The sequence below is a fragment of the Monodon monoceros genome, unplaced genomic scaffold (genome assembly GCF_005190385.1).
Source record: "Monodon monoceros isolate NGI ecotype Baffin Bay Population unplaced genomic scaffold, NGI_Narwhal_1 Super_Scaffold_14, whole genome shotgun sequence".
Lineage (NCBI taxonomy): Eukaryota > Metazoa > Chordata > Mammalia > Artiodactyla > Monodontidae > Monodon > Monodon monoceros.
In genome coordinates, this window is record NW_021703770.1 from 57,732,015 (window position 1) to 57,804,103 (window position 72,089).

The 72,089-nt window shown below is 35.8% G+C and overlaps 1 protein-coding gene across 1 annotated transcript; it reads right to left on the bottom strand.

The window, feature by feature from the left end:
- Positions 1 to 20,376: 20,376 nt before the first annotated feature.
- Positions 20,377 to 45,330, bottom strand: PI15 (peptidase inhibitor 15). The gene is made up of 5 exons (XM_029223051.1): positions 44,601 to 45,330; positions 25,073 to 25,191; positions 24,073 to 24,205; positions 23,836 to 23,951; positions 20,377 to 20,676 (listed from the first exon to the last, which is right to left on the bottom strand). The coding sequence occupies exons 1-5, from the start codon at positions 44,871 to 44,873 to the stop codon at positions 20,541 to 20,543; spliced, it is 777 nt and encodes a 258-aa protein (XP_029078884.1). The 5' UTR covers positions 44,874 to 45,330; the 3' UTR covers positions 20,377 to 20,540.
- Between the last annotated feature and the right edge of the window lie 26,759 nt (positions 45,331 to 72,089).

Here is a 72,089-nt window from a genome sequence, read left to right on the forward strand (position 1 = left end):
CGACGGGGCTTCAACCCAGGCCTCAGATAATCTACAGATAACCTTCCTTGTTGTGTGAGGTGGCGGGAAGGGAAACGGGGCATTGTCAAAATCACAACAAAAACAAACCAGCAAGAAATTCAGATATTTGAATTAGCAGATACAGAGTATAAAATAACTATATTTAATTTCTTCAGGAATAAAAGAAGCCTATAAATATATAAAGGGAATAAGATGGTATAAATAATGACCAAGCAATTTTGAATAAAAGCCAGTTAGATCTTTGAAAATAAAAACTCAAATGTGTTGTCATTTTTTAGAATTATGTCTGTCTTTTTCTAATTGATTTATTCAATAATTCTGGATATAAAAACTTCCAGAAGTGCATTATAAAGTGTTTCTGCCAGTTCATGCTTTGCTTTTTTTTTTATAATTGAAGTTGATTTATAGCAGTATATTAGTTTCAGGTGTAAAGCATAGTGATTCAATATTTTATAGATTATACTCCAGTTAAACTTTTTGCAATATAATAGCTCTATTTCCCTGTGCTATACAATATATCCTGTAGGTTATATATTTTATATCTAGTAGTTTGTACCCCTTACTCACCTACCACTCTCTTGCCCCTCCCCACTTACCTCTCCCCACTGGTAACCACTAGTTGTTCTCTATATCAATGAGTCTGTTTCTGTTTTGTTATATATATGTTTGTTTTATTTTTCAGATTCCACATATAAATGATAACATACAGTATTTGTCTTCCTCTATCTGACTTACTTCACTAAGCATAATACCCTCCAGGGCCGTCCATGTTGTTGCAAATGGCAAAATTTCATTCTTCTTTATGGGCAAGTAGTATTCCATTGTGTGCATGTGTGTGTGTGTGTGTGTGTGTGTGTGTGTGTATATATACACACACACATATAATAATTTCTTTATCCATTCATTTATTGATGGACCCTTGGGTTGTTTCCATATCTTGGCTATTGCAAATAATGCTACTATGAACGTTGGGGTGCATGTATCTTTTCAAATTAGTGTTTTTGTTTTTCTCAGATATATACCCAGGAGCGAAATTGCTGGATCATACGGTAGTTCTATTTTTAGCTTTCTGAGGAACCTCCACACTGTTTTCCATAGTGGCTGCTCCAAGTTACATTCTCACCAATAGTCTGCAAGTGTTCCCTTTTCTCCACATCCTTGCCAATATTTGTTATTTGTAGACTTTGATGATAGTCATTCTGAGAGCTGTGAAGTGATATCTTGTGGTTTTGACTTGCATTTCTCTAATCATTAGCCATGTTGAGCACCTTTTCATGTGCCTGTTAGCAATCTGTATGTATTCTTTGGAAAAAAATGTCTATTCAGGTGTTTTGCCCATTTTTTAATTGGGTTGTTTGTTTGTTTTGTTGATATGGAGTTGTATGAGCTGTTTGTATATTTTAGATATTAACCCCTTATCAGTCATATCATTTACAAATATTTTCTCCCATTTGGTAAGTTGTCTTTTCATTCTGTCAGTGGTTTCCATTTCTGTGCAAAAGCTTTTAAGTTTAACTAGGTCCCACTTGTTTAGTTTTACTTTTATTTCTTTTGCCTTAGGAGACAGATCTGAAAAAATATTGCTGTGATTTATGTCAAAGAGTGTTCTGCCTATGTTCTCTTCTAGGAGGGAGAATAGTGATTCAATAGTGATTCAATAGTGATTCTTTATGGTTTCAGTTCTTAGATTTAGGTCTTTAATCAATTTTGAGGTTTTTTTTAATATGGTGTGAGGAAATGTTCTAGTTTCATTCTTTTACGTGTAACTGTCCAGTTTTCCCAGCACAACTTATTGAAGAGACTGTCTTCATGTTTTACCTTTTCATTCTCTTGATGCCATTTTTTGATAAGCAGAAGGTCTTAATTTTAATGAAGTTCAATTTATTAATCTATCCTTTTAGGTTTAAAGTTTATTGTGTCTTGTTTGAGAATGTTTGTCTACCCCAAAGTTATGAAGTTCTTCTCTTAGGTTTCCTTCTAGAAACTTGATTTTTATACTTTTCACTTGTATATCTATGAGTCTATCTCAAATTAATTTTTGTGTATTGTGTGAAGTAGTGCTTAGTATCTTTTTCAAATGGATATCAGATTGATAAGGAACCATTTATAGAAAATATCAACCTTTCCTAATGAACTGCAGTGGTGCCTGTGTCATAAATCAGGAACCGTATATGTAGGGGTCTACTCATTTTGATTTGTCTATCTTTGTGCCAATACTACCCTGACTTTACAGTAGTTGTAAAATTAGTTCTGAGATCTGGTAATGTACTTCCTCCATTTCTTTGCTCCTGAAATTCAAGATTTTCTTGGGTATTCTAGGTTTTCTGCTTTTTCATATAAATTTTCAATTCACCTGACTGATTTTCACATACACACAAAAACATACTGGAACTTTAATAGGGATTGTATTGAATTTGTAGATCAATTTGGAGGGTATTGGCATCTTTAAAATATTGAGTTTTCCAATGCATGAAAAAGATATGTACATTTCAATCAACAATTAAATCAAACTTCTCTCGGCATTTGTTTTTTTGGGGTTTTTTAGGGTAAAGGTTGTACATATAATTCATTAAATATATAACTATGTAGTACTTTGGTACAATTATAAGTGAATTTTTAAATGTTCATTTATTTTTAGTTGCTAGTAAGAAGAAATTCAAACTGGCATTTATATATGATATCTATAATGAGCAGTGACCTTGTTCATTTACTTATTAGTTCTAATTATTTGTAAATTCTTTTGGATTTTCTATGTATGCAATCATGCCTTGCGCTAATAATGACAGTTTTAAATTTGTCTTTTCTATATTTTATATATTTTTCCCCTTTTCGTATTACAGTGACTAAGGCTGAAGTAGAAATATTGAATAGAAGTGATGATAGTGTACATCATTGTTTTATTCTTACCTCAGTAGAACATTGTGTTTCGTGTTTAACCAGATTAAGTAGGATGGCAGCAGTAAGACAGTTGTCAATAGCTTTAATCGGATTAAGGAAGTTCCGTTCTTTTCCAAACCAATGAGAAATTACTTTTTTTTTTGTTAGTGTGCTAATTTTTATCAAATGATCTTTCTGATTTTATTCAGATATATGAATTTTCTTCTTTATTCTAATAATGATGATAATTACATTGATTTCTGAATGGTAAATAAACTTTAAACTAGTAGAATAAATATTCATCATAATAAACATAATACACTATCATATATATATATATATAGTTTTTTTAACTGGGTTCTATTTGAATATTTTATTTAGTATTTTAGTGTCTTGTGTTGAAATAACTTTCTAGGCCCAAGATGGAGGAAGTACTGATGGGGGCAACAAATCAGCAAGCTGAAAAGAAACTTAGATAACATTTGCATTTAGTGTTTTCCTGTAAATGCTTCCCTTGACCAGAAACACAGTATATTCAGTCAGCCAATCCCCAAACACCAAGTCAACCTGGGGCTTCTTACCCAAAACAAGGTTAACTATGTGGCCCCAGCAATCAGGCATTTTCTATTTGTCTCTTCCTTGTTCTTTATTCTTTATCCTATAAAAGCTTCTTGCCTTCTGTCCCATTTGGTAGTTCTCTGAAAGGAGATGGTCCACTTCATGAAATGTTAAATAAATTTTGTTTGTATCACCTAAGCGTTTTTCTTTAACCTTTTTTTCTAACATGTATTTTTTGAGAGGTATTGGCCTGTAATTATTTTTTCTTGTAATGTCTTTGACAGGTTGATATATCAATGTTATGCTGGCCACATAAAACAAATTGGAAAGTATCCTTCATTTTACTACTTTTTGGAAGAGTCTATGGAATTTTACTATTACATTTTCTCAAATTCTTGGATAATTCACTTGGGAAATCATCTGGTTCTGAAGTGTTCTTTGAAGGAATTTTTTTTCTAAGTTTTTTTTTTTTTTTAATTGAAGTATAGTTGATTTACAATGTTGTGTTAGTTTCTGGTGTACAGCAAAGTGATTCAGATAGATAGATAGGTGATAGATAGATATTCTTTTCCATTATGGTTTATAAAAGGGTATTGAATATATTTCCCTGTGCTACACAGTAGTGAAGGAATGTTTTTAATTACCTATTCAATTCATTTAGTAGATATGTTTTATTAAACTTTTTCATTTTTTCCTGTGGAAGTTTTGTTAAGTTTTCTCAACTGTTTTGCTTATTTTATCAGAATTTTCAAATGCATTGGCATAAAGCTATTTATAATATATTTATTATATTTTAATATTTGCAAGATCATAGTGGGTTCCAGTTTTTCATTCTTGATATATCTTGTTAAGGGGGTATCACTTTTATTAATCTTTTCAAATAAGAACCTTTTTGATTTGTCTGCGTTCTCTATCATTACCTGATTTCTTTCATCTATTTTTTCTCTTATTATTCTTTTTTCTTCTATAATCTTTGAATTTATTTTGTTATTTCTTTGTGAGATTCTTGTGATAGAAGTTTAAATCATTAATTTTTAACTTTTTTCCTTTCTACTCTATGCATTTAAAGCTATAACTCTATATTGAACAGTGCTTTAGTTGTATTACCCAAATGTTTTGGTAACTTTTTCATTATCATTCAGTTAAAGATATTTATAAAACCCTTGTGATTTCATCTTTGACCAATGGATAAATTACTTAATTTTCAAACAGTTGGGATTGTTTTATTTATATTTATCTTTTTTTTCTAGTTTAATTTCATTATGATCAAAGAACATACACTGTGTGATTTCAGTCTTTTGAAATTTGCTGCTTTCTGGCTCAGCATATGGTTCAATTTGATAAATGGTCCATTAACACACATATAGAACATTATTCTGTTGTTGGATGAACTCTTTGATATGTCTCTATATGTATCAAATAATTTATATTGGTTGATCAGATCTTCTATGTCCTTCCTGATATTTTTGTCTGATAATTCTATAACTTACTAAGACATGTGTTAAGCCCACCCACCCTCTAAATTGTTGAATGGCCTATTTTTTCTTTTAGTTGTCATTTCTTGATATTGAAGTTATGTTATTTTGTGCATAATATTGATACTTCTTATATCTTCCTGTGGATCAAGATAAATATGAGTCTCTAATGTATAGTTGATTTAGTTGGATTTTAAACTAACATCCAGCCATTGATTTTCCCTTTGTCTCATCTCTTCTTTGTTTCTAAGTTCCTCCTTTCTTGACTTCTTTCAGTTAATCAATTCCTTTCAATTTTCCTGATCTATTAGGTTATTTTTACATTATTTATCTGCTCTAGAAATTACAATATGATTTCTTAAATTAATATTGCTACCATTTCCTAATCAATGCAAGAATCTTATAACAGTTTAATTCCATTTATCCTCCTTTGTATCATTGTTATCACATATACTATTGTATATACATTTTAAAATCCACACAGCATCATGATTATCGTCATTTTAAGCAGTTAATATTTATTTATACTTACTCTCATATTCACCTTTCTGGTGTTCTTCATTGCCTCCTGTAACTTCATTTTTCCAGCTAGGATCCCCTTCAGTATAGCTGAAGAACTCCTGACAGTACCTCTCACAATACAGATATTTGGGCAACAGTTCTCTTAAATTTGTTTTCTTGTAATCCACAAGTATGTTTATTTCTTCTTCATTTTTGAAGGATGGTTTCTATGGGTGTTGAATTCTGTCTTGAAGATTTTCTCCTTTTAATACTTTAAGGGCATTATTCCCTTGCATTCCATCTAATAGAGTTTCCGTTGAAAAGTCATCCATCAGTCTTATTATTGCTCCCTTAATGACCAGGGACCTCTATTTCTAGTTACCTTTAAGATCTTTCATTGTCTTTGACTTTTAGCAATTTGACTATGATGGGTTTAAGTGTGATTTTCTTTTTATATGTCATGATTGAGAGTGTAGAGCTTTTAAAATCTGTTTGGCAAATCACTTTGGGAAAAATCTCAGTAACTCAGAGGCATGTATAAGTCGGGTTATGACTATAGATTAAAAGGGTTATGGGGAGAGGGGAATTAGTTCAATTATCTCCTTCAGAAAACCTCCTAAGCACCCACACCCACTCACAACGCCCAGGTCTCCCTTAGGTGCTCTCTCTTGGGACATAGCATTAGAGCACATTTCATACTACATTGTAGCTATCTTTTTCACTACTGAAATGAGCAGAATGCAAATAATATGGACACTTTTTTCAATATTTACAAATATGTATGTATGTGAAGCATATAAAAATGTTAATAAAATGATTTTATTATGGCATTAAGTTTTTGTTAGATCATTTTTCATTTGTGTATTTTGCTTGTTTAAAAATTTTAAAAACCTAGAAAATAGAATAGGTGATTTTAAATGCCCTGAATAGTATTTAAGTAGTAGAGTTGAATATAAACCAATTGTTTATATAATAAAGTTATATTTGGCCAAAACTCATTAAAGTTACTTAAGAGGATCAACCCTTACATTGTAATCTGTTTCTAAATGTTTACTACATACAAATTACCTGTAGTTAATTCAGCTTTGAAAATACTTTTCAGTAAATATAAAGTACAGCATTGAATCATCTTTTAATATTTACAATTCTATGCCAGTTTCTCAAATTCTTTTTTTTTAACATCTTTATTGGAGTGTAATTGCTTTACAATGGTGTGTTAGTTTCTGCTTTATAACAAAGTGAATCAGCTATACATATACATATACATATATCCCTATATCTCCTCCCTCTTGCATCTCCCTCACACCCTCCCTATCCCACCCCTCTAGCTGGTCACAAAGCACCGAGCTGATTTCCCTGTGCTCTACGGCTGCTTCCCACTAGCTATCTGTTTTACATTTGGTAATGTATATATGTCCATGACACTCTCTTCATCCCACCTTACCCTTCCCACTCCCCGTATCCTCAAGTCCATTCTCTACGTCTTCATCTTTATTCCTGTGCTACCCCTAAGTTCTTCAGAAACATTTTTTTTTTTAGATTCCATATATATGCATTAGCATAAAGTATTTGTTTTTCTCTTTCTGACTTCACTCTGTATGACAGACTCTAGGTCCATCCAGCTCTCTACAAATAACTCAATTTTGTTTCTTTTTATGGCTGAGTAATATTCCATTGTATATATGTGCCACATCTTCTTTATCCATTCATCCAGTGATGGACACTTGGGTTGCTTCCATGTCCTGGCTATTGTAAATAGAGCCACCATGACCATTGTGGTACATGACTATTTCTGAATTATGGTTTTCTCAGGGTATATGCCCAGTAGTGGGATTGCTGGGTTGTATGGTAGTTCTATTTTTAGTTTTTTAAGGAACCTCCATACTGCTCTCCATAGTGGCTGAATCAATTAACATTCCCACCAACAGTGCAAGAGGGTTCCCTTTACTCCATGCCCTCTCCAGCATTTATTGTGTGTAGATTTTTTGATGATGGCCATTCTGACTGGTGTGAGGTTATACCTCATTGTAGTTTTGATTTGCATTTCTCTAATGATTAGTGATGTTGAACATCCTTTCATGTATTTGTTGGCAATCTGCGTATCTTCTTTGGAGAAATGTCTATTTAGGTCTTCTGCCCATTTTTGGATTGGGTTGCTTGTCTTTCTGATATTGAGCTGCATGAGCTGCATGTTAATTTGGAGATTAATCCTTTGTCACTTGCTTCATTAGCAAATATTTTCTCCCATTCTGAGGGTTGTCTTTTCATCTTGTCTATCGTTCCTTTGCTGTGCAAAAGCTTTAAAGTTTCATTAGGTACCATTTGTTAGTTTTTGTTTTTATTTCCATTTTTCTAGGAGGTGGGTCAAAAAGGGTCTTGCTGTGATTTATGTCATGGAGTGTTCTGCCTGTGTTTTCCTCTAAGAGTTTTATAGTGTCTGGCCTTAGTTTTAGGTCCATAATCCATTTTGAGTTTATTTTTGTGTATGGTATTAGAGAGTGTTCTAATTTCATTCTTTTACATGTAGCTGTCCTGTTTTCCCAGCACCACTTGTTGAAGAGGCTGTCTTTTCTCCATTGTATATTCTTCTCTCCTTTATCAAAAGTAAGGTGAACATATGTGCGTGGGTGTATCTCTGGGCTTTCTATCCTGTTCCATTGATCTATATTTCTGTTTTTGTGCCAGTACCATACTGTTTTGACTACTGTAGCTTTGTAGTATAGTCTGAAGTTAGGGAGCCTGTTTCCTCCAGCTCTGTATTTCTTTCTGAAGCTTGCTTTGACTATTCAGGGTCTTTTGTGTTTCCATAAAAATTGTGAAATTTTTTGTTCTAGTTCTGTGAAAAATGCCATGGGTAGCTTGATAGGGATTGCATTAAATCTGTAGATTGCTTTGGGTAGTATAGTCATTTTCACAATGTTGATTCTTCCAATCCAAGAACATGGTATATCTCTCCATCTGTTTGTATCAACTTTAATTTGTTTCATTTGTCTTATATTTTTCTGCATACAGGTCTTTTGTCTCCTTAGGTAGGTTTATTCCTACGTATTTTATTATTTTTGTTGAAGTGGTAAATGGGAGTGTTTCCTTAATTTCTCTTTCAGATTTTTCATCATTAGTGTATAGGAATGCAAGAGATTTCTGCGCACTAATTTTGTATTCTGCTACTTTACCAAATTCATTGATTAGCTCTAGTAGTTTTCTGTTAGCATCTTTAGGATTTTTCTATGTATAGTGTCATGTCATCTGCAAACAGTGACAGTTTTACTTCTTTTCCAATTTGGATTCCTTTTTCTTCTCTGATTGCTGTGGCTAAAACTTCCAAAACTATGTTGAATAATAGTAGTGAGAGTGGGCAACCTTGTCTTGTTCCTGATCTTAGTGGAAATTGTTTCAGTTTTTCACCATTGAGAACGATGTTGGATCTGGGTTTGTCATATATGGCCTTTACTATGTGGAGGTAAGTTCCCTCTATTCCTACTTTCTGAAGGGTTTTTTAAAATTATAAATCGGTGTTGAATTTTGTTGAAAACTTTTTCTGCAGCTACTGAGATGATCATATGGCTTTTCTCCTTCAATTTTTTAGTATGGTGTATCACATTGATTGATTTGCATATATTGAAGAATCTTTGCATTCCTGGGATAAACCCCACTTGATCATGGCGTATGATCCTTTTAATGTGCTGCTGGATTCTGTTTGCTAGTATTTTGTTGAGGATTTTTGCATCTATGTTAATCAATGATAGTGGCCTACAGTTTTCTTTTTTGTGGCATCTTTGTCTGGTTTTGGTATCAGGGTGATGGTGGCCTCATAGAATGAGGTTAGGAGTCTTCCTCCCTCTGCTATATTTTGGAAGAGTTTGAGAAGGATAGGTGTTAGCTCTTCTCTAAACGTTTGATAGAATTCGCCTGTGAAGCCATCTGGTCCTGGGCTTGTTTTTTGGAAGATTTTAAATCACAGTCTCAATTTCAGTGCTTGTGATTGGTCTGTTTATATTTTCTGTTTCTTCCTGGTTCAGTCTCAGAAGGTTGTGCTTTTCTAGGAATGTGTCCATTTTTTCCAGGTTGTCCATTTTACTGGCGTATAGTTGCTTGTAGTAATCTCTCATATCCTTTGTATTTCTGCAGTGTCAGTTGTTACTTCTCCTTTTCCACTTCTAATTCTATTGATTTGAGTCTTTTCCCTCTTTTTTTTGATGAGTCTGGCTAATGGTTTATCAATTTTATTTACCTTCTCAAAGACCCAGCTTTTAGTTTTATTCATCTTTGCTATTGTTTCCTTCATTTCTTTTTCATTTATTTCTAATCTGATCTTTATGATTTCTTTCCTTCTGTTAACTTTGGCGGGGTTTTTTTTGTTTCTTGTTCTTCTTTCTGTAATTGCTTTAGGTGTAAGGTTAGGTTGTTTATTTGAGATGTTTCTTGTTTCTTGAGGTAGGATTGTATTGCTACAAACTTCCTCTTAGAACTGCTTTTGCTGCATCCCATAGGTTTTGGGTCATCATGTTTTCATTGTCATTTGTTTCTAGGTATTTTTTTATTTCCTCTTTGATTTCTTCAGTGACATCTTGTTTATTTAGTACTGTATTGTTTAGCCTCCATATGTTTTGATTTTTTACAGTTTTTTTTTCCTGTAACTGATATCTAGTGTTATACTGTTGTGGTCGGAAATGATTCTTGATACCAGTTCAATTTTCTTAAATTTCCCAAGCCTTGATTTGTGACCCAAGATATGATCTGTTCTGGAGAATGTTCCATGAGCACTAGAGAAGAAAGTGTATTCTGTTGTTTTTGGATGGAATGTCCTATAAATATCAATTAAGTCCATCTTGTTTAATGTGTCATTTAAAGCTTGTATTTCCTTATTTATTTTCATTTTGGGTGATCTGTCCATTGGTGAAAGTGGGGTGTTAAAGTCCCTGACTCTAATCTTGTTACTGTCGATTTCCCCTTTTATGGCTGTTAGCATTTGCCTTATGTATTGAGGTCCTCCTATGTTGGGTGTATAAATATTTACAATTGTTATATTTTCTTCTTGGATTGATCCCTTGATCATTATGTAGTGTCCTGTTTCTCTGTAATAGCCTGTATTTTAAAGTCTATTTTGTCTGATGTGAGAATTGCTACTCCAGCTTTCTCTTTATTTCCTTTTGCATGGAATATCTTTTTCCATCCCCTCACTTTCAGTCTGTATGTGTCCTTAGGTCTGAAGTGGGTCTCCTGTAGACAGCATATATACAGATCATGTTTCTATATCCATTCAACCAGTCTATGTATTTTGGTTGGAGTATTTAATACATTTACATTTAAGGTTATTATCTATATGTATGTTCCTATTAACATTTTCTTAATTGTTTGGGATTGGTTTTTGTAGGTCTTTTCCTTCTCTTGTGTTTCCTGCCTAGAGAAGTTCGTTTATCATTTGTTGTTCCTTTATCATTTGCTGGTTTGGTGGTGCTGAATTCTCTGAACTTTTGCTTGTCTGTAAAGGTTTTAATTTCTCTGTCAAATCTGAATGAGATCCTTGCTGGGTAGAGTAATCTTGGTTGTAGGTTTTTGCCTTTCATCACTTTAAATATGTCCTGCCACTCCCTTCTGGCTTGCAGAGTTTCTGCTGAAAGATCAGCTGTTAACCTTATGGGGATTCCCTTGTATGTTATTTGTTGTTTTTCCCTTCCTGCTTTTAATATTTTTCTTTGTATTTAATTTTTGATAGTTTGATTAATATGTGTCTTGTCTTGTTTCTCCTTGGATTTATCCTTATGGGGCTCTCTGTGCTTCCTGGGCTTGACTGACTATTTCCTGTCACATATTAGTGAAGTTTTCAACTATAATCTCTTCTGATATTTTCTCAGTTCCTTTCTTTTTCTCTTCTTCTTCTGGGACCCTTACGATTCAAATGTTTGTGTGTTAAATGTTGTCCCAGAGGTCTCTGAAATTGTCCTCAATTCCTTTTTCTTTATTCTGCTCTGCAGTAGTTATTTCTGCTATTTTATCTTCCAAGTCACTTATCTGTTCTTCTGCCTCAGTTATTCTGCTATTGAGTCTTTTTAGAGAATTTTAATTTCACTTATTGTGTTGTTCTTCATTGTTTGTTTCCTCTTTAGTTTTTTTAGGTCCTTGTTAAATGTTTCTTGTATTTTCTCCATTCTGTTCCCAAGATTTTGAATGATTTTTACTGTCATTAGTCTGAATTCTTTTTTAGGTAGACAGCCTATTTCCTCTTCATTTGTTTCGTTTAGTGTGTTTTTACTTTGCTCCTTCATCTGCTGTGTGTTTCTCTGTCTTCTCATTTTGCTTAACTTACTGTGTTTGGGGTCTCCTTTTCACAGGCTGCAGGTTGGTAATTCCCATTGTTTGTGGTAAACCTTATCAGTGGGTAAGGTTGGTTCAGTGGGTTGTGTAGGCTTCCTGGTGGAGGGGACTGGTGCCTGTGTTCTGGTGGATGAGGCTGGATCTTGCCTTTCTCGTGGGCAGGACCGCGTCCAGTAGTGTGTTTTTGGGTGTCTGTGAACTTATTATGATTTTAGGCAGCCTCTCTGCTAATGGGTGGGGGTGTGTTCCTGTCTTGCCAGTTTTTTGTCATGGGGTGTCCAGCACTGTAGCTTGTTGGTCATTGAGTGGAGCTGGGTCTTAGCATTGAGATGGAGATCTGTGGGAGAGCTTTCTCCGTTTGGTATTGTATGGGGCCAGGAGGTCTCTGGTGGACCACTGTCCTGAACTCAGCTCTCCCACCTCAGAGGCTCAGGCCTGACACCTGGCCAGAGCACCAAGACCCTGTCATACACATGGCTCCCTGGGCTATTCTGAGGTTCTGAGAGAAGAGGGAATTGCAAGGTGGATCAGAGGCCGGCATCTGAGCCATGGAAGGAGGCAGTGGTGTCCACCCTGGAGCCAACCATGGCTTCAGAAAGAGCTATCCTTATTATTTTTTATTAACTATTATTATTCACTTGGGAAGGAACAGGTCATAAATTTGGCTCTTGGATTTTTAACTGCCAACAATATTCATATAAATAATATATAGAAATTTTCACAAAGGTAAAACATGTCAAAGTAACTATATTGGCTGCAATAAATCTGAGAAAATGTCATAGATAAATTTCTAAAACCTCATCCAAATCTAAATCTGTATAATTTTATGGGTTAATTATGGAGTAGATTATTAATCTCAACATTTGCAGGTGGCCAACATTTGCAGATGGCCAAATTACAAGATTATTTAGAGTTTATGGCTCTCTAACAAAATAAGGCAATAAAAAGGGAAGTGACTGTACAACAATAATTAATTAATTAAACAATTAAAAAGAGTAACCTAGTTATTTACTTGCATTATTCTTGCTCTTCCTTCTCCCACTAATGTTATTACTGACAGACTTCTGATAAAGTTTTGTATTTATTTGTAGCTCTGTATTTGCAATGTACTCCACTGAGGTTGTACCCTCAAAACACTGTCTTTCAAAATCATTTGAAAAATTTTTGTCCCCTCCATACTGTTTCTTTCGTATTCCTGGAAGTAATCATCTTTATTTGTTTTAAATTTACTGCTCCAGCTTTATTTTCACCAATTAAAAACAAATATCTATTATTTCCTGTGTGTATATATGTATTACTCCCTCTTGTCTTTCTTACAAGGTTAACATGCTAGTTACACTCTTACATATCCTGCTTTTCACTTTTACTCACATCCTGGCAGACCACTCTATCAATTTAGAGATTTTTCTCACTCCACATTCATTTGCATAGTATTCTCTTATGCCAGTCCCCTTATGATGGACCTTTGAGTTGTGCCTGGCCCTTTACTAGAATAATGCGATAATGATTAATGTTGTACACATGTCATTTCATATATTGCCAGTGTATCTCTGGAATGGATTTGTGGAATAGGAATTGCTGGGTCAAAGGGTAAAAGCATACACAATTTTTGTAGAAAATGGCGGATTCTAAGGCTTGTAGAATTTTCATGTACCGTTTAACCATTTTTATGTTAGAAAAAAATCATTTCTGAAGAGATAATTAAGGACATTGCTCAATTTATTATGTGAAAACTCACAGAACAAATCCCTGTCTACACTCACATTTGGTAAAACAAAAGTGCCCCTGGATAAGTGGCCACATTAGCTTCAATCAATAGGCTATCAATAAAGGAAACATGTCAAGACCTCACTCCTCTTTCATCAAGGGAGACATTTGGGGCCAGAGAGATTCAAGTAAGGTTGGTGCCACCTCTCCAGTTTGCTAAGACAAAGCCAGTCGCTCCTGCAGTGTTGGCTTAACAGTGCAAGCACAGATCAGGAAGAAGTTGGCGCCCTTGGTACTGCAATGCCAAGGTTACTGTCTCAGAAGGAACTGGGTCAGAGTCACTGGCAGTGGGAATAGGCTTTGCTCCCAAGAGCATACTCAGCTGTTTCTGGGAAAGCTGATGTTTGCCTTATCAGGGTAGGCCTGCTTCTCATGAGGTGGTCAGTTATCGCTCTCACTATTGGGGAAGACTGAATGGCATCAGGCACCCACCAGCCCCCTATTTCTTCACTGTCAGAGGTGTGCAAGACTCAGGAACAAGACTTCTTTTGCATCCATCCGGCCTAGTCCTAGGGGCTATAAACTGCAACACACACACACGCACACATATCAATGAACGAAGCCCCACCTCCTGTAGAGAAGGAAAGAACTTTCCAAACATATGGATGAGAAACTGGAGGCATAAAAGAGGAGGAAATAAAGTGAAAAGGGAAGACTAGAAGAGAAAGAGAAGCTGCGAGGGAGCCACAGAGTTCTGGGGGGTGGGAGACATTCTGAAAAGGCTTAAGTTAGTGAGGCTTTCTTATCTTCTGTGAAATAAGGAGAAATTTAAATTTTAAATTAAGTCCTAGATTTGGGTCCTTCTCAGCAAACTAGCCTGGGAGTAACCCTCTGCAAGGCAGAGCCACCCTGTAACCAACAGCCTTGGGCCAACTAGTGACCAGAGGTGGTGCTTCTCCCCCAGGAATGCCTATGGTTTCTCTTCTTGCCCTTAATATGGGGAAGCATGAAAATTTTTATGTTCAACTGCTGCAGTTTTCCTCAGCCAGAACTTCTTGATATAATGTTCTTTTCCTCTTTTTCCATGGAACCGTGTTTTATATTGGTACCTCAAAATATTTTTTGAATTAAATAGAAAAAAAAAATGGAAGAAGGAAGGAAAGAGGCAGGGAAGGAAAAAAAGAAGTGGAAAAAAAGAAAAACAGAAGATCTGATGTATTTCAGTGATGCTCAAAGATATAATCATTTCTGCTTTAGAAAAGTAGTCCATTCCTTGTCAAAACTATCATGCCATCTACTTCCAATTCTATTGTAAAACTACTGAAAGCAAGAAAACAATTAGATTAATTGTTATTAATTAAAACCCTAAAAACAAAACAATTAATTATAATATTTTATTGAAAGAAAAATACAGCAGAGCTCAAAAAGCTACACTTGTTATGCTTTATAAAGGTAGATGTTTACACAGGTTTTATAAATGCACACATTCATGACATTATATCACAATATCAAAGGCACCTTTTACTGCCACAGTATTAGGTAATGAATAAAAAATATCAAATTAATCTTTAAAAAATCTAAAATGATACAATATATTTTAGGATTATGTACATATTTGAAACATTTAGCTATTTTTAAACACTTTCTTTTCATACGTGCATCAGAATTATCTCTAATTCTCAAATTATTATGGTACCAAAATTCTGTTTGTCAAATAACAAAACACAAGATGCTGTAATCTATAACCAAGCACCACTTAAAGTCAGTATTTGAAGCTCCATCAGTTTGGCTTCTAACATGTGCAAAGTGAAGTGGGTATTTAAGATGACCATTGCAAAACACTGAGTCTCAATTTTTTGTGTCTTTAATTAGCTGATTATTTTAGAGAAAATGGGGAGAACTGGATGATTTAGATCAATGTTTTTCTAATGGTTCAGTGGAATCCTAGGGCTCTCAGAAGAAACTTCCAAGGCACAGAAGAGGGTTTGGGAAATAAGTAGGTCCATTATATGTATATTATATGTTAGAGCTTTGTGCAGGATTGAGATCATACAAAGAGTTCTATTGCTTTAAAATGTTTGAAAATACTAATTTGGAAAACTGCTTCAAAGCATATTTCATTTGGTTATGCTAACGCAGTTTAAGAAATATCTTTGTCAAAACAGATTATCACACTTAGTCAGTTGTACAACTCAAGTGAAAGTTTATCTAAAGATGTTGCCTTCATTGGTTACAGGGTATATAATTCTAAGTTTTTCTGTACATTTTTAAGTCTAGAAAGACTTTGGATGGAATAATAAAATGTTATCATTAGCTCAATAGTATGACCAAAGAACATTATCAAATTATAGATCAACACATAAAAGTGGAGAGATAATCCTTTGATATATGGAATTGTTTTAATATATAAAAATAAATGATCACTTCTGAAAGTGAGACGCACTATAATTCTGTTTGATAATTTTAACTCTTATTGTATTTATGATGTAAACAAATTAAAAATGTATTTTATTAATACCTACTTCACAAAAAGAACACTTTAATAAGCACCTCAGATCTGGAATATCATTTAAAAAAACATTATTATTTAGGAAAATGGATGTCAAGATATATTATCTCTATTATCTTCCTAGAAAATTATGTCAATAGAGTCAAGCACTTTTTAATGCTCTCGGATTTAGAGAGTATCCAAGAATTTAAAACTGTTCAGCTTAAATTTTTATTGAACGGAAGAAATGGTTTTGTTGCAGGCCAAGTAGCCATCAAGAATTTGTTCTTTTAACCACCAGAGGGCGCCGGTGCCTGCAGCATGGTTGGTGTAGGTGTAATCTAACCTTTACTTGAATTTTACATCGCCGTGCTAAAAAATGCCTTTAAAAAAAATTGAAAACTTCTAAGAAATATATTTACATTCTGTAACACCTAAATAATGTTGGGCTATTAGATTAAAAAATTGAGTGTACTGGCTTATTTTGGTTAAGATTAATTTAATAGGACTTTATTAATATTTCTAAATCAGGAATTGAATGGATAACACTTTTAACTCTGAATAAAAAGAGTCCCTAAGCTCCTAACAGTAACAATTCATTTAGCACCACATGTTTAGCACCAGAATAGATATTGATAGTTCACACTTAATAAAAACTTTAATTCCAAAGGAACTTCAAAATTGTAGCAAGCATACGGTGGTTGTTACGCATTTTCAGCACCATTAACCAGTGAACTGTGTAACTTTCTAAGTTTTTGATTGACCTCTCATAAGTCAAAGTCAGACCATGACATAATTTTTAAAAATCATTCTGCATGCGTTTAAATATGTCTTCCCTCACACATATAACAACAATACAAAAAATATATATAAAACAAAGATAATATTAGACATTGATAGAAATCTAATTTCACTCTACCTAAACACTTCTGCAGGAAAAGGCTTCCCTACATCCATGTCAAGATTTGTGTCCTGTGCTACTGCAGAACATAGGGAATGCTGTTATACACGGGGGAGAACACAGACCCCAGGTTAACCATGACTTTTCCTTCCTGGACACATTCAAATTATCTGTTTAACTTATGTTAAGCAGGATATGAACACAAAACACGTAACTGGCCTCAGTGTGTTTTAGATTTGCTTATGTAGATGTTATAAGTCGATCTAACACAAGCATGTATTAATGAGAAAAAGATATATTGTTTCAGTTCAAATATTCTGAGTAAATTGTATCAGTTGAACTGTCCCTAGTGTTTGGTCAACTCTTCGCTAAAGCTGCATGGAGCTTTCAAATGAATATTTCCGTGAAGGTTTCAAATGAACACCACAGCACTGCCAATTGAATTTGGTAGGGAAGCCCTAATGGACCACAGAAGTGATGCTGCTTAGACTACTGAACAGACAAAAGCATGATAACAATAAAAACTGTTTCTGCCACATCTTAAAAGCATGCTTATCCATCATAACCAGCAACATTAAGGGTGTGCCTACACAACTCAAATACAATTCTGTAAAGAAATCCATCAGTTTAACAGCAAAAATTGTAATTTTTCCAGTCTTTTGATGACACGGAAGCCAAAAGAATCTATATCGAGACAGAAATTTTTTTACTTTTCTACTGAATAAAGGATGACATGAAAAATCTATACCAAAGATAAAACCAATGCTGTAGAACATGCATGCCAATTACTATTTCTTTTGAATGAAACCTATTAAAATGAAAACCTCAGTAATGACTATTTAAAGCTGCTCTTATGAAATAGCTTATACCCACACCCTTTGTGCTCTGGGAATTACAGTGAGAAATAGCTATCCTAGCACCATTGTTGCATGCTGTGAAAAAATATGACACTCTGTGTTGATACTAGCAAACTTTCATTTGCTTTAGCCTGGAAAATAAAACATTTCACATGGCCACTTCATATTACTAACTTTAAAAAGTACAGATAGAATAACAAATATACCCGTTATATTTTCAGCTGAGTTGTTAAGTTATAAATAAACTTACAGTTCTAGTTGTGATTTGGAAAGAACTGTTGTGTACAAGTTATGAGTGTGTGAACCACAGTCATAATCTGATATGTTTGATGATTTATCTGGATTGTTGATGCACTCAAAGCTTTGTATTTAAGACATTTTTGTCTTAATGAAACGTGGAAAGGTGGGGTTCCTCTAAATCCTTGCAATTCTGGACTTTTTAGTTACTTCTAAAAACCCATTCATGTAAACATTTATTACATTACAGCCACTATATAAGAAGCTGGTATAAATACAAAGATAAGACAGAATTTCTGCCAAAGGGGAGCTCAAATAATTTTATCTCAAATAAAAGTCTCACAACATGAATGATAATTTTAATATTCATACATTTCTGTTACTATGGTAATCTTACCTTCACGTGACAAAATATCATTATACTTTTTGAGACTTGAGAAACGAAGCTACACAAGTAAACCAGCAACAGAACTGGAACTGATAGTAACCTTTTCTGGTTTAATAGTACTTTTCCTACTTCTGTAGAACTAGTTTAGCAAACTCAAGGAAGGAAATATTTTCTAGATAAATCAAATGAATATCGCGCTAATGAGCTTTCTCTTCAACTGCCGATATATATGTTAGTTAAAAGTTGAATTGGGGCCTGATTCTTACTGTTATTTCTATTTTTCATTTTAGTCTCCAAAATGTTTAGTTTTAATAAAGTGTATGTCCCCACAAAAGCAAAGTAGTATGATATGAAAACATTTGGTCAGATTCAGTTCGTAAAAGGAATCAGGCCAATTGTTTGTCATCATGTAAACCTGAACTTCAGATGGTGGATGTTTCCACCATTGGATTTAATTAACTACCTGTCACCTTTCAGTGCATCTACCCTAAGAAATTGCAAACGTGTAGGGAGTTTTAAACAAGTAGTTTTCTTCTGTTATTTGTACTCTGGAACTAACCGTGTTTACTTATTCTGTGATTCTGTTGAAGCATTGCATAACCTGAAATACACACACACACACACACACAAATGCATGCACACTTGAAATGTAATGTGTTAAGTGTCTCGACCCATGTGTTGAATTCTCCTCTCTGAAAGTGATTCCCTGATTTGGAAATAAGCATTTTCAAAGTCACATGAGTGAAATTTTCATAGTGACTTTGATTTGATTTCCACCAAACTTAATGGAGAACTGAAAATTATTCTTCTACTTAGATATGGGAATAAAATTAGTCCTTAGAAAATCATCTGAAGAGGCCCCTTTAACAAAATCATAACTGTCTGTGATGTGCACATGGGAACTTGCACATGGTGCTCAAGGACCATGGTGATTAGATTGATTCTCACCAAGTAAGGATGGGCAAAGCAATGGAGAGCTGGAGGTATCCTTGACACCTACAATGTTTCTTTCTGACATCCCTCACCTCCTGCTGAAAGGCTTCAAGTTACACTAGACCTTCAGTATATGCCCTTCAGAAGCTCTCCACCGGTGTGTGTTTGGGTGTGTGCAGTAACCCTATTTCTGCGACTTTTCTTACCTGTGACTTTTCATACCTGATGCTCATTTCTCCTGGACCTTCTCAGTTTACTTAGGTCTTGCTTTCTGCCTTCCAAAACCACAACTATTTACTCTCACCCAGTAATCCCTAGGCAGTTGTTAATTTTTCCCTGCCTCATTTAGTTCCAGACGCTATAGCTACATTTTCATGCTAATCAGAAACCTTACATATTACACAGTGTGGCCTATCACCTATTCCACCTATTCAACATGTGAACATTGTTGCACTCACTTCCTCAAAATTACATGGAAAATAAATCTGTTAAAAAAATAATAATTTTACAGCAATATAATTAGGTGGCATTATTTCCTGAATATTTTTGTGAGCTTCTTGAAGTCAGGAATAATATCATAATCTTTGCTTGATCAGAACATAACTATCAGAGTGCCTTGCCCATCGTAACCACTCAAAACAAGATTCAATAAAAGAGATTAAGCAAAAGGCATGATTTGAACCTTACATAAGTCAAGAGTATCTTTTGGTGAACCCAAGTAAGATAAAATATCTCCAGAATGAAATCTGTGGTTGCTTAATTAAATTATTATATCCAGATATTACTAAGTGTTATTTTGCAAATTATCACTTTTGGGGCACTATAGAAGTGGGTGCTGAAGATAGCCCACCACCTCACATACATTTTAGAATAGGATTTTTAAAAATTTCCCTCAAGTTAACTACAAAATCATATTATTATCTATGTGTTATATCATCTATGTGTGCGTATATACACACACATACATTATAGGCCAAATATATATTCTATTCCTTAAGAACATAATTCCTTTGGAAAACAAGTTTTGGGATTGGATGCATCAACTATGTCAATACTACATACACAATATTTTAATTTAGGCTTAGAGGTCAGAAAACAGAAATGGATGCTTTGTTTACCTCCAAGGATTAAACAAACATAATAGACAAACACGAATTTATACAATGAATAATAAAAGGAAAACAAGATTATGATAAAATATGTATAATATGTGCAAAACTCAATATATATATATGCCTATGATTCCCAGAAACCATTATATTTCCTGGAGGAAAAGACAAGCTTATTTAAACCAGTATAGGTAGTTTGACGTTACTCCTGCAAAACAAAGATTGTCAGTACAAGACCCCCCGTAACTGGGAGGACAAGCTGAACATGGTACCCCTACTTTATATGGTGCTTCTCCAATCCAGTTGCCCCTTGAAAAAAAAAGAAGAGAGCATTAGTACTACTTGCCCATTCATTAAAATTTGATTGTCCTTAAGCACAAGATCACGTGTTGACATGTGATGATATTTTTAGAAGTCTGTCGTTTTAGAAAAGCACTAAAAGTTATAACCATTTCTTATTTCTACAGTAACTTGTTCTGTATATCTTACTTTTAAAATGTTTTCTTTCTGAGTAAATTAATATTATGTTAATTTACAGATAAGAAGTGAGGCACTACAATGCATGGTGACATTATTAGTCATCCAACACGAGGCTTGATGCTCTATCCACTCACCGCAGCTGCCTCGTTCCTGCAGCAGCCTTCTAGAGCACATGGGCTGTGTCCACTTAAACTTACTTCTTAAAAAACTCATGCTAATATTATTATAAAGATAGTAAAGTATATACAGATCTAGATATATACATGTCCATTATATATATAAAGATATATACATGTAATTCTGGGATGCTTAGAAACGGTGAAATGAGCAAGAAGTTGTTACAAGCATAAAAAATAGGTTTTAAGTGTTCAAAGGATTTCTTCCTCAAGTTGAAAAAATAGTTTAGATTCTCAGTATTCATAAAATGAGATAACGGAAAACTCAGTAAGAGAATAATGGCTCACAGAAGCAGCCATTAATGGTGATTCCAAAACATTTTCCCATATGTAAACTCATAGTTATAATTTTTAGTAATACTATTAGTTTTTTGATAATGCTGAACCTATTTAACTGAATCATTATGTGTTATCAATATTTTTCTTCATCTGTAATTATGGCCATGATTATAGTGATACACCAAATTCACCATTTAGGATAGTTAAAAACAGCCACAATGCCTTATGTTATTAAGCTTTTAGCTGTGAGGAAGGAGGCAATGAATGTATTCTCAGTAGCATGGTGATTAGTAACTACGGTACTATACAGCCAGTGATGTGAAGGAAGTTGAATGGTCAGGAGAAAATTTGGTTGTAGATAGTAAAAAGTCAAGGTTGAAGATAAGACAACAGTGTAAAGGCTAAAATATGAAACAAGTGGGTCTCATCTTTGAGACCTAAATAAGACCAAGCAGGTGACTCATACAGTGCATCTACCAGACATGAAAATATCCTCATTCAGTCAGTTGAAAAGTCACATTTTTATCTATAAAATATCTGTAAAGGAAAAGTTGAGATGAGATTACAAGGCTGCCCACCTCTATCTAGCTTATTCTACACTCTGCCTTCCAGAGAAGCTTCCTCAAGCATAATTTTGGTAATGTTACATGTTTGCTTATGAACATTCAAGGAGGTCCATCCCTCAAGAGTGCAGCTCACTCCTTTATCCTAATCTCCCCCACTCTATTTTCATAATCTTATTTCCCTCTATATCTTTACCCAAACCTATAAAAATATATGAACCCAGCCTGTGGTATTTTAATTTCATATTTTTCAACTTATTCTACATAGCTTTTAGAAATTACACAGCACATATTTTTGGTAATGTTAACTTAGAAATACAATTTTATTATATAAAAATTATTATATATTATATTACAAACTTTTATACGAATGGAAGATAATTGTATTCAGTAGTAGATCAGTCAGTTGATAAACATATTATTTTTCCTTCTAATTTTTATTCTATTTCATCTAATTCAATTCATTCTCATTCTCTCATTTCTCTCTCTCTCTCTCTATCTCTGTCTCTGTCTCTGTCTCCCCCCCCAACCCCTTTCCTTCTCTGTTTTATTTTGCCCCTGAAAAACAGTTATACTTGAGATAAGTCCATATTGGGATTGGAAGAAACATAGTCAACTATCAGTCAGGATTTTAAAACTTTCTTCATTGCCTAGGTTTCAAAAGAATTGTTCTCTATCACAGCAAATATAGCATACTAACACAATATCTTAAACTCTTAGACTTACAAAACAATCAGACATTTCATCAATAATATTACAAAATTCCAATCATTGGCCAAAAACAGAATAGTTAAATGAATGTTATAAAAAAACCTCTCACTATTTGAGTACTACTTGGCCAATTTATGTCAGAAAGAAGGGTTAAAGTCTTAATAGGAAAATATACAGTATAAAACTGAAAATATCAAACAAATGCAGTTTTAATGCTTATCATAATGCAGCCACATTTTACTTTCCAAATCTTACTATTCTAATAACTGTGGAGAGGGGACCATCAGGAAAATTGCTATTTTTCTAACTTTGCAAAAACACTGCCACTGGCATACTACCATATAAATGAGTAATGCAGTTATTTGTGAAACATTTTCTCATTCCCTCCCCATACTGGCAAAGCTGGAGAAAATCTTTGTTTGGGACTTACTTTGGAAGACACCAGGAGTGTCATAAATCCTTTGTACATTTTAGTATTTATTCCAAATGAGAACAGACTCATGTATAAATACTGGAACATTTTATCCGAAGAGTCATTGTTATCAAAAAGGCATTTTATCAGATGTTAACAAATGCTTATTTATCCTCATATTATAAAGAATGTTCATAAATATGAGCCTATTTTATAATCTTTGATCAGTTTTCACAATACCTTTTTATGTATGCCATAAGAAGAAATTACTGAATATTTTTTGTACTGAAATTTAAATCATGGCAAAGCTTTCATTAAAAAGAAGTCATAGCATTTAAATTTTCCCTTCTGATTCTGAATGCCTCCTTAACCATCTATGGAAAAAGTAAACTGTGATTGTAATTTTACTCTTAAAAGAAAGGAGAAGGGCTTGTTTTGCTTTCCTAGTGAAAAAGCTAAGCCAACATTCTAGTACTGATTGATGAGAATACTGTGGTGTTGATAAATTCCCTAGAAGATCCTTTCCTGATGCCTTTTATATAGCTATCAAAAGCCTAAAAGCATATGTTTATTTTATGATTACCATGCCTAAAGAAAGATGGTAAGGAGAATTTAGTGACTCTCCAAATCACAAATAGTCTTGCCTGCAATTTTAATCTAGAATCCTTGTGAAAAGAAACCTTTCAGCTTATAACTTTTCAGATATACAAGAAGATGGAAGATTTGAGGATTAGTGCTTGTTAGTTAAGTCTTACTCATATTATTTACCTGTTAAAAGTATCTATCAGACTGAAGATATTTAACATCATTAAAGATTCCAAGAAGTAGAATCCAACTGGATACTTACTTTGGGGCATAGTTGCATACCAAATAAACTGCACGGCGCCATACAGCTCCCCAAACATTCATGTTTTGACAAGTATGAATTGCACATCCTATTCGATTGGAAGTGGCCCAAACCATCTGAGAAAGTAAATCGATATACTGTTATTGAAGTTGGAGCTAAGAAAATTCATGTTCACCAAAATAGTAAGAGCATTTTTTAAAAGTATGAATCAAAAATGAACAAAACAATTAAATTAACCTGTGTATAATGTGTGCACATGGGGCCAAAACATCTCATAGGACATCTGGGATTGCAATCCTGGGGATACGGAAAAGCATAATCTTTCACTTCATCATACCATGGCTTGACCAACTGGAGAATAGAGCGATATCTAGATATCAAGAAACACAATGAAAACTTAGAGTACAGCAGTGGCAATATATAGTGGACTCACGTTAAATTATAAATTAATTGGTCCTTTTGCAGATTATTCATGGTAAATCAAGAACATACCCACCCCTCACAATTACCATCATCACCTAGTAGAATCCTCTATTCCTCCAAGTAGAGCCAAGCATGAAAATGCCCAGGACTGGAGCAAGTGATCCTGTGTTTGTCTAAGTATGTGTCTGGTTGTTTCAAAAAGAGGAATGCAAATCTTTCAGGAATTACCATCTTTATCTTGTTTTACCACCTGATTTTCCTCCCCTGTGTGGAAGAGAATGAGTCTTTGGAATATTGGATGATGACATTCCACAGTGGTAGAAAAATTATCCTATTACTGGGAACAGCTTTATCCATTGTTGCATATACTTGCATATACATGTGTGCCTATTTATATATACATATATGTGTAAATATATTGAATTTGTACAACACACACAGATACAGGTATATGCAAACATGGGAAGGTTGCATACACAATAATGGCTTCTGCCACCATCAAGGGATTTTTCTGAAGTAGAAGAGATAGGATACAGGATACAGCCTGATCCTTTCAAAGATTCTGTGAGATAAGGGTAGAATACAGGCTAAAGGAGGGTGTTCCAAGGGTGAAAGGGAAAACTGGTTTTACTAGGCCCTTTTAAAAAATTAAATAATCCTTGAAGACATCTAAAACAGTCATAGGCCAAGCATCAGTGCCTGACACATAGTGAGCCCTCTTGTAGATATTACTTGAAATTGGTGTCACTAACCCTTGGATTCCATAAGCAATAAAGTTGCATGGATAAACAGTATCAGTGAAACTACTTCCTACCTTCCAGTTCGTACAGATAGATTTTGACCCAAAAATCTCAATAAGTAAGAAGGCCCATGGTCCCAAATGCAAGTAGCTGCCCAAGCCTCTGCAGATTTTGCAAGATTTTCATCCCAGACCTGTGAAAGTGAAAAAGACCTTCAGCTTTACAGGGTTTGCTAGTAACAAACAAAAAGAGAAAAGAAATGGCACTACTATTTCCTAAAGTTCTTTCAACTCTGCTTCCTGACTAGAAGAAAGCAAATTTAGACCATTGTTATTCAAAGTTCTACAGTGCAATATTGTTATTCCTCAAAAATCTTTATTGTTTTTACAGGGCCATCTAGACCCAAAATCCAGACATAAATTTTGGTAAAGGATAGATTAACAAAAATATCGTATCCAGATGTAACTTGGAGATACCTCATACTGACCACTGAAGTTTGAATCCACCAAAGTCAGTTGATTTCCCTGGAGTTTATTCACAGCAAAAAGGAGCCATGCTATTGATATATCTTAAAAATTAATGAGATCAAATTTATTCAAATCAATGTACCAAAATTAACAATGTCTCATAGTCCAACTTTTTTACTGAGATATAATTGATATATAACATTATTAGTTTCAGGTGTACAACTTAATGATTTTTATGTACATATATATTGTGAAATGATCACCACAATAAGTCTAGTTAACATCCGTCACCACACACAGTTACAAATTTCTTTTCTTGTGAAGAGAACTTTTAAGATGTATTCTCTTAGCAGCACTCAAATGTACAATACAGTATTATTAGCTATAGTCACCATGCTGTATATTACATCCTCAGGATTTATTTTATAACTGAGAGTCTGTACCTTTCAACCACCTTCACATATTTCACACACCCCACCCCCCAACCTCTGGCAGCCACCTATCTGCTCTCTAGATCTCTGAGTTCAGTATTGTTTTTGTTGTTGTTGTTTTTAGATTCCACATATATATGAGATCATAAGTTATTTGTCTCTTTCTGACTTATTTCACTTACCATAATGCCCTTAAGTTCCATGCATGTTGTCACAAATGGCAAGATTTCCTTGTTTATTATGGCTGAATAATATTCCATTTATCTACTTATTTGTTGACGGACAATTAGGCTGCTTCCATATCTTGGCTATTGTAAATAGTGCTGTTATGAACATTGGGGTGAAGGTATCTTTTTGAGTTAGTATTTTAGTTTCCAGACTAATACCCAGAAGTGGAATTGCTATATCATATGGTAGTTCTATTTTAATTTTTTGAGGACACTCTATACTGTTTTCCATAGTGGCTGCACCAATTTACATTCCCACCAGCAGTGCCCAAGGTTCTCTTTTCCCTACATCCTCACCAACACTTGTTATTTCTTTTAGACAATAGTTAGACTTTTAGACAATAGTCATTCTAACAGGTGTGAGATTATGTCTCACTGTGGTTTTGATTTGCATTTATTCCAACTTTTAAGTGTCAAACTATATTAAATTATAATATGATATAAATGATATTTTATATCATTTGAATATTTGATAGTAATAATAATATTAGAACTTTTAATTGTTATGAGCTAGAAACATAGATTTACTTAATGTAACAGTGTATTTAAGTGAAAGGAAATTAATTTAGTGACTTTGAAATAAAATAGGAAAAAAAATTGATGAACCCTTCGGAGACATTTTTACCCTAGAAGGCCATGGCACCCACCCTGAAAAAAGATTTGTTAGCCACTTAGAAGTTGTCTTAAATTAGAAAAACAAAGTCATCTTACATAAATCTATCTAGAATTACATTAAAATAAATTCACTCACAAAATTACATGAAATCAGAATTATCAAGAAAGGATCTGGAGTCATTCTATGGTGACAGTGGCCATATCCCCACTGTCTGTGTATAAAGAAAGATCATTCAAAAAGCTATAATAAAATACACTTTCCTTAATTATCCAGAATATAATCTGCCCATTTTGTGGATTAATTAAATGTGGCAAAACATTACATAATACCCTTTTAATAAGTAAGTAATCAGTGTTAAATATAGTATATAAATGGAAAATACTCATTCTATAATATTTTAAAAGTTAGTCTCTCTTTATATACTTGTCTTCTCCTTTGAATTGATATCATGCTTTTTTACAGTTATAAAAAATACTTTGTATTATTCTTTCACACTTAGCTCTGTAAAATAATCATTTGATATGTTTTATGAATTATTACTTCAAACCTCTCCTTTTGTTTGTAAAAATTCTGTGCAGAAATATCAGTGAACCAAACTAAATTTGCAATGAAAATCATAGTATTCTAGAACTGAAATTAACTTTTAAAAGCATTTTGTTTGGCTAATAATGGATTCATCTAGTATTTATTCTTCTGATATTTTTAATGAAATATGGATTTACAAAATATGGATTTCAGTTCACCAAAATGCAAAATATTACCATTAGATCACAAATGAATTTTAGACGGAATAGCATCAACAAATTATGTCTCTGAGCTAATTGTAGTCACTTTGGGAAAAAAATACATCTAAATATTATTAACATATTGAAGTGGTGTGCACTCAGAACAGTAACTGCTAAAAACACGGCTTTTCTGTGTTTTTATATAATCTTTCTAAAAACAGTCTTTCTTATAGTCTTGTTCTGAAATATCAGCACTGCATGGCACAAATAATACTGAAAAAGAAAGTAAATATCCTGTATTCTAACCCTAAGCCTACTGCTAAGATCATCTCTGACTGAGGACATGTCAATTATTCTGTCTCCCAGTTAACTCATCTCTAGGGTCCCTTTCCTCTTCAGCATTTCATGATTTAGTATCCCTGAGTAACTCCAGCATCAGAATCAGGAAGATCTGTTATATTGACCTATGACTTGTTCAGTTCTAGCCTTTTCCATACCACAGAAAGAGGAAACCTAGATTCTTCACAAAATAATTTAAAATATTTAAGGCAGTTAACAAATTTAAGGTAACTTAGCATATATAATTCTATATGCTTACTCATATACTTAAAATGTATTGTGTATGTCAAAGAGATAAACCAAAGAGTTCATGCCTGAAAAATATCTTACATGAGCACCATTTTAAAATTATTATAAAGGATTTTGATAGGAAGACCATGTATTTAGCATTACCGTTGCCTACGTTTTTAGGTGTTTCTATGTAGAGATACCATAATTAAAATTTTTGAGATGATAGTTGTGAGGGAGGAGAGATGACCACTTTTTTTCATCTCTTCATGTTTGCTTTTAGGAAACTGATGGGAGGGATTTCTGCCTGTCCCTGAAGGAAGATGCTGGAGACCCTGGCAGCACTGGCCAGGTCCCACACAGAGAGTGGGATCATTTTGCCTTCCCATGGGAGACATACCAACTGTCTCTCTGTTGCCTACCGCAGAAGAAGTCAGAAAGTCCTGTGCTCTTTCTTGCCTGTTTGTCCCCAGGCAGGGCTCACACCCATCCTGTAAAGAGGGGAAGATCCTGCTCTGAAATTTAGGAATTGCATATCTACCGTATTTGCTGTCTCCATCTTTCTCCACTGGTTACAACTCCCAGGAGAATATGGGTGAGTGATGTATCACTTTAATCCACAGTGGTATTTAAATCTATTAATATGATGAGAGGTCTTTCAGGGTTGAAAACAGCAAATAAGGATAGCTTCTTTCTTATCCAGAAGCTCTAAATTGTGATGAATGTTGCCAGTTTAACCATATGAAAGAATTCTAACAACTTATACAAATTTAGGGAATGAAGTTGTAATCACCTAAGCATTTGACTAATATATACATTTCTAGATGCTTAGTGGATAATCTATCTGCTGAATTTTGCTGAACACCTGTGATATTTATTTGAAATAAGTTTAGTATCATACCCTACAAATACAGCAAAAGAAAAAAGGTCACAGGTGTGTACTTACTTAACATTCTATGGAATGACTAGCAAATATGCAACATATTATGATCATTTGTTAGAAAAGCTAAACACCTTATATTTACTCAGCTTTTATGCAGCTAGCCTCAAATTCTGTATTTCTAGTTCTTGTCCCTCTAAATGGATAAAATACTTTCACAGATAACTGAGTTGTGAACACTTAAAATATCATGCCTTCTAAAAATTAGGCAAAAATTAAGAAAATGGTGCATGGAGACAAAAAAACATTTACAGGAGCTAGTAGAAGTTAGATATTATGATTAGATAACTCACAAAATGAAGATGGCTTAAAACGGTGTCAGAGCGCACAGAAGCCTATATATGTGCCCTATTGCTCCACAGGATTTTCTTCCATTCTTTGCTGTTACGAGCCATTTAGTTGGTCAGCTTGTAAACTGATTGATTTAGCTCTGGACTAAAATGTTTACCATGAACTACTCTGCTTATCAACAAATTTAAGCACCTTGTCTGTGGAAACCACATAGTCTGATTAAGCCATGAGAAGCATCCAGAATTCAAACTGATGTCATTTCAATAGCTAGAAGAGTGTGGCTCCAAGAGATAGGAGGCATATGAAAAGAATGAAAAGACCTCAAATCCAGAGGTCTTCAGAGGTTAAGCCAAAGAAATACAAAATTGAGTCAAAGAATGTCTCAGCGTGGGAGAAAATCACTGACTTCCATAAATTGAAGAGAGTGATATGATCCAGCCCAAAGATGAGGTTGTTTTATCAGCCATTTCCTTAAGTTTTGTTACCCACAACACAGTGGGCACCGGGACATCCGAAACTGCCTTCTTAAACCCCAATCACTATCTCCGGACAATAAGAAATGTAGACCAACTGAAAGGCAACCCTGAAAATTACTTGAGAATATATCCCCAACATTGTTTGATATGACATACTGTTTTTTTTCAAGTGGGTAACATCTTTTAATTCCAAACATAAGAATTAAAGGTAGACGTGTTTGAAAGAATTAAATATAAGATGTTAAAAAGGATAAATATTTCTAGGTAACGAACCTGTACATATTTGATGTTATTAATATTTATAGTGGTTCAGAGAATATGGCAACAGGTTATTAAAGCAATATGTTAGCCTTGTAATTTCAACATAAAATATATCAATAATTATTTATATTTGTGGTTTTAAGTTAAAAATTTTAAGAAAATCTTGTTACAATTTTTAAACAGTATTGCAAAATTTAGAACTTAAGAGTCACTGTGTTGCTTAGGCTTTTAAGACATTTAAATATATGGAAATTATTTTCAATAAGCCAGTTGAAGTACTAAAGGTCAAATATGTTAAATCTATAAATGCAGCTTAAAATTTAAATTAATTAGATTTGTAAGTAGTAACAAACATTAAACAAATGTGATGCCAAAACTTGCTAGATTTCAGAATAGAACAAAAATATATGAAAATGAAGCTAAATTAGAGGAGAACAAGAAATATTAAATTTGAAAATGACCTCTTAAAAAATCTGTTCTGCACATGGAAACCATCTTCAAAGACATAAAATACTAAAAAATAAAATTATCACACTGAGTTTTTGAAAACACATTTCTAAATTGGTTATTGTCATGGATACTCTGATAGCAATGACATTGGAAACAGTATGGCATGTCGTATAGACACTTATTTTCTTGGACTGACATGTGGTCATTTCTCATATATTTAGATAAAAAGTAAAGGCAGTTTAGATAGACAAGTTTTTGGCTTTTAAAAATAACTCAGCTGGGGCTCTTTGTTCTTTTTCTGGGTTAGATTGGGAAAGAAGTGCTGACTTATAGAAGTGAGAAAGAGCCATTAAAAAGATATTAAGTGATGACAAAATTATTTTCCCTGAGGGCTGCCAGAAGCTTTTAAAAAACACTTCATGGGCATGGTTGTGGTTTTGTTTTGAAATTGGGGTTTATTCCCTTTCGGTGGAAATGCTTGTGAAGTGCCAATAAAGGAAACTGAGAGCTGAATATATGACCCTGTGTTAAACCAGACAGGAGGGAAGAATGGGCCTTGGTAAGACTGGAGGGGGTGGGGTGTGGCACAGGAAGAGAAAAGGATTTCCCATGGGAAATTGGGGGCACTAATTAGATTAATTAAATGATATTAAACCAATTATACTTTTAAAAAGAACCAGTTAAGGAACTTGATTTAAAAAAAATTCCCTCAAGCCTCAAAAATGACCATAAATATGGGACCACATTATACCACAAAGTATCAACGTGGGGTCCTAAGCATTTTTTAAATGTTTAAATGAAAATAGTGAAGAGTTTCCTCAGGTAAGATGAGTGCTACCTTTTATGTAGGTGGGAAAGGTAAATTTCTATAAAAAAAAGATGTAAAAGTATACTTTTTTTAGAGGTATTCTGAACTGGATCATTGCCAGCAGCATAAAATTCTTAAAAACAAACACAAAAGGACTTCTCTTGACCCCTTTTCATCTTCATCTTCCAATGCACCATTCCTCTTCTTCCTTTTACAATGAAATTTGAGTGTTGTCTTAACAGAGAATTTTCCGTTTTTCTTCTTCTACTCTTGAGCCCACCCCAGGCAGGTTCCCCCCTCTACCTCCACTCTACCCAAATTGCTCACATCAATATCATAAATGGTCATTTCCTGGTCACCATGTTATTTGTTCTATCAACAGCTTTTAGAATGCCTGACCACTTGCTCCTCCTGGACCCACTTCCACCCCCTGGTTTCATGACCCCACCCTTGCCTTGTTTTTCTCTGGCTGCTGCCGTGTTTTCCTCCATATGTTTGCTGATTCTTCCTCATCTCCCTAACCTGTGCATGCTGGAGGGTTCCCAGGGCTGAAGCCATGTCTCTGTCTGTCTCTCTCTCTGTCTGTCTCTCTCTCTCCCTCTCTCTCTCTTCTGTTTCATCAGTTCACTGCCTAGGTAACCACATCCAGTCTCACACATTGAAATACTATTTATAAGCTGGTGGTACTCTTCCAAATTATATCTATAGACCTCTCCACTGAATTCCAGACTGATTTATCCACCTATCCACTTTAAACCTCTACTTAACAAGTCCAAAATTGAGTTCCAGTATTCACAACCCTACCGCCACTCCCTACCCTCTAACCAGCTACTCCTACAGTCTTCCTCCCATCAGTGGATGACATTACTCTTTTTCTTCTGGTTCAGGGGTCACCAGATCTATCCCATTGCCTACTTATATGTTATCTATAGCTGTTTCTGTGTTACAGTGGCAGCACGGACCACAGGGTCTGCAAAGCTAAACGTATTTACCATCTGGTCCTTTACAGAAAAAGTTTACCAATTGCTTTTGTAGTTGCTCAAGCCAGAGAGTCCATAGCCATCTTTACTCTTTCTTTGCTTAATAATCTTTATATGCTCTATCAGCAAATCTTGTCGATCCTGCCATCAAAATCCTGTCTATCCATAATATACCCACTGATCATCACTATTATTACCACCACCTTGAGTGAAGCCACCATCATTTGTTATCTGGATTATTGAAAAAGACTCCTAGCTGAGGGAGTGTTTCCTACATATAAAGCCTTAATATATAAATTAAGGAAGGCATGGATAAAAGAAAAACATTCAGAATTTGAGGTAAGATTATTTAAACAGGATTGGTGATTAGGAAATAAAGGAAAAAGAAATTTCAGTTCTTTAATCTATGCATGGCTCAATCTATACCTCAGTCAAGTGCTTTGAAAATACCAAAGTGCTATTTAAATATAATCAAACTCAACTGACTGGGTTGGGGGTTGGTCTAGTAATGAAAATGAGTATTGGGTGTAAGATGCCAAAATGCAACTGCTGCTTGACATCCGGACAGTTATATGAAAGAGAGAGAGAGAGAGACTTGGAAATGAGTGAATTTTTCCCCACCCAAAGAGGCTCTTCCTTTTTAACCAATTGCTGACAAGTAGGAAGTGGGCACCATGTCTCTAAACCTTAAAACTTTTCAGGATAATCTAGAAATCCTGATGTATATGTGAAATGTATCCACTTCTACATGTTGCCAAATAGCCTTTTAAATGTAAAATTCTCTACAGTTCAACACTTGCAGAGCAAATTAAACATGACTACTAATTGGAATGGTTAATGGGCCTACAGTTTATGAACTCTGATGGAAGGTATCATTGTCACCATTACACTTATGTAGATATGTGATCTTAATACACAAGGATGGTGGCAAGAAAGAGTGACCCTGGAACTGTCTTGGCCCCAAATCTCCTTACACCAAACTTACCAGATGGGGACTGCTGTTTTGTTATCAACAATGGAAAATGCAAGAAATGCAAATTTCCAGATCAACCAATAGAATCCTAGATAATTCGTTAATCTAGGCAGCTAGTAATTGACTACTTATTGGGAGGGCTGCGCAATATTGGGTACTGGGAAGTCAACAGTCAGCAAGACTGACATGGACTCTGCTTTACAGTTTAGGAAAGAGACAGGCAATTAACACACTACCAAATAAATAGTGAATAATTGTGAATAAATTATGGCAAATGTATATAAATTAATTAGTATGTCATACATTATCCATTATCCATTTATAATGTATGTAACATGTTTTATAAAGCCACTTCCAAAAATATGTGCTACTTAAAAGTTTGCTTCTTTAGAAGTGTCCTTAGTCAATCATGTAAATTCCCAATTAAGTGTTGTTCCACACTGCAGACATCTGTAGCTCACCCACAGTAACCACAGGGTGTCTTCTGAAAACGCGTGCTGAGTGAATATGCAAGTGAAATTTTGTAATAATATAGAAATTATCACTGGAATAATTCTTCTTTTGGTTTAACATATTAATTCTTTCAGTATATAGTCTCTTGATAAATAAATGGATATTTGAGCCAAAAAATATCTTCCTCAGCTCAGTTTTGTGTCCTGAATCATGATATAAAATATTCTTAAAGCACATTATAGAGTTCTCACCTGGAAAATCATTCCAGGATCTCCAAGGGAACTGGACCTAGTGAAGCAAAATTTCAGAGTTGGAGACCTTGAATGTGTGCTTACAAAGTGGTTCTGTGCTCTTCTGGTAAGAAGTAATTGTCTAAAGCTTATTTGGTGGAGTGTCATTCTGATTACCGAGGACTTGGGGCCTCCCCTCTCCTCTCCCACCCCTACTCATCCCCCCCCCATACTCACACCACAGAATAGGTTTAGGAAGAAGGGGGCATTTCTGGAAGTTAGTTTTCATTTATAAGCACTTACATCAGTATCCTTCCTCTCAGTTCTGGTATACTGTTGATCCAAGATTTGATAAAAATTAAAAATAGCATTCATCAGGAAAATGTCTGGACCATCACAGACACTGGCTGCTAAGCTCTGTGAGGATGTTTGCTCTGTGCATTTGTGGACGACAAAATTACAGATGAGAGAGGTAAAGCAACTGTCCTGTATGTTGCTGTGCAAATAAGACAACATCATTCATTCTGAGAGTGACAATTCCAGGAGAAGGGAACATGTAGTCTGTGGTGACATGGATATGAATAGAGAGAACAGATGAGATTCATGGTCCTTATTCAGAAATCAAGGGAACTCTAAATGGCTTTATTAACTGAGATATAAGAAGTAACATGTACATAACTTTCTGAGAATCCAAAATTTGGGGGGAAAAAAGAAAAAAATTTAAAAGTAAGGCAATCCTTTTCCATAATAACATTGCATCTGTATTTAAAACACACATTTGATCTACAAGCCACTTAGTTCATGAGAATTTGATATGACTCAACAGGAGCACACGCTACCTAATCTGCCAACCCATTGTAAGATGTGTCCACAGAAGTAGAACAAATGGAGAATCATTTGTCATCGCTACTCTGTGTTGGCTGGGTCACATCAATTCCAGGCACCTCACTGTCAGAACAGCACACACATGTTGGAACCCAAACAAGGACAAGAGCCTGGTGAAAGGCATTCCTTGCTCAGAGCCATACTGCTTGAAGATCCCAAGATGATCGAACTGGCACCATTCCTGTGTGTATGTGTAATGTAAGAGGTAGCATGGGGGGTGGGGAGGGACTTGATTTTCCATTCCCTTAATGGCACAACTTCTTACCTTTTCCAAGATTTTCAGAAAGCAAATATCTTCGTGCCACCTTCCTTACGCTGGTCATACTCTGGTTGCAAGAGGTGGTGTGTACAGGTATTTCACACAAAAGGGCTGGAGGCTTAGAAAGAGCTGGGTGACTGGGGGACAAAGGTTTAAGGCATAGATGCTCACAGGCTTCAAAAACTTGAAACACTATCGTAACACAGAGTTTTCCTATGTGGTTGCCAAGATTAGAAAGAGTACAGGAAGCAAGATTTGATTCCATATGAAGAAACACTTTCTAATATTCAGCGATGTCCTCAGATAAAAATGCATGTGGAGCGGGCTCAAGAGCAGGAGATGAACTCATGGAGGGGAGTGTGTATTGTAGTCTTTCAAAGCATGGGCTCTGTTGTCATACAGAATTGCTTTCTCATCATTTTGATTTACTTACTCTGGGACCTGGGGGAAGCAACTTACGCTCTCCAAACTTCAAATTTCCTGTCTCTAAATGAGGAAAATTGTCCCCGTCTCACAAGACTGTTGTGAAGGTTAGGCAAGATAGTGATTGAAGAGAATTTAGCACAGCTCTAGCACGGCAGGGTGTACAGAATGGTAAACGCTATTATTATTGGAAGATCAGGCACTGGAAGAGTGGTGGTGTCTGTGAACTAGAAAGATGCCTAAAGTGAGAGGTAATGAGAGGTGCACTTTTGATCACCTTATCTGGCAGCCTGAAGTTTGAGACACATCAAGCTTTAATCTCAACTTAGCAGGCAATCAGAGAAAGTGAAAACAGATAAACCCTGAAGCAACAAACTAATCAGAAACAGAACTGTGTATAGATAACAAGGACCTTGCTTCTTGGCAACATAACATCAGACAGTGGAAGATAAAAATTAGAGAACATTTCAGAAGTTTTAAAACCTATTAATTCCCCTCCTTAAATCCCTCTTTAACATATGTTTTATCTTTAAATTTAAAGACCATTTGTTGATGGATTCTAGCAACAGTTCTCCTTTCCCGGGAAATTAATACCCACCAGCTATCATTTAATACTGTAGTTATATGCCAGGAAGACATTTTCATGTGTGGTTAATTTTTTCCACCAACTCAGTGTTACAATCAGCTAAAGACTGACTTCTTGATTGTTAAACTATCTTGTGAGACACATGCAAACCCTGTACCTTGCTGTTGCCCACTTAGAAGAATTCAAATGCCTTTCCGCCTACCTACTGCTTGCTGAAAACATGATCTCACTGGAATGCAGAGACAGATTTGGTAGAATGTTCATATTTAATGAAATTATGAAATGTGAATTTGATGCACTTTGTAGGGTAAAAAAATATTGTGCCCTTAAGCAACATTCCTGGACTGTTTCAGTTTGGAGTATGTGATGTGAAATTTTAAGAGTCATGAAGTTTAGTCTAAACACACAACTTTGGGGGCATTCTTCCATATTTGTGTCAAAAAAATGCTTGGTACCTGATTTTAGACTCTATGGGCAACATAGACTGGGAACATTCAAATCATACCCCTCCAAACCTCAGTCCATGATGTATTTTATGCCAAACATTTCTCTTGACCATTTGAAGCTGTTAGTCTTTATCTTCCCTGCCTTCTTTCCAAGCCATTCTTCAGAAATTCTCATAGACAATTAAACATCTCAAGTTCATAACCATTTAATGGCCATTGACTGACTATTAAATGGTTTTCAGATATACTAAATTCAGGACACCAGCCAGACTAGTCAACTTCGATTTTTCTGAAGTCCTTTGATTAGTTTCCAGAAAAACCTTATCCTGAGTGTGACAGAAGACTAGATGGACCTGGTGCTATCTAGGCCCCTGAAATAGATTTGGAGTCATGTTGACTTAAGTCTCAGCACTGATTCTAAAAAAAAAAAAAAAAAAAAATTCTTAAAAGATACATGAAACTTTCTTGCAAAAATTCTTGAGTAGATTCCCAGACATAAAATCATACATCCATGCTGTCTCCATGACACTACCCTACCCCCATTATGTAAAGTGGTCCATTCTGATTACCAAAGCATATTCCCAAAAATTCTTTGTATTGGAAGAATGTTCCCTCCCACACACTAGCTACTTTTTTCAGCCTCTGTAGATGTGTACCCTGCCTGATAAACCTTCAGCTACTTAATGACTACCAGAAACCTGCACTTTATTTTGTGTTCTCCAACTCAGGGAAACCCAATTGTCCTAGTCAAAAATGGAGGCATCCTCCTTGGCTTCTCCATCATATAAATCCTTATGCCACTTCTTCATATAAATCACTTACACATACTGATTTGATCCCCAAATTCATTTTGTCACATCCCTATGTCCTTAAATGTCATTGAGGCCTCAATTATCTCTCGCCCAGGCTATTATAACAGTCTCTTGACTGTGCCATTACTTCTGCCTGTCTCCAATCCCTTTCTCAACCTGTAGCCAGAATGACCCTTCTGAAGGCAAATTAATTACACAACTTAAAACCTTCAACCACTTCCCTTAATCTTAGAATAAAACTCAAACAAGTTTCTGCTTGCCTTCCCAGCCTCATCAAAGATCACTTTTTCTTTTATCCTCTACATCCAAGCCACACTGAATTTCATCTATGCCTTCAAGGTACCATCCACCTTCCCAAAACACCCTTCCCCACCTACCACATATTCCCTCTTTCCAACTCCTGCCTGTATAACTTTTATTTATTTTTCATATTTAATAGCTGAAATCATTTCCTTTTGGAAGCCTTCCTTGCGTCTCTACCCCCAGTCCAAGTCTGGGCCAGATATGCCCCATGTGATCCCAAAGCACCTGTATTTATTCTACTTTAGCACACAGCTCACTGCTTTGCCCACTTACTCATCCATTCACAGTACTTCCTATCAAGAAATGTCTTTTTGCTCCCTGCTGAAACCCTCAGCACAATGCCAGGCACATGAATAAATACTGTGGAATGAGTGATTGAATACTGAGTGACCCCTGCCCACCTGAGCACCATAGCCATGTGCTCTTTACATGGAATGCCCAGCAAAGGTTAAAAGACTTCATTCAGTTGTTCCATAGATTGTTACTGAGTGTTCTCTGTGGGACAGATATGATGCTAGGTTCTATAAATAGTCAGCAGGAATATAATACAATTTTCTGTACCATTGCATATGGTCAAATATAATTTGCCACCAAAAAAGCAGTGTTGAATACTAGGAAATATGGTCGATATATATGTAGCCTATGTATGATTCAAAGCTCTTCCTTCTACCAACTGATGGTGAGGTTTTTACATTTGCACATCTTAAAGCCTGTACTCAAAACAATCATAAACAAAATGTCCTTACTTTCAGCTGGCTCCATAAGTGGAGAGCTAAATATTCATATATAAGCAATACTAAGTAACTAATACTATGCAACATGCACCTTGGAAGAAAATTCATACAAAATGTGCCCAGTCTCCATTTGAAGCCAAGACACTTAAAAGGTTCTACATGTAGGAGAACAGGAATGTGGAGTTCCAAATGAGCTGGAGAAATGCCTTCCTGTCAGCAATCTTTCTCAGTTCCCTGCTGGCTGGCAATGTTCTCAGGAGGCTTTCTAGTGGTCATAAAAGCATTCATTGAAAAAATTTAGGTTAGACACATCAAATTTCTCATGTTTATAAGAAGAAAATTGAGTTATCCTTCCCAAATGAGAGGAAGGGTGCCATCTGGTCCAGTATATGGTTTCATTTAAAAAAACGATAAGGATAGACATCACAAGTGTTTCGTCAACTATGAATAATTAAAAAAAAAAGTCTTTTACATTATCTACATTCTCTTACACACAAAGCCCAAATAAACAAAATCCAAATTTTTCCTTATTCTCAAGACATAAATTACTGTAGGCAAATACTTTACTGGCTATTTCTGAGGACGGATTAATCTATTCTCCATTCATTCATTTGAGTCATGCTTTCTGTAACTTTACTACCTGCTGTGACTTGGTAACTAGTATTTTTCTCTTTTCCAGAAGAGTATAGGAGACTTATTCCCTTAGCTCTGCAAATAATATTTGCAGGCACCAAACAAATGAAATAGGGCATATTACCAATCTAGCTATTTTGGCTTCTTGAAATTACATTACACATTTTTTTTTCATTTTTAAGTTGTTCAGTTCATATCTATCATTATCTTCATGCTGTCCCCTACCTGTCTTTCCATCATTCTCTACCATTTATGAAGATGGCTACCATGTGTTCTCATGAACTACTTCCATTAACTGTTCATACCTGTCACTGTGGTAGGTATAGGTGCCCAGTTCCTCCTCACCTTTGACTAAAAGAATGGCCCTGTTGGGCTTCCCTGGTGGCGCAGTGGTTGAGAGTCCGCCTGCCAATGCAGGGGACGCGGGTTCATGCCACGGAGTGGCTGGGCCCATGAGCCATGGCCGCTGAGCCTGTGCTCTGCAACAGGAGAGGCCACAACAGGGAGAGGCCCGCGTATGGCAAAAAAAAAAAAAAAAAAAAAAAAATGGCCCTGCTGATTCAGTGGTTGCCACCTCTTGGGTCACCTTCACAGCCAATCTAAACTCCATCAATTGATAGTGCCATCTTTCTCATATGCACCTCTGACCCTGCTCTAAAACCTCCATGGCCTCCCTAATTGCTCTTGTATTAAGTGATCCTCAATCTTTTCTCAAAATCCTTGAAAACATTGGCGAATGTGTTATGCTTTTTCTCTCCTGGCGATTTTGTTCATTCATTGCTTTACCTACTATAACATCCAGTCCTACCCTTTCCTGAGCAGCTATCTCATATACCCTTCCTCTAAGCAGCCTTTCATGATTTTGCCAAATAGAGATTACCTCTTCTTTCTTTGATTTCTCCATGGTATTTTGGTCTGTACTCTTTTATTACATCAGTCTTACACAGCAGCGTCTTATACTGAATTATGTGCCTAAGGTTTTTTTTTTTCCTGCTTGTTTTTCCTGTTTTGTTTACAGTTTAAATACAAAGATTTCTGTTATCTTTGGATCTCATCCTCTCACAGAAGGACTTCAAGTATTTTTAATTAATTTATTCAATTGCCTTAAATTCAAGAAATATCTTACAAATTTTACTCCATGTATGAGTCTTGTAATTTCATTCTTTTAGGGAATGATTCTTATTCTAAGAAACTAGTGTGGTCTGTGGTTTAGAGTCACGGTTTAAGTTGCCCTTAGGAAGAATGAAAAACAGCTGGTGTCCAAGGAGCTGTGGAAATTTGCCAAAAAACTAATCGTAGAACAGAAGCCAAGAGTTTGACTTGCATATCTTAAGCTCTATCTATATTATTATTTTTTGAAAGGATACAGTGTTTGGAAAATCATGGCCAATATACCCAAAGAAGATATTATACACTAAAATATGAATGTCAACACTCTAGTGTTCAAATTGTGTCCACTTAGTTTACTGAAGCATACACTAACGTAACCAAGTACTTAAAGAGGATAAAATCATTTAATTTTAAGGCGCTTTTTGTTTTTTAGAATTTTGAAAAACTTCTTTCGTATTTTAGGTGCACAGGATAAAATGTTATTATAAATGATGAGCGAACTTTAAATATAAATAATAATATCAAAATTAATTCAAGTTATAAACATGTAACAATTCATAGGGATTTCAAATTCACCAAATAATGGTTGATTACTGTCTATACACAAGAAATTTCCCAAGAAAATAGTTATACAAAGGTGAATAAACATAGACTGAGCACCCTGAAAGCTTAAAATTAGGAAGATTGCAAGAAATATACAAATAACTGTAAATTGAGTCTGATTTTAATAAGAGCAGTGTGATAAACGTAATAGGCTACAGTGGTTCAAAAGAAGGAGAAATCAAATATGACTGTGAATGTAAGAAACATCAGTGAAGGACACAACATCCTTACATAAAACTTGAAGGGTAGGATTATAAATATTGGAATAAGTTAAGGAGGAGACATTAGAAGGTGAGGAAATGGCATGGGAAAAGGCTCAGAGAGTAAAGTTGTGAATGAAGGGGATTGCAAATCAGGCTGGTGCAATTAGAAACAGCCCTGATACCAAGGGGGAAAGGGGTGGGGTGGGAGGAATTGGGAGACTGGGATTGATACATATATATTATTGATACTATGTATAAAATAGACAACTGATGGGAACATACCATATAGCACAGGGAACTCTACCCAATGCACTGTGGTGACCTAAATGGGAGGGAAGTCCAAAAGGGAGGGGATATCTGTATGTGCATGGCTGCTTCATTTTGTTGTGCAGTGGAGGCTAACACAACATTGTAAAGCAAGCATACTCCAATAAAAATTAATTAAAAAAAAAATAGAAAGAGCCCTGAGCTGAAGACCATCTTCTATGAGGCTCCCATAGTGATATCACCCACTGATGGGGACAGTTTGAACACAGGGCTGGTAGCCATACTGAGGTAAGTGTCCTAAGCTTTTGAGGTCCATATTTGAGGCTAGGAATTGAACTCACTTTCGAATTGTTCACAATCCAAAGCAATGTTAAACAAATTGAAATAAAAGTAACAGTGTTCAACTGAGATCTGTATTTTTCACCTGGCCTGCAGGTTAAAGTCACTGACATTCCTGCTCTGACCTGTTAGATTTTATTTCTCTCAAAGTTCCTCTGAGTCTGCATGAGGGATCCAATGAATTATTTCAGTTGGTCAATTTACTCACAGAGACTTAGAATTTCACTAAATTGAGCACATTTTTCTAACTGAAGTAATCTGTTCCTCTCCCCCCACCTCAGGGAGTTTGCCCACTCTCTTCCCTCTGTCTGGAATGGTCTTCCCTCATCTATCAGTGTGGCTTACTGCCTCACCTTCCTCCAGGACATCTCAGGGAGCCCTTCTCTGACCACACTATTAAATGTCCCAGCCTCAACCTGCTTTATTTTTCTTCATAACCTTATCACCTTCTAACCTACTATGTAATTTATTTATCTTGTTTATTGCCTGATTGCCCACCCAGGAGGCCAAGGATTGTCTATTTTATTCATGAATTTATCCTAGGTGCTTAGAATAGTACCTAACATATAGTAAATGCTCCATAAATATTAAGTGAATAGATACATGTGTGATGAAGTGTATGCAGTATTTACATGATAATTTGAGACAATGTTACTTTATAGAGCTTAATATTCTGACTACTGTTTCTCGTTAACTTTACTAAGTGAAGAAGGATTTATAAAGCATGTACTATATAACAAGCACTGTATCTGGTACTTACAAAATAAATTATTATGTAGTAGCTCCCATATTTGAAAAGCAAATAATAAGAAAGGAATGACAAATAGAATATGAAAACTATATGATTTCAGCTGGCATTGCAAAGAAGGAAACAGTGATATCCTGACATCTCCAGCAGTTTCCCCCAATGTAGTATTTGCTCGGTCTAGAGAATGAAAAGATGCTCCCCAATACAAGCATAGGCTTTGAAATTACACAGACCTTAACTCTAATTCCAATGATACCGTTCATTATCCAAACCACCTTCACCTAGTCATTAACTTCTCTGTGTCTAAGTGATTTCATTGGTAAAATGAGGATCGAAATCTTAACCTCACAGGGAGACTGAGCTATCAAATGAGATCATCTGTGGAAGCAATTAGCCAAGTCCTTGGCACATAGAAACAATTTAATAAATGCATGTGGAATGAATTAATTCTTGATCAGTGGGGAAAAGTATAACTAGAAAAATGTGGCTTTTTAAAATATATTTCTACTGCGTTGTACCCCACATATTATTCATGATGATCCCTCTTCCCTCAATATTATTGAAATAATAAATTGCATTATATATTGATTGGTTATCATATAAATTATTGTTCCCATTTCACAGAGAAGGAAGTTGAGTCTTATGCATATTAAGTAACTTGCACAAGGCCACAAAGTACACAGCAGAGTTAGGATTTCACCCCACATGGAGTCCTCTCCAAAGCCGGTTCATTTGTCTTGATCCTTACCTTAGTCTGCATAGCTATGTGATTGCCACCAGAAAGTATTCCCTAAACCTGCAGTCTGGATAGCATACCTTTTTGAGCTCACATAGAATCTTATGCATATTTCTCTCATAATGCATGATGTTTGAAAACATGTTTGTTCCTCTCCTTTCTATACCTGGGCATCACCTTCTAGAAACACCTGTTCAATGTGAGTAATTGTTCCTAATTGTTCCTATTTTTAGATCTTGAACAGGTTTTCACCAGGCACTTTCACGGTAAGCTCACAGAAACCCATAAAAACTAACGTTTATTGAACATTAGTTTTCTGTAGGCTCTGGTCTAATTGTTCTAGTCCTCAACTCCATACATTCCTCATAACAACCCCATATGGCAGATACTACCTTTATCCTCATATTAGAGATGATGAAAATAAAACACAATTAGGTTAATGAATTCACTCAGCTTATATTCCAGGGCTGGGGGTTGAACCCAAACATTTAGATTCCAGACTACATATTCTTAATCATGAGACTATATTGCCCCTCATACACCAGGACTGATGACATCTTCTTTTCCACTTTCATTTAAAAATCCTAGAAAAATGCATTTTCATAGAGTCTAAATTGTACTTCTATGAACCATGACTCTCTTACATTTGCAAGTCTGTATTTTTCTTGTGACACTGATTTCTACAATTAGTCAAACTTTAAAAGCTTATTTAAATAAAATAGATACATTTAGAATCTGACAGAAACCCCCAAATTTTAGGTCAGCACTTACAGAGTGTTGTTAGTGGTACTGCCATACCCACCCCAACTTAGAAATACCATACTGGTGGTCTTCATTGCCTTAAACAGGCTTCAAGCTGTGCTCTTGGAAGGTGCTGGAAGTTAAACCATAACCTTGTATAAATTCAAAACCAAAAACAAAGAAACTTTAAAAAGACATCTATCCTTTTAATACCAACTTTTTAAAAAAACTTTCCAAGTAAAATGATTTAAACACAGAGAGCCTATTTTTTATTTTTAAGAGAGAGCAAAGAATGTGTTCATGGCAAGTTGGAACAGTGTGCAAATGTGCTGACTTCACTGTTATCTGAACGACAAAGCATTAAATCACAAGAAGGAAAAAGTCAGCATGTTCTCTGAGAATACAAATAGATTAGTGTCAGGAAGAGCTTTGTCCAAGAAAGGGAAGAGACACCTACCCAGAGAATAATTCATGCACATGAAACCTATAATTAAAAAAAATCATTTTCAAAAAATATTTTAGCTGATAAATATGACTATTAGATAAACAAAGCACAGAAAAAGTTCCATGTGAATTTTTTTTTTAAGTGGACCTTCCAAATGTGATCAGTCATCACACCCCACTCTTTACCTCTTTCTTATATAAGACCTGATTCATTAATGGTTATGGAACTCACACAAAAATATTAGATCCCTTTCCTCCCTTTTAATTATATGATGGAACAGTACTTAAGTTTACCAGGCACTTAAGAACATTCCCTAAGTTAAAAGGTGTAAAAAACCCCATATCCCTTAACATATGAATTCTTTAGATTCTCCTAATGTACAATTTAAGTAAAACGTCCTCACTCAGAATTCAAAGAAAACAAGGTTCTCTTACCATATATTCCATGTTTGCTGCTGGTGGGAACACTTTGCCCCGAACTTGGTTATGATAATCAAGAATGGCGATCATGTCATTCTGCGAAATGTAGCGCTTCCGCCTGGCTTTGGGGATGTCCGCAGAATCTAGTTGTGCTTTTAGAGCTGCTTCAATATCAGTGAAATTATTGGTTGGCGGGGATGAGTCAGTGGAATTGAGTAAGATGACGGCACTTGCTTCACAGAGAAGGGCGAACAGGAGTGCACTGCTGATTGCAGAGATTGCTATCATTTTGAGAGGTGGAGAGGGAGAGGCCACAGAGTTTGCCTTAAAGCAGAAAGGTAGAGTTAGGGTCTATGAAAGGAAAAAAAAAAAATAGGGCCAGAGGGTATGAATTTACAAAATCATTGCTTGACTTTCTTCAAAAAAATCCAAGCAAATGCTGAACTCAAGCCTAGAAGACAACCTGTAGTGGCCTCTATGCATTTTACTTGGTGTTATGAAGCAGTCCCCTAAGAGGAACTTCCTATAGCTAGAGAAAAATAAACAGCATGGCTACTAACCCTAAAATGAATGTGAGCCATTTACCCCAAACGCCTGAGCCACAGAATGCATTACTGCATATTTATTTTCAGAGGGAAATCTTTAGGAATTGAAATTCATCTTGAGAGTGAAAAGGAAAAATGCATCACAGGTAATAACAGAGAATGTGCTGATAATGTTCCCCAGACATATATGGACACCAAATAATAGAACAGATAGAAAAAAAAAGTTATAATAATCCAATCTCATTTCTAAAAAAATTAAAATGTGAGCTACTTTAAAAGCAATGCATGCAAAATAAACTTGTTGAGCTAAATAGCTTACCTCTGCACAATGCCAAAATGAATATAGTATTCTTCCAAAAATTTAAAGTTCTTTGCTAGGTTGTAGCATGAACTCTTGTAAGAGGAGTGTGTCTTATTACAAACTCTCAGAGCAAAACTCTGCAAGGTTTGAGTGCTGCTGGCTACAGGAGCAGCTAACAGCTTTTATATGTCACAGTCTGCAACGTCCAGAAAGGGCAGTCTTTCTTAGGGTCTCTCTCAGCCAAAATCAAAGGGGAGGGGTTTTGGATAGAAAAAACAGTGATTGGGTGGCAACCTTTTTATGTGGGTGGTGAGGAAATTGAGTCACACCCACAGCTTACAAAGTACAAACCATAAAAGACAAACCCTTTTTTCTCTGAGCTTCCACCTTTTCTGTGACTGGTTAATTTTCCTCATTTAATGCTTTCTAGTTCCTGGTTCCCATACAAAAAAAGGAGAAAAAAAAAGGGACTGTGAGTTTTTGAAAACACAGAAGGTTGAGTAACAAGCAGTACATTTTTTTTTTTTTAAGACAGTAAATGACATGGGAGCTGAAAAGAGCAAGCTGATATTAACTCAAAAGATCAGCTCACATAGTTAATCTGGGTGGCCACAAATATGATTCAAAAGAGATGCCAAGCAAATCAGTAGTAGTCAAACTATAGCATATGATATTGGGATAATAGATGCTCAAGTGGTTGCACTTTCTGTCTCCATGTGGCTTTATTCCTCTAATTTTTATATTTAGTCTCTCTCTCTCTCTTTCTCTTGTTTCACTCTCTCTCCTTTTTTTCCTTTCTCTACAGAGAGGCAGCAAATTACCTGCCTTTTACCTGCCTTGTATAGAATGCAAATAGAGAAGCTTATGACAAATGACAGCAGCCAAGATAACATCTGTTTCAGGTTTAGAAGCATAGAGTTGAAATTTTAAGCAAAGAGTAGCCCAGCCTCTCAGGAAGCATATTGGAGGGCACAGCTCCGAGGCCATGAAGAATGTCACAGCAGCAGCTGCAGCTGTCAACCGTCAGAAGTGCCTTCCTAGAAAGATGCCATTGGAGCAAAACCTGTGTCTGGCAAGACAAGAGCCAAGAATGTGACTATTAGGGCAATTTGTAACAAAAGGACCCTCACAAATACCCTGTGTCATGAGAACTTTAACAAAATGTGGAATATTCCCAGTCTGTGGCAACAGGAATCTTAGAAACTACACATTATTCAGTTAAACTTGCGTAACGTACACTGACTAGTCTAGTTGGTCATTGTGTGTTGCCTCCTGCATGTTTCAGCAGGAGGAGTACTACGTGGATTTATATTTGTCAGAAAGGATGATCATGTGGTAAGAAGCACACCAGGCTGGGAGCCAAGTTTCCTGGGCTATATTCCCAGTCGTGTCTCTAGCAGTATGTGTGGCCTGACGCACATAGTTTAGCTCTTCACTGGTGCATCTAAAAATGAGAGGGAAAAGGTGTGTATTCTATGTGTATTCTATTCTTCATCAAATTCCTTATGAGAGCAGGACAGTGTTTGAAACTGAAAGTGCCACTGAATTTCAAAGTTCGGTGTGGAGATGCATTCTTTGATGTTGATAACATGTGCCAAAGTTCAGGTTTTGCTATATTTTCATGAGCCTTAAGTTCCGAACTAAATTCGAGTAATTTGAGAAGAGCTCAAGGTGCAATACTGAAAGCTGTAAATAGGAATTAATGAATACTGTTAAATTGAAAAGGCAAGAACATCTAATAGGAGCACAGAAGGTGAGCATGAGTATTATGAAACATCAGAGCAGCTTCAGGGAATGCACGTGGCTGCTCACAGCTGCCTATGTTTAACAACTGGAGCTGTCCAGCTAGGGTCTCACCCCTTCAGAAAGGACTCATGGCACATTGAATGAATCTCAGGGATGCTGCGTCAGAGATTCCTGAATCGAATAGAAGATTAGATGACATATTCTCTGTGGGCCATCCAACTCAAAGATCCAAGACCTTTTGAGAAATAGTGCCAGCGCTGATTAGCCTATACTTTTCAACATATCTCTTATAGCTGTCTAGCATACAGGAGACTAAAGGACTTTTAATGCCTAAGCAGCAGACATGAATCTTTCTTTCTCCAGGGTGGTTGAGTTCTTGCTTAGAATCTCATAAAAATCAACATTGCTTTCACGGTTACCTCTTTGTCATGTATACAAAGAGATATTGTTCATCTATTGAAGTTTGACTTGAGGTACTTCCACAGGGATGAAAATGTGTCCCTCGAGAAACTTGTCTGAACCATAAATGGATTTCCTCTACGAGGAAGTGGAGGGATGGAGGAGGAAAAAGAGAAAGAAGGAATTTCTGAGATGGACCTAAGCATGCCCAATTACATGAGGACAGAGATGATAGTTACTTAATCCTGAGACCCTGAGGCATGTCAATGATTTCAGATGTCTTTCAACAAACATGAATTATAGTGTGGAATTTCAGACTATTAAGAAAACCCCCAAGGGTATGGAATCATAAAAGAAAAGACCTGTGGGAGGAGAGTTAAGAATTCTGCTTCCAAGCAGACATTATTGCCAGAAGAAGTATTTTAAATGCTTTGGAAGTCATTTTAATTTTAAAATACTTGCAAAATTAAGAGGCATACATCCAAGTTGTCAGTAAAAGAACTGCTAATGAACAACTAACAATGAGGTGGTTCTTTATGAGATCTCTTCTTGAAAAAGAACATTGATGTGTATAGAAACATTTAGGGGAATGCTTGCCAATATGGACAGAAAGGAAATGCAGTTATATTACTGAGAAGAAATATGTAAACAATTGGCAGCAACTATTGTATACCTTGAAACCTGTGAGAAAATGGTTGTGATTTTAAAATTGAAATCAGATATGTATCCCAGAATGGCACAACTGCTTAAGCAAAGGTACTGTGAGAGTTTGTGTGTGGATACAGATACACATATGGTTTTAGTCTAAAACATTTCTAATCAATGGAGAACAAAGAAAGAGTTACACGAAAATGAGTGAAATGATTCAGTTCACTTTTTAGGAAGGTAACAAAAGACAATGTTGATAATGAATGACAGGAGAGGCACTAGAGTAATACTAGGAAAAGATTGTGGAATTAACTTTAAGCAGTCATAAAAATGTTTAAAAGGGGGGAGAAATTGGCAAGACATTTCAGGCATAAAAATCCACAGGTTTGGCCAAGCTATGGATGTACGAAGCAAGGTGAGAAACAATAAACAATGGATAATTTGGATTTCTGTCCTGGAAATGACAGAAGAAAGTTATAATTTCTATTTATATGGCACAACACAAAACACTGTCACACACACTCGGCCACCTGAACCAAGATGGTGGAGTAGAAGGGCGTGCTCTCACTCCCTCTTGTGAGAACACCAGAATCACAACTAGCTGCTGGACAGTCATCGACAGGAAGACACTGGAACTCACCAAAAAAGATGCCCAACCTCCAAAGACAAAGGAGAAGCCACAATGAGATGGTAGGATGGGCACAATCACACTAAAATCAAATCCCATAACTGCTGGGTGGGTGACTCACAAACTGGAGAACACTTATACCACAGAAGTCCACCAACTGGAGTGAAGGTTCTGAGCCCATGTCAGGCTTCCCAACCTGTGGGTCCGGAAACGGGAGGAGGAATAGCCAGAGAATCAGACTTTGAAGCCTAGTGGGATTTGATTGCAGGACTTCAACAGGATTGGGGGAAACAGAGACTCCACTCTTGGAGGGCACACACAAAGTAGTGTGCGCATTGGGACCCAGAGGAAGGAGCAGTGACCCCATGGGAGACTAACCAGACCTACCTGCTAGTGTTGGAGAGTCTACTGCAGAAGCCGGGGGTGACTGTGTCTCACCATAAGGACAAGGACACAGGCAGCAGAAGTTCTGGGAAGTACTCCTTGGTGTGAGCCCTCCCAGAATCTGCCATTGGCCCCAACAAAGAGCTCAGCAAAAACCACATTCACAGAAAGATAGACAAGATGAAAAGGCAGAGGGCTATGTACCAGATGAAGGAACAAGATAAAACCCCAGAAAAAAACAAAATGAAGTGGAGATAGGCAACCCTCCAGAAAAAAGAATTCAGAATAATGATAGTGAAGATGATCCAGGACCTTCGAAAACAAATGGAGGCAAACATCGAGAAGATGCAAGAAATGTTTAACAAAGACCTAGAAGAATTCAAGAACAAACAAACAGAGATGAACAATACAATAACTGAAATGAAAACTACACTAGAAGGAATCAATAGCAGAAGAACCGAGGCAGAAGAACAGATAGGTGACCTGGAAGACAGAGTGGTGAAATTCACTGCTGTGGAACAGAATAAAGAAAAAAGAATGAAAAGAAATGAAGACAGCCTAAGAGACCTCTGGGACAACATTAAACGCAACAGCATTCACGTTATAGGGGTCCCAGAAAGAGAAGAGAGAGAGAAAGGACCTGAGAAAATATTTGAAGAGATTATAGTCGAAAACTTCCCTATCATGGGAAAGAAAATAGCCACCGAAGTCCAGGAAGCACAGAGTGTCCCATACAGGATAAACCAAAGGAGAAACATGCTGAGACACATAGTAATCAAATAGGCAAAAATTAAAGACATAGAAAAATTATTGAAAGCAGCAAGGGAAAAACAACAAATAACATACAAGGGAACTCCCACAAGGTTAACAGCTGATTTCTCAGCAGAAACTCTACAAGCCAGAAGGGAGTGGCATGATATACTTAAAGTGATGAAAAGGAAGAATCTACAACCAAGATTACTCTACCCGGCAAAGATGTCCTTCAGATTTGATGGAGAAATCAAAAGATTTACAGACAAGCAAAAGCTAAGAGAATTCAGCACCACCAAACCAGCTCTACAACAAATGCTAAAGGAACTTCTCTAAGTGGTAAACACAAGAGAAGAAAAGGACCTACAGAAACAAAGCCAAAACAATTAAGAAAATTGTCATAGGAACATACATATTGATAATTACCTTAAATGTGAATGGATTAAATGCTCCTACCAAAAGACACGGGCTTACTGAATGGATACAAAAATGAGACTTATATATATGCTGTCTACAAGAGACCCACTTCAGACCTAGGGACACATGCAGACTGAAAGTGAGGGGATGGAAAAAGATATTCCATGCAAATGGAAATCAAAAGAAAGCTGGAGTAGCAATACTCATATCAGATAAAATAGACTTTAAAATAAAGAATGTTACAAGAGACAAAGAAGGACACTACATAATGATCAAGGGATAATGCAAGAAGAAGATAAAACAATTATAAAAATATATGCACCCAACATAGAGCACCTCAATACATAAGGCAACTGCTAATAGCTATAAAAGAGGAAATCGATAGTAACACAATAATAGTGGGGGACATTAACACCTCACTTACACCAATGGACAGATCATCCAAAATGAAAATAAATAAGGAAACAGAAGCTTTAAATGACACAATAGACCAGATAGATTTAATTGATATTTTTACTACATTCCATCCAAAAACAGCAGATTACACTTTCTTCTCAAGTGCGCACAGAACATTCTCCAGGATAGATCACATTTTGGGTCACAAGTCAAGCCTCAGTAAATTTAAGAAAATTGAAATCATACCAAGCATCTTTTCTGACAACAACACTATGAGATTAGAAATGAATTACAGGGAAAAAGACGTAAAAAACAAAAACACATGGAGGCTAAAATATACGTTACTAAATACCCAAGAGATCACTGAAGAAATCAAAGAGGAAATCAAAAAGTACCTAGAGACAAATGACAATAAAAACACGATGATCCAAAACCTATGGGATGCAGCAAAAGCAGTTCTAAGAGGCAAGTTTATAGCTATACAAGCCTACCTCAAGAAACGAGAAAAATCTCAAATAAACCATCTAACCTTACACCTAAAGGAACTAGAGAAAGAAGAACAAAAAACCCCCCAAAGTTAGCAGAAGGAAAGAAATCATCAAGATCAGAGCAGGAATAAATGAAATAGAAACAAAGAAAAAACTAGCAAAGATCAATAAAAATAAAAGCTGGTTCTTTGAGAAGAAACAAAATTGATAAACCATTAGCCAGTTTCATCAAGAAAAAGGGGGAGAGGACTCAAATCAATAAAATTAGAAATGAAAAAGGAGAAGTTACAACAGAAACCCCAGAAATACAAAGCATCCTAAGAGACTACTACAAGCAACTCTATGCCAATAAAATGGACAACCTGGAAGAAACAGACAAATTCTTAGAAAGGGATAACCTTTGGAGACTGCACCAGGAAGAAATAGAAAATATGAACAGACCAATCACAAGTACTGAAATTGAAACTGTGATTAAAAATCTTCCAACAAACAAAATTCCAGGATCAGGTGGCTTCACAGGTGAATTCTATCAAACATTTAGAGGAGAGCCAATCTTCTCAAATTCTTCCAAAAATCTGCAGAGGAGGAACACTCCCAAACTCGTTCTATGAGGCCACCATCACCCTGATACCAAAACCAGACAAAGATTCTACAAAAACAGATTACAGACCAATATCACTGATGAATATAGATGCAGAAATCCTCAACAAAATACTAGCAAACAGAATCCAACAACACATTAAAAGGATCATACACCATGATCAAGTGGGACTTATCCCAGGGATGCAAGGATTCTCCAATATACCCAAATCAATCTGTGTTATACACCATATTAACAAATTGAAGAAGAAAAACCATATGATCATCTCAATAGATGCAGAAAAAGCTTTTGACAAAATTCAACACCCATTTATTATAAAAACCCTCCAGAAAGTGGGCATAGAGGAATCCTACCTCAACATAATAAAGGCCATATACGACAAACCCACAGCAAACATCATTCTCAATGGTGAAAAACTGAAAGCATTTCCTCTAAGATCAGGACCAAGACAAAGATATCCACTCTTACCACTATTATTCAACATAGCTTTGGAAGTCCTAGTCATGGCAATCAGAGAAGAAAAAGAAATAAAAGGAATACAAATTAGTAAAGAAGAAGTAATACTGTCACGGTTTGCAGATGACATGATACTTTACATAGAGAATCCTAAAGATGCCCCCAGAAAACTACTAGAGCTAATCAATGAATTTGGTAAAGTTGCAGGATATAAAATTAATGCACAGAAATCTCTTGCATTCCTATACACTAATGATGAAAAATCTGATAGAGAAATTAAGGAAACACTCCTGTTTACCATTGCAACAAAAAAAAGAATACAATACATAGGAATAATCCTACCTGGGGAGACAAAAGACCTGTATGCAAAAAACTGCAAGACACTGATGAAAGAAATTAAAGATGTTATAAACAGATGGAAAGATATAGCATGTTCTTGCACTGGAAGAATCAATATTGTGAAAATGACTATACTACCCAAAGCAATCTACAGACTCAGTGTAATCCCTATCAAATTACCAATGGCATTTTTTACAGAACTAGGACAAATCATCTTAAAATTTGTATGGAGACAAAAAAGACCCCAAATAGCCAAAGCATTCTTGAGGGAAAAAAATGGAGCTGGAGGAATCAGACTCCCTGACTTCAGACTATACTACAAAGCTACAGTAATCAAAACAATATGGTACTGGCACAAAAACAGAAACATAGATCAATGGAACAAGATAGAAAGCCCAGAGATAAACCCACGCACGTATGGTCAACTAATCTATGACAAAGGAGCCAAGGATATACAATGGAGAAAAGACAGCCTCTTCAATAAGTGGTGCTGGGAAAACTGGACAGCTACATGTAAAAGAATGAAATTAGAACACTCCCTAACACCGTACACAAAAACAAACTCAAAATGATTAGAGACCTAAATGTAAGACTGGACACTATAAAACTCTTAGAGGAAAACACAGGAAGAACACTCTTTGACATAAATCACAGCAAGATCTTTCTTTGTCCACCTCCTAGAGTAATGGAAATAAAAACAAAAATAAACAAACGGGACTTAATGAAACTTCAAAGCTTTTGCACAGCAAAGGAAACCATAAACAAGAAGAAAAGACAACCCTCAGAATGGGAGAAAGTATTTGCAAATGTATCAATGGAGAAATGATTAATCTCCAATATATATAAACAGCTCATGCAGCTCAATATTAAAAAAACAAACAACCCAATCCAAAAATGTGCAGAAGACCTAAATAGAAACTTCTCCAAAGAAGACATACAGATGGCCAAGAATCACATGAAAAGCTGCTCAACATCACTAATTATTAGAGAAATGCAAATCAAAATGACAATGAGGTATCACTCCCACCAGTTAGAATGGGCATCATCAGAAAATCTACAAACAAGAAATGCTGGAGAGGGTGTGGAGAAAAGGGAACCCTCTTGCACTGTTGGTGAGAATGTAAATTGATACAGCCACTATGGAGGACAGTATGGACATTCCTTAAAAAACTAAAAATAGATTTACAATATAATCCAGCAATCCCACTACTGGGCATATACCCAGAGAAAACCATAATTCAAAACGACACATGAATCCCAATGTTCATTGCAGCAGTATTTACAATAGCCAGGTCATGGAAGCAACCTAAATGCCCATCATCGGATGAATGGATAAAAAAGATGTGGTACATGTATACAATGGAATATTACTCAGCCATAGAAAGGAACGAAATTGGGTCATTTGTTGAGATGGGAATGGATCTAGAGACTGTCTTCCAGAGTGAAGTAAGTCAGAAAGAGAAAAAGAAATACCGTATATTAACGCATATATGTGGAACCTAGAAAAATGGTACAGATGAACCGGTTTGCTGGGCAGAAATTGAGACACAGTTGTAGAGAACAAACGTATGGGGGGAAAGCCATGGGGGGAGTAGTGGGGGTGGTGTGCTGAATTGGGCGATTGGGGTTGATATGTATACACTGATGTGTATAAAATTGATGACTAATAAGAACCTGCTGTATAAAAAATTAAATTTAATTTAAATTTAAAAATAAAACAAAAAATAACACTGTCACATATCTTAACCACCTTGTGATAAATTAATATGTATTAAATAACAAATAGGGTTTATACAATGACCTTAAAAAGACTCTGACCACGACTAAATCCATTGTCTATAGAATCAAGTTCAAGTGCCTTGACCTGCCTGACCGGGTCTTGAGAATATAAATCAATTTACCTTTTAAGTTTTATTTGCTTCAATCAATGGCTTCTATTTCTGTACCCTGGCCACACTTTATGCCCCCACTACACTTAACCACTCTTTTTTTCTGTTGGCTTCAGTAAGTTAAGCCCATGTGTGTTTATTCATTGGGTAGGATGGCAACCTTTTTGCCTTTAATAATATAATTAGTACAGATAATTTTATAATTATGTATGTTATTATAAAAAGAGCTTAACAAACAGATAGCACTGCATTAGCTGTGAATTGACCTCTGTTTAATAAATTATTTTCTTAATTACAAGTCTCACATAGCATTGTAGAGTGCCCAACATCTACAGATGTTTAAATGAGCTTTGCAAACATTTTCCCCCATGTTTAGCCATTAATAACTACTAATCAAACTATAACATATATAGGGGATAGTTTGATGACAAGTGCTAGAATGGTAAAATGTTTCGATGTCTAATGTGTATTTCAATTTGTAATGTAGAGGATTGTGAATTTATTGAATTCAGAAAATATGCAGAATAAACATACAAAATATTTTCAAATTTTAGCCCTCTGTCTAATTAATACTATATATAAATATATAATATGTATAGGTTATATATTATATACTTATATAAATTTTATATATTATATAATATATATATTTATGATATGTAATACCAAAATACAGCATTTGGGGAAATATTTGAGAAATTATGTAAGATACATATGAACTACCATCTTCACATAATTATGATTCCTTATATTACCTAGTATTATGAAACCAGATTCAGGGTATCTGTACCTTAACTCACCATTATCTCTTCCTTTTCTCTTTCTTACAAAAGTGATTAGGAACTAAATATCACATTATGATATTTGTGTGATTATTCCAACTTCTGTGTGTTTATTTTTCCTCAAATAAAAACAAAGCCAAAAACACTTTTAGGTATTCTTCAATAAAAAAGCATAAAAATTTACACTTTTGTGTGACCAAACTTGAGCTTTCTCATTGAAAAGCATGAGAAAGCTCATTGAAAACCGTTGAAAAACATGGTTCCAAAACAGCCTTTTAAGTCCCTGACACAGCTTGTTTCTAAAATAAATAATACAAAGTAATAAGAATGATAGTTTAATGAAATATTTAATGTAAAAGAATAAAATTATTTTATATTCATACAAGCTTTTAAAATCTTATCATTCATGTACTTTTTTTGAAAAGCTATTGAAGAATTTGCTGCAACAAAACAAAATAAGTCAAGAAGAAGATAGATGTGGAATTCAAGAAATAGGTCCACAACATGAGAATAAGAGATTCCCTCATTGATGGAAATTCCTGTGATAATGGTGGAGGGAATTCTCAAGCAAAACTTGTGGTACCCTAGGGGCCAGCCAGTCTAGGTTGGAATAGCAGCACAAAGAACACCAATATAGAGTATTTCTGAAGGGGAAAAGAATGAGATTGATATATTTCATAATACTTTTTAACATGTTGAGCATATACTCGTGAAATAATGTAGGAGAAAGGAAATATAATCACAGAATACTATGTGATTCTGCCATGAATAATTATATATGCATAATATAAACAATGAATATTGCTGTAACCCAAAGAGATGAAATTACTCTGTCAGAAGGATGAAGAAAGAAGTGTGAATTTGTATGTTAACAGGGAAGGAGGTGGGGGGCTTGAAAGAGAGCTTCTTTGAAACACTCACCTTCTGTTATAGTAAATGTATGACATCAACTACTGCAAAGTAAATTATTCTGAAGCTTAGAGATTAAAACAACAGTAAACATTTATTATCTCACACAGTTTCTGTGGGTCAGGAATTTGAGAGTAGCTTAGTTGGTGTTCTGGCTCAAGGTTTCTCATAACATTCCAGTCAACATCTTGGGACTAAATGTAGTAAAATGTGGCTGGGAGACTTTAATAGGGCTGGAGGATTAACTTCCAAGATGGTTCATTCACTTGCCTGGCAGGTTGGTGCTGTTGGCATGAGGCAAACACATATGGACCTTACCACATGGACCTCTCCATAGAGCTGCTTGAATGTCCTCACAGCATTGAAGCTGGCTTCCTCCATAGTGATCCAAGAGTGAGCAAGGTAGAAGATCCAGTGTGTTTTACGACCTACCTATGGAACTCACACACCAGCATTTCCACTATATCCTGCTGGTTACATGAGCCACTCAGACCTATTCAAGGAGGGAGGAGACTGTACAATACCATGAAATAGTAGGTGAGAATTACTGAGGGTCGTCTTGAAGACTAGCTACCACAGGAAATTTTTGGAAAATAGCTAATTTTTAAAAAATCAAGACATGTGTATATTAGTTGAAAATATGGAGTAAACTATAAGGAAAACTATTAAAAGAGGTGAAAGTGGGAAGCAATCTGAATGTCCATCGACAGAGGAATGAGTAAAGAAGATGTGGTTCATATATACAATGGAATATTACTCAGCCATAGAAAATAATGAAATAATGCCATTTTTAGCAACCTGGATGGACCTAGAGATTATCATACTAAGTGAAGTAAGTCAGAGAAAGGCAAATATCATATGATATCACTTATATGTAGAATCTAAAAAGATGATACAAATGAACTTATTTACAAAACAGAAACTGACTCACAGACTTCAAAAACAAACTCATGGTAACCAAAGGGGAAAGTTGGGGAGGAGGGATAAATTAGGGGGTTGGTTTTAACATATACACACCACTATATATAAAATAGTTAACAAATAAGGATCTACTGTATAGCACAGGGAACTCTACTCAATATTCTGTAATAACCTATGTGGGAAAAGAATCTGAAAAAGAATGGATATATGTATAGGTATAACTGAACCATTTTGCCGTACACCTGAAACTAACACAACATTGTAAATCAACTATACCTCAATATAAAATAAAAATTAAATTAAAAAAATTAAAAAGGTGAAAGTGGCTGTTTCTGGGGAGCAGAAATGTAGTAGAAGTGAGAGACATGAGACTAATGTATTTTTTTATTTTAACTTTATAGAATTATTAGACTTTTTAAAGTATATACATTTATAACCTAGTTAAAGTAAAAATCAACTAATACAAATTAATTTGGTAAAAAGTGCAGATTAACGTATGTCTACTGAGCAAATAAACAGATGACAAAACTGGAGATGAAGATCAAAGTGAAACCACAGCTGAGTTTGCCTGGTCTCTCTCTCATTGGATTTGATTATGTTACAGGAGCTTCTAACTAACTGGACCATTTTATCTTAATAATTCAATAGCTTCACTCCTAGAATAACTCTCCTATAGGTCTTTGTCTACCTTCCTTGTCTGAGTTTGAGGCTACGCTTTCATCCTTTTGTGTTTCAATGGAGAAAATGAGGCCCTGAAGGAACATATATGTAGCAGTTGCTGTTGTGGATGTTTCATGGTCCTGGATAAAGAGGAGGTAGCCATAACTCTCATCTTAGGGACTTTAAAACGTTGTTGCTTTAAAACGAAGTGTATGAACACTGTAGTCATGGTTTCTTTAGCATCAGTATTAAAGGAAGGCACACCTTCTCTTTTCTAATTAATCCTTAAAATGAGTACATACTTTTCTCTACTTCCTCTAGATATCCTTCAGAAATCTCAAGACTCTTAAGACCAAAGTGTCTGGTGAATCAAGAAGAATCTCATAGCTTAGCTACACTTCATCAATTTAGACTTTGCCAGCCCTGAAGGAGGACAAACATGAAGGGACTCTTCAAACAGCTAATGAGTTTGTGTTGATGTAAGAAAAATAGCCAGTTGGAGAGCTGTATTGTTTTCCACTAAGACACTTTAATGCATCTGAAAGAGTGTGTAACTGAATTTATAACTATCTGGCTTCAGAAGGTATAAAAATCACATTCATGATTAGCAGATAAGATATAAAGTTATAATGGTAAATTCTGGTATGAAATATTGGTTATATCTGGTAAAACACACAGAGGCAAACTATGTTAGAGGGAGTTGGTTGGAATTAGAGTATGAGTATTGGTTTCTTAATGAAGGGAAAAGGGACTTGGATATTAGGATCATCCAGAAATTGTATGGTTACCTTATGGAGATGAAAAACCCTAAACTTCTATGCTATATATACATATTTTTTTCTCCCTAATCTTTAGGATAAAGTTGATTCTAGAAAAGAAGAACAGCACAGTGACCCAATGGTAGGATATTTCTTTCCATGTGCCAAGAGTGTATCAAAATAAAGGCCAAAAGGTCTGTGCTCTGGCCAAGTAGACAGATTTTAATGCACTTATTCATGGCATTATTTCAGACTTTGCCTATAGTTGGCATTCAAAAGATGTTTGTTAAATTTGATAAATAAACAAATGCTATATCAGTATGGCCCTTTTCTAATCCAGGACCTTAGCACACAGCCAGAAAAAACTTGCACTCTCCAAAAGCCATCTGCATTCTGGCCAGAGTCATCAATTCTGCTTGGTCCTTTCACAGTGAAGAAGGTCTGGATAAACTTTGTGGGAAAGTCTCGTTAGCTGCCCAGTAAAAATTTAGAAAAGAACATAGGAGATGGTGGTATTAGGATGCCTTGAGTCATTGGGTAGATTATATATCACAAAGTCCATCATTTGTCATTCACAATGACCATGATTAAAGGTGTGCAATCATGTGGCCCTTGTGAAGGGGGATGGAAAGAACATTAAAATCTCTTGAATGTGTACCATTCCAGACATTATATAGCAACCTCAGACCATCTGGTAATCAACAGTTATGAAAAATTCTGCTGAGTAAAATTTTGCATAATGGGTTAATATTCTGAAAATAATAAACTGAAATAATTATTATGCTTCCCATTAATCATGTTCCCACAAAGGCTGACTGCCACTGTGGCCCCAAGGAAAGGAATGGGTTACTGACACCTCAAGGATAAGGATGCTATCACATAGCACAAGTCCCTTCTAGACAAAAGAGGAAGAAAAAGAAAGCCTTTCTTGTTCCAGAGAAAAGAAAAGGAACAGGAAGATAGATGCAATAACTGTAACTCAACATTCTCGGTGACAGTCCTGGATAATGAAGCATGGATGACAAAGGATAGATACTTCATGTATACAAAGCAGAGAGCCAAAAATAGAAAGGCTTGAACTTACGTCTAATTGGGGCTTTTAGGAGGAGAACCATTGCAGGGTGCCCAATACCAACATGCCATTCCCACCTCTGAATGGCATGGTGGCATTGGCAACATGGCATATTTGAGCAGAGAAAAGGGCAGGTGTAGTATATGTCAAATCTCTTCCTGATCACAGGTATCAGAGAAAGCAATCTTCAGCATGCTTCAGTGGTGGAGAGGATTGGGGGACAGAGGGCTGTAATGAAGAGTGAAGTAACTTTGTTAACTGAGGCTGCAGATGGAGCCGGAGAGCCCAGAGCAAGAGTGGGGAAGAACAACCTGATTGAAATTCAGAAACCCTACAGTGCCATTGAGAGCTGAAGTGAGGGCAAGTCTACAAGGGAGGGCCACTGGATTCTCAGTGTCCTAAGTGAGAGACTCAAGTTTCAGCACTACAGTTTCGAGAGTAGATGTTAACATAATGCCCAACTACCAGACAGTACAGAGTTTTGACACTAGAGCAAATTAGCATCCAGGGGAGATAAAGACAGACACAGAATTTAAAATCTGTATCCTCATGAAATTATCCAAGATTTACTCTACTGTCTAGTGTCATCTTGAGTAAGAGGATGAAGGAGAAATCCTGAATTACCGAGTATTTACTGAAGACATTGAGTTGCGATTCCCTCTTTTGGCAAATTTAAGGATATGTTTACCTCCAAATCCAACTAGCAGAGTGAGGGCTTGGGGGAAGATTAAGGAAAAGAAAGGAGCTAAAATGTTTTGGGAGCAATCCTGAATTGTCCTGTGTAACTTTCTAATACACTATAGATGTTTAAGTAGGATTGTTTGGAGGACCTATCTAGATTGCTTAGGTGTTTTCTCTGTATTAAGCTAAATGTCAACAGAGAGCCACACTTTTGGAGCACATTTCTTTTAGTGCTACAACAGTGCTTTCACTGACTTGTGCATCGGTACTGTGCCTCGGATGTAGAAGTGCTAATGGAAAGGGAAGTGGCGCTAGCTCAGTAATTCCAGGGATATTGTTAAGGGTGTTGCCAGCCACATCATTCAGTGTTTCCAACAGAAGTCTCAGCATGAAAAGTTTATTTCCTATAGCTAATAGGAAAAGCTTCATTTCTCTAGCAGAATTTGTATGTTTTTCCTTTATGACCATTTCAAACCTTATAATTGATTGTGTTTCCTTTTCTGCTTTGGTTAACAGAACCCAGATAGTCAATTTTAGCGTCCAGCATAGACTGTAGGTTTACATATCTACATATTCATCTGATTTTATGTTCCTGATCTATTTGCGTTTTTGCTGGCCATGATTTTAAATTATTATTTTCCCTTTAATATTGTTCTGAATCATTTTAAAATGTCACTCAATATTCTTGAATGACAACATATAATGATAAAAATAATAGTTTTGATATATTGAGACTTCCTATGATAGGAACTTTTCTAAGATAAGATTTAATTCTCACTACAAATCATGACCTGTGAGAAAGTTTCCACACATCTCTATTTTACTGCAAAGAAAATAGGTTTAATTAGATTGGGCAATTTACTCAAATACAAAGCTAGAAAATGCTGAGGCTGGGATACAAACCTATATTTTCTGAGGACAAAGCGTGATCTCTTAGTCGCTATAGTATACCATCATTTTGGAACAAAATGAGGTTTATATTAAAAAAATTATCAATTATTAAACAATTATTAGAAACTTTCTCAAATTTCAATCCTCTATTGAACACTAAAGATAACAACAGAAATACTCATAGAAAATCAATTACCCTATGCTCTTAAGGGTCTTATATGTTAGTTGTAGAAATAAGACATATGTATTGAATTATCTAAATTTATAGAAGATAATTTATAAATAAATATATTCATATACTAAGTGGTAGAAGAAAGCCATCTGGAAATTTTTAAATGGAGGAAAATCTGCAAGTATTAATTGTGGATTTCTTATCAAAAGATGAAAATTAGGCTGAATATAAAGGTGGCTAAGAATAAACTGATGTAGGTAAAGACAGAGACTTCCACATAAAAAAAATAGAAATTAGGTACAGAAACAAAAATAAAAGATAGCACATTTGTGGGACAGAGAAATTAGATGTAGTCAAGGAATAGGGTTTAATAAGTAGATCAATAATAAAATTTAAAGGTCTCAAAAGTTCTAAGCCTAAAAGCTTGGGAAAAATATCTTTGCCTAAGAATTTGGGAAGAAAATCCCATCTGGGGAGTAAAATGAAAAGCTTACTATGCAAGTGTTGTGTTTGAAATTATATTCAATTGGAACTATCAAGCTGTGGAGTTGGAGACATAGTACTGGGAATTGGGTAATTGTCAGGATTTATGACACTGGGAGAGATGGGAGTAGGACATAGAATATACTGCAGGTCAGGTTCTGTCCAGAAACCAATCAACACTAGAGAATTAGTTAATATGTGAATAAGTAACTTAGCATATCTTCTTAGTTCAGACAAGGAAGCAGGTATAAATTTGAGAGGTCCACATAAATGAAAAGAAGAAGTGGAAACAAATCTAGGGGTAAAAAGCAAAACCAAAATATACAGTCTCTGTTGTGAGGCCCTATTATATGTTGTTAGCTATAGGTGGGTGGTTAGATAAGAGTGTGTGCATGCGGAACTAAACAAAGACTGAGTCCCGTGAGACTTAGTAGACTATGATCATAAAAAAGAGCATTACACCTTCAAAAATATTCTTATAATACTAGAAATAAATATAATCTTCAAATTCTAGATGCGAGTGAAATCCTTGAAAGTATACTACCTATTTAAGGTAGTGATGGTAAACAGAAAAATATATAAAAATAGGTAAATATAAGCTATACAATCTAATATGATAGAAAATAAAGGCCTTGACTAATCTGAAGATGTCATTGTGTAGGGCTGGATTTCCATGCACAAATAGTGACTGATTATAATATATTTTGAAGAAATTTCAAGACTACTTATCACTTAATCTCCCCACTCCCTACTGTGGTGTAACCTCCTGGCCTTTCTCTGATAAGAATACCCAAACTAGAGTTGCTAACAAAATAGGCAACAACTGCAAGGTGAATGTGTCCATAGGCCAATGGTAACATGCATTTATGATATCTAAAGCAACTTTTTACCTCTTTTCCAATCAGCACACTCATGTCATAAGTTGATTTTGCTATATAACCCTTGAAAGGCATAGATGGTCTGCCCCAAGCACATCCCAAACCCCACCTCATCCTAACTCCAGCTTGTAATTCACCTTATCTTCCTAATTCTCTCAGAACAGAGGCTCTCCAATTTTAGCATTATTAGAATTATCCAGAGGTCACGTTAAACCACAGATTGCTGGGCCAGAGTCTCTGACTTAGTAGGACTGGAGTAGACTCAAAAATTTGCTTTTCTAATATATTCTGAGATCATAGTGATCCTGCTGGTTGGGGAAGCATGAGAACCACGGACTTAGAAGAAGATCGTAGGTATTTGTGTAGTTAGAGTTGCTAGTTAATTTCATATTGATTTCCCTCACAAGGTAGTGAGGTAAGGAGAAGACTGTCTCTGGTGCATCTCTGAACTCCCACTGGGCTGGCACACTACCCAGTACAATAACAAACATGGACTGAACAGATGGATTCACCTCTCCATTTGAACTTTGATTACTCCATCTTAGGCATTCATGAAATGGATGCTCAAATAAATGCTTAACTAACTACTAGACTTCAGTTTTTCCTAATGCTTATATAACTAACCCATTATTTACCAGAACTTTATAAACATCCGTATTTTTTATTATTAATTTCATAAACACCCCTGTCTTATTATTCCCCTATTTAAAATTGCAAAAGTCTCTTACTGCAGAAATGTAAATCCTTCTTTCTCCATCATACTGTCTATTCCTATTTACCATTAGTATTAGGCTAGTCAAGCCAGTTGCCTCCACATGAGATGATGCCTATTCTCATTGCAGCTTTGCTCAGAATGTGTCCCCAGTGGCATAAACTCACTCCCTCATTACTTCTGCAAATCCTATCTACAGTCTTTCTAGAATACTTCAACAAATTGTCTCAAATCCTTTTGGAGACAAGATGAAGAAGTGCAAACCAACACTTACCTCACCTATAACTGATGCCATTTTTATTCTGTATTAGATTATATCTTTTATTATTCCTTATGTGTCTAATGTACATTAGTCTTCTAGCTACCACACAATCATAAATTCCTTGTGGACAAGGACTATATCATCTGTAGCTCCACCTAGAAAAATAATTTGTACTTAATATGGATTCAACAAATACTTTTTGGCTGTTGAACTGTTTAGACAAATAAAAGTCAAGAAGAACATATCTTACCTTAATGAAAAGTACAGATCATAATATGAGTGGGAAAGAACTATATAAAAAGGTTTGAACTGTGATTAATATAAACCCTTAAAAATTTAAATAAAAGGTACCTTTTTTTTAAAGTGACTGCCCTTTAATATTTGAAATTGTCTTGCACAAACAACTATGTGCAATCTCTATCAGTAACTAAAGCAAAAAGAACAATTTCCCAACATTGTGGTGGGAAAATCATCCCATAATACCCACTTTTCTGTAATTTTCTATTGTTTATTAAACAGTTTTTTTGATGTGTACATACTCCCACTACAGTTTAACGTCAGCTGGGTAATCTCTTAACGCCTCCAAGTTTGTGTTCTTGGCCCAGGGCCATATCTTCAAGCCAACTTTTCGAAGATCTGAAAAGTAACAAGTGGTACCCGAAGCTGAAAAGTCCTATAACACAGAAAATTATATTTTACTTTCCCAGAAAATGGTGGGAATTGATCGGTGAGACATGCAGTAAGGCTTCTTCCTTCTTATCTCTTTCTAGCTCTAAAAAACTCAAGCTTGTACAAGTACAAGGCTCACGTTTACCACAAGTTTTCCATGTATTGTGAGAAGAAAAATGAGACAATATAGCAGGGCAGCTGAGAGCATGTACTCTGAAAATACACAGCCACACTCCAACATACATCTTGCTCCATGACTCCCCACCTCTAGGATTGTCAGCCAATTACCTAATCTTTCCTAAGACTAGACTTTTTTCTCCTTAAAATAGGGATAATAATGTACCTCACAGGGTTGTGAGAATTAAGAAAAGAAACCTACGGAAAGCATTTAACAGACAATTTTATACACATACATATACATATATTACATAGGACATTTAGGGCATTTCTGCTTCTGCCCAAAGACCCTGAGAAGAGGGTAAAAACTGTGGGAGTTAGGGGCAGGGGTGTTTGTGTGGAGAAGGCAAGGGAGAAAAGGAAAGAGAATACCCAAATTGTTGATAAAAGGAAAAAGGAATCATTTCTTACAATTTTTGAATTTTCTTCAAATGGTATGGAGTTGAGAAGACAATCATAAAGAGAGTAATAGAATTAGAATTAGAATTTAATGTGTGCAGATATAAAGTATGATTTTAATGCAATGAAAGAGAGAGGAAAGAAGGTTAAAAGGAAACAACGATAACTGAGGGATGCAGTCTCCCACAGCTGTTCAGAAGTGCCATTCTCAGCCTCAGAGTGAGTTGTTCAGACCAGCTGCCATAGAAGCATGTGCCAAATCTTGAAGAAGGTTGAGATGGGAAAAGTGAAGATGGAACTAATAGAGATAAAGTAAGCAGGAATGTGTAGGACACATGGGTAGTAACAGGCAGTGATGCAATTCATTATAATGTGTGGGAAAAGCCTGGATGACTGAACACTCCAGTGAAGTCTTGATGTCACACTGTCTTAGTACATTGAGTAACATCTAGAACAGCACTCAAAAGTCTTTCAGATTTTCCCCTTGTTCCATTTTCCCACCATAGTGATTGCCTCTGTGCTTACAAAATATCTGTGCATCATCTGAGCTACATGAGTCCATTGAATGATGCACTTGTTCAGAAAGAGATACATGTGACTGTCCAAATGTTTAGGCCAACTTTAGAGGGTGCCAAGCAAGATCCACTTCAACAGATCATAATTTATACTGGCAGCTGGACAAACAAAAGCAGAGTGACGCATGAACCAGCTTAAGAAAATTGCCAATCCTCCACCAACTGCTTGTTATATTACTCTTAAATGTTTCTAAATAAGTCAGTTAGAATAACATCATGTGGGCCATGGTAAGTCAGAAGAAAATAAATGTCACTTTCAACAAGTTGAATTCTCTCTCTAAATGCCTTCTCTTTGGTCCTTTTATTTAACCATCATCTGGCAAAGGGTAAAAAACAAAATTGTCATGGTTTTGTAGTGGTCAGCACTTTCAGTGATTCACATTTCAACGTGGCCTTGTGACAACTATGGTTCTTTTCCAGGTGGTTTTTGGCATTACCTACATGGCTGGTCACACAATGTATTTTGCCTTGGAGACTGGAAGAATAATAACAATGACCCCATCTTTCAGAGAACCACAACCTCACTCTGGCAGAGGTTCTGAGCCAAAAGCTCTGAAATCATGAGCTCTAGGATAGTAAGAAGCTCCAGAGTCTTGGGTCACCCAGCTTCTCCTTCCTCAATATTCAAAGGACATGATAATCCCTGGAAATATCCCAAATCAGTTCTTTTGGCTGAGGTTAGGTATCATGTCAGAAGTGCCCTCTAATAACATTTTAGCCAAATGGAGTTGGGTTTATGGTTATGCACATCTGGAAATGCAACCACAGGAAATCTGTCAGCAATGACAACTATAAAGGGCAGCTGACTTATTTTTGCTTGTATATGCTGTTGGGGGGAGAAAATTACCAGGGTTCATCTTTTTTTTTTTTTTTTAACATCTTTATTGGAGTATAATTGCTTTACAAAGGTGTGTTAGTTTCTGCTTTATAACAAAGTGAATCCGTTATACATATACATATGTTCCCATATCTCTTCCCTTTTGCATCTCCCTCCCTCCCACCCTCCCTATCCCACCCCTCTAGTTGGTCACAAACCACCTAGCTGATCTCCCTGTGTTATGCGGCTGCTTCCCACTAGCTATCTATTTTACGTTTGGTAGTGTATATATGTCCATGTAACTCTCTCACTTTGCCCCAGCTTACCCTTCTCCCTCCCCATATCCTCAAGTCAATGCTCTAGTAGGTCTGTGTCTTTATTCCCATCTTACCCCTAGGTACTTCATGACCTTTTTTTTTTTTTTCCTTAGATTCCATATATATGTGTTACCATATGGTATTTGTTTTTCTTTCTGACTTATTTCACTCTGTATGACAGACTTTAAGTGCATCCACCTCACTACAAATAACTCAATTTTGTTTCTTTTTATGGCTGAGTAATACTCCATTGTATATATGTGCCACACCTTCTTTATCCATTCATCTGTTGATGGACACTTAGGTTGCTTCCATGTCTTGGCTATTGTAAATAGAGCTGCAATGAACATTGTGGTACATGACTCTTTTTGAATTATGGTTTTCTCAGGGTATATGCCCAGTAGTGGGATTGCTGGGTCATATGGTAGTTCTATTTTTAGGTTTTTAAGGAACCTCCATACTGTTCTCCAACTTGGCTGTATCAATTTACATTCCCACCAACAGTGCAAGAAGGCTCCCTTTTCTCCACACCCTCTCCAGCATTTATTGTTTCTAGATTTTTTAATGATGGCCATTCTGACTGGTGTGAGATTATATCTCATTGTAGTTTTGATTTGCATTTCTCTAATGATTAATGATGTTGAGCATTCTTTCATGTGTTTGTTGGCAATCTGTATATCTTCTTTGGAAAAATGTCTATTTAGGTCTTCTGCCCATTTTTAGATTGGGTTGTTTGTTTTTTGTTATTGAGCTGCATGAGCTGCTTGTAAATTTTGGAGATTAATCCTTTGTCAGTTGCTTCATTTGCAAATATTTTCTCCCATTCTGAGGGTTGTCTTTTGGTCTTGTTTATGGTTTCCTTTGCTGTGCAAAAGCTTTTAAGTTTCATTAGATCCCATTTCTTTACTTTTGTTTTTATTTCCATTTCTCTAGGAGGTGGGTCAAAAAGGATCTTGCTGTGATTTATGTCATAGAGTGTTCTGCCTATGTTTTCCTCTAAGAGTTTGATAGTGTCTGGCCTTACATTTAGGTCTTTAATCCATTTTGAGTTTATTTTTGTGTATGGTGTTAGGGAGTGTTCGAATTTCATACTTTTACATGTACCTGTTCAGTTTTCCCAGCACCACTTATTGAAGAGGCTGTCTTTTCTCCACTGTATATTCTTTCCTGCTTTATCAAAGATAAGGTGACCATATGTGCATGGGTTTATCTCTGGGCTTTCTATCCTGTTCCATTGATCTATATTTCTGTTTTAGTGCCAGTTCGATCCTGTCTTGACTACTGTAGCTGTGTAGTATAGTCTGAAGTCAGGGAGCCTGATTCCTCCAGCTACGTTTTTCTTTCTCAAGGTTGCTTTGGCTATTCGTGGTATTTTGTGTTACCATACAAATTGTGAAATTTTTTGTTCTAGTTCTGTGAAAAATGCCAGTGGTAGTTTGATAGGGATTGCATTGAATCTGTAGATTGCTTTGGGTAGTAGAGTCATTTTCACAATATTGATTCTTCCAATCCAAGAACATGGTATCTCTCCCCATCTATTTGTATCATCTTTAATTTCTTTCATCAGTGTCTTATAGTTTTCTGCATACAGGTCTTTTGTCTCCTTAGGTAGGTTTATTCCTAGATATTTTATTCTTTTTGTTGCATTGGTAAATGGGATTGTTTTCTGAATTTCAATTTCAGAATTTTTATCATTAGTGTATAAGAATGCCAGAGATTTCTGTGCATTAATATTGTATCCTGCTACTTTACCAAATTCACTGATTAGCTCTAGTAGTTTTCTGGTAGCATCTTTAGGATTCTCTATGTATAGTATCGTGTCAACCGCAAACAGTGAAAGCTTTACTTCTTCTTTTCTGATTTGGATTCCTTTTTCTTCTCTGATTGCTGTGGCTAAAAATTCCAAAAGTATGTTGAATAAGAGTGGTGAGAGTGGGCAACCTTGTTTTCTTCCTGATCTTAGTGGAAATGGTTTCAGTTTTTCACCATTGAGGACGATGTTGGCTGTGGGTTTGTCATATATGGCCTTTATTATGTTGAGTTAAGTTCCGTCTGTACCTACTTTCTGGAGGGTTTTTATCATAAACAGGTGTTGAATTTTGTTGAAAGCTTTCTCTGCAGCTATTGAGATGATCATATGGTTTTTCTCCTTCAATTTGTTAATATGGTGTATCACGTTGATTGATCTGCATATATTGAAGAATACTTGCATTCGTGGAATAAACGCCACTTGATCATGGTGTATGACCCTTTTAATGTGCTGTTGGATTCTGTTTGCTAGTATTTTGTTGAGGATTTTTGCATCTATGTTCATCAGTGATATTGGCCTGTAGTTTTCTTTCTTTATGACATCTTTGTCTGGTTTTGGTATCAGGGTGATGGTGGGTTCGTAGAACGGGTTTGGGAGTGTTCCTACCTCTGATATATTTTGGAAGAGTTTGAGAAGGACAGGTGTTAGCTCTTCTCTAAATGTTTGATAGAATTCGCCTGTGAAGCCATCTGGTCCTGGGCTTTTGTTTGTTGGAAGATTTTTAATCACAGTTTCAATTTCAGTACTTCTGATTGGTCTGTTCATATTTTGTATTTCTTCCTGGTTCAGTCTCGGAAGGTTGTGCATTTCTAAGAATTTGTCCATTTCTTCCAGGCTGTCCATTTTATTGGCATAGAGTTGCTTGTAGTAATCTCTCATGATCCTTTGTATTTCTGCAGTGTCAGTTGTTACTTCTGCTTTTTCATTTCTCATTCTATTGATTTGAGTCTTCTCCCTTTTTTTCTTGATGAGTCTGGCTAATGGTTTATCCATTTTGTTGATCTCTCAAAGAACCAGCTTTTAGTTTTATTGATCTTTGCTATAGTTTCCTTCATTTCTTTTTCATTTATTTCTGATTTGATCTTTATGAATTCTTTCCTTCTGCTAACTTTGGGCTTTTTTTGTTCTTGTTTCTCTAATTTCTTTAGGTGCAATGTTCGGTTGTTTATTTGAGATGTTTCCTGTTTCTTAAGGTAGGATTGTAATGCTATAAACTTCCCTCTTAGAACTTCTTTTCCTGAATCTCATAGGTTTTGGTTCGTCATGTCTCCATTGTCATTTGTTTCTAGGTATTTTTTGATTTCCTCTTTGATTTCTTCAGTGATCACTTCGGTACTTAGTATTGTATTGTTTAGCCTCCATGTGTTTGTATTTTTTACAGACCTTTTCCTGTAATTGATGTCTAGTCTCTTAGCGTTGTGGTCGGAAAAGATACTTGATACGATTTCAATTTTCTTAAATTTACCAAGGCTTGATTTGTGACCCAAGATATGATCTATCCTGGGGAATGTTCCATGAGCACTTGAGAAAAATGTGTATTCTGTTGTTTTTGGATGGAATGTCCTATAAATATCAATTAAGTCCATCTTGTTTAATGTATCATTTAAAGCTTGTGTTTCCTTATTTATTTTCAGTTTGGATGATCTGTCCATTGGTGAAAGTGGGGTGTTAAAGTCCCCTTCTATGACTGTGTTACTGTCGATTTCCCCTTTTATGGCTGTTAGTATTTGCCTTATGTATTGAGGTGCTCCTATGTTGGGTGCATAAATATTTACAATTGTTATATCTTCTTCTTGAATCGATCCCTTGATCATTATGTAGTGTCCTTCTTTGTCTCTTATAGTCTTTATTTTAAAGTCTATCTTGTCTCATATGAGAATTGCTACTCCAGCTTTCTTTTGATTTCCATTTGCATGGAATATCTTTTTCCATCCCCTCACTTTCAGCCTGTAAGTGTCCCTAGGTCTGAAGTGGGTCTCTTGTAGACAGCGTATATATGGGTCTTGTTTTTGTATCCATTCATCCAGTCTGTGTCTTTTGGTTGGAGCATTTAATCCATTTACACTTAAGGTAATTATCAATATGTATGTTCCTATTCCCATTTTCTTAATTGTGTTGGGTTTGTTATTGTAGGTCTTTTTCTTCTCTTGTGTGTCTTGCCTAGAAAAGTTCCTTTAGCCTTTGTTGTAAAGCTGGTTTGGTGGTGCTGAACTCTCTCAGCTTTTGCTTGTCTGTAAAGGTTTTAATTTCTCCATCGAATCTGAATGAGATCCTTGCTGGGTAGAGTAATCTTGGTTGTAGGTTTTTCTTCTTCATCACTTTAAATATGTCCTGCCACTCCCTTCTGGCTTGCAGAGTTTCTGCTGAAAGATCAGCTGTTAACCTTATGGGGATTCCCTTGTGTGTTATTTGTTGTCTTTCTCTTGCTGCTTTTAATATGTTTTCTTTGTATTTAATTTTTGATAGTTTGATTAATATGTGTCTTTTCATGTTTCTCTTTGGAATTATCCTGTATGGGACTCTCTGTGCTTCCTGGACTTGATTAACTTTTTCCTTTCCCGTATTAGGGAAGTTTTCAACTATAATCTCTTCAAATATTTTCTCAGTCTCTTTCTTTTTCTCTTCTTCTTCTGGGACCCCTATAATTCGAATGTTGGTGCATTTAATGTTGTCCCAGAGGTCTCTGAGACTGTCCTCAGTTCTTTTCATTCTTTTTTCTTCTCTGCAGTAGTTATTTCCACTATTTTATCTTCCAGGTAACTTGTCCGTTCTTCTGCCTCAGTTATTCTGCTATTGATTCCTTCTAGAGAATTTTTCACTTCATTTATTGGGTTGTTCGTCATTGCTTGTTTCCTCTTTAGTTCTTCTAGGTCCTTGTTAAATATGTCTTGCATTTCCTCTATTCTATTTCCAAGATTTTGGATCATCTTTACTATCATTATTCTGAATTCTTTTTCAGGTAGACTGCTTATTTCCTCTTCATTTGTTAGGTCTGGTGTGTTTTTATCTTGCTCCTTCATCTGCTGTGTGTTTTTCTGTCTTCTCATTTTTCTTACCTTACTGTGTTTGGGGTCTCCTTTTTGCAGGCTGCAGGTTCGTAGTTTCCCGTTGTTTTTGTTGTCTGTCCCCAGTGGCTAAAGTTGGTTCAGTGGGTTGTGTAGGCTTCCTAGTGGAGGGGAGTAGTGCCTGTGTTCTGGTGTATGAGGCTGGATCTTGTCTCTCTGGTGGGCAGGTCCACGTCTGGTGGTGTGTTTTGGGGTGTCTGTGGCCTTATTATGATTTTAGGCAACCTCTCTGATAATGGATGGGGCTATGTTCCTGTGTTGCTAGATATTTGGCATAGGGTGTCCAGCACTGTAACTTGCTGGTCGTTGAGTGAATCTGGGTCTTGGTGTTGAGATGGAGATCTCTAGGAGATTTTCGCCGTTTGATATTGCGTGGAGCTGTGAGGTCTCTTGTGGAGCAGTGTCCTGAAGTTGGCTCTCCCACCTCAGAGGCACAGCACTGACTCCTGGCTAGAGCACCAAGAGCCTTTCATCCACACGGCTCAGAATAAAAGGGAGAAAAAGTAG

What these genes read in the sequence shown, in the direction of transcription:
- PI15 (XM_029223051.1), bottom strand. Translation starts at nt 44,873, where the DNA reads ATGATAGCAATCTCTGCAATCAGCAGTGCACTCCTGTTCGCCCTTCTC. An exon ending in CAGCAAACATGGAATATATG is followed by an intron (nt 25,192 to 44,600) that starts GTAAGAGAACCT and finishes TCACTTTCACAG; the next exon opens with GTCTGGGATGAAAATCTTGC. An exon ending in TGTGCACACATTATACACAG is followed by an intron (nt 23,952 to 24,072) that starts GTTAATTTAATT and finishes TTACTTTCTCAG; the next exon opens with ATGGTTTGGGCCACTTCCAA.